Raw genomic sequence first — 71,595 nt, forward strand, 5'->3', positions numbered from 1 at the left:
CATAAAGTAATCTCACAACTAACATCAGGGCAATTCCAAACTACTCTTTCAATGATACTTGAGCCTCAGTGCACCACCATATCCCAGACAATGCTGAAAAGAGAGAAAGAAAGAACACAATAAGAATAGGCCACAAAAAGTGAATTTCACCAATCACAGTCTCGATTAGATCACCTTTCCCTTCCGGTGTCTCCGGGACGGAAACGAAGGAAATTGGAGAAATTCAATAACATATGACATCAAAACTCATCGGAACGATTTTCCCATTCGTCAGAAAGCCAAGTAACGATGAATCGACTCACCGCAGGACTTTGTTTCACAACAGCGATGAAATAGCAGTCTCCATTCGGTTCCAGTAAAATCTCAACATGCTTGGAACATAAAGCAACAGTAGAGCTGTTTGCAATTTTCCACGCGGGAGGCGAACACGATCAAGACAGCATAGCCAATTTGGCACTTTCCCACTACACATTTAATTCTCCGGGAAGCAAATCAAATTGTTTTGTGAACAGAAGTACAGCGGGAATGGAAACAGCATTTTAACAAGCTGTGTCGTTGCAACTGATCAGTAGAAATGGCAGTGGTGGGATTCGAACACACGCCCCTGTCGAGACTGGAGCCTTAATCCAGCGCCTTAGACCGCTCGGCCACACTACCAGCAGCGCTGCCGCCCAATTTTCTTGCATTTCCAATTGAGCTCCTGCATGACAACAGATGGAAAGTCACGTGAAATGGGTTCCATGATTCCTCTCCGACTCGCACGGCTGCTTGGATGTGCCGGCTACAATATCAATTTCGCAACAAATAATGATAGCTCATCAATCCGGATAAAAATCAATGGTAAGCTGAGGCTATCTTCTCAGACTCTTTTCAGCTACAAATGTATCTGTGAGTGCGTGAGCAAACATGTTCGCTTATGATTTGGTCAAATAACCATGAACTGCTTGACATTACTGCAATTTCGATTCTTGCTTTGCTAAATGATTTCACCCATTGCTCGAAACAGGACAACTTTCACGTTTACACGGAACATGAAACACACCGGACTACAGGGAAAATGCACAAAGCTGAGCAGGCCGTGTTCCACATCATACCGTGCAGCATAGTTTCAGTCACTGTGTCTGTTTTGCAGAATAAGAGTCCCAAAGAATGTTCTCCAGCCTAAAAGCGGAGGTAGCATTACAATCCGAGAACGACCGATCACAGTGTGAGGATGCTCTGACCTCGGGGCCAGTTCGAGATGCCACTTTCCTTGCCTTTTACATAAACCGTGCAATTGGCTGCAGGGATGTTCACACCTGGACATGAGCCACATCGATACAACTGAGTTGGAAACCTGCGTGGGAATCAACGAGAAGCGACTCAATAAATCTTGCTAAATTCCATGGTGCTTATTAGAAATGCAGTTTCTGTTCACCTCAATTTAAAAGGCAGTTTTTGAACATAGTAACTGAAATCAAAAGCTAATTATCTCACCCCACCTCCACTCCGGGAGAGGTGCTAACTGCACTTGATTGCTTTTTGTTCTCGATGTGAAGAGCTCTCACGCCTGAGTCACCTTCACGCCTCTTGTTGCTGAGTGACTCAAAAAGAAGGAGTTTCACCAGAGCTGCAACTGCCTCACTTTCCCAGTCGCTCTCCCCGTTGACATTTTCCTGCTCATCAGTGATTTAAAGAAAACCAAAAGGATGCGATGTTATTCTGCAGCCTCTTTGTCGATTCCTCCGTTTAAATTCCAACATGGCTTAGATCTCGGGGCGCACCTTAATACTAGCTTTGAAAGCACAGGTCCAGAGCTTCCTCTGAGAGTGCAATTTCTTTCATTGCTGTTGCTGATTGAATGAGCCACTAACGTGCGAACTGCTCCAAAACATGATTCAGGACCTCTGGTGCCAATTCTCGCACTTTGAATAACGACAGACAGCTTCCAAATGAGGCCTTTCAGATACGACTTTGGGGTACATTTGGCAGACAGAATAGTTCAGGAATCCGTGGTGCACTGTGACACCAGCGCATCACCTTCTTCCCTGTCTTTGAACCGGGCCGCCTCAGCAAGGAATGCAAATGCAGTATTGCTCTTCGTGGAAGGATCGGTAACTACACTCTCAAACTGAATGGCACATGATCAGAAGCAGTTTGTAGAATATCTTTACAATGCTCTGCACAGTAATCAAATGGAAATGCATTGCATTTCACTACGAGAGCAGATTTGCTCAAGCAAATTCGAAGGCAGGTTTGCAGATGGGAAAGCAAGCAGGAAAGCTCCGTTCTTGTCCATGTAAAAGGCTGCAGATGAAGAACAAAACAGTTTCGACCGCGGGAACCTATCTTGCGGAAGGTGAACGTGCTGATCACTATGCTACAGAAACAAGCCCACAGCCGCCCCTGCTGCAGCTCAGTGGTATCCGACACTGAAAGTTGAAGACATTCTACCTTTCACCTTTCTGTTTCCAAATGCTCGTTGTTTCATGGGAGTTGTTTAATTTTGGCTGTGTGGTATGCATGGACGAGATACACCGAAGTATCTGTTTTCACCCGGTGTAGCCCAATAACGTTGTGTTGCTTACACCGGCTTTAAAAGGATAACTTTTTAGCCGAGCTGGCCGTCGCAGTCTGTGGCACAATCTTTAGTCTGTTCGACTGCTCACTGTAGTATTGTGAAACACTGCAGAAACGAAGGACTTCCTTACTTTTGCTCCGACTGACCATACTCTGTGAAATTTTCCCAGATTCTCAGTTGAGGAGTTTTTGCAGCTGGAAATTATCTCAGAAAGCCTGTTAATTCGTAATGTATTGAACGAATCGCAAAACAGAAAACATTTGACACGCAACAGAAACAAAACTGGCAAACCAAATGCATTTTCAGATACAGTGAGCATGAATGCTAAACGTGAGACACTCCGAGCGCATGAGCCATAAAGTAATCTCACAACTAACATCAGGGCAATTCCAAACTACTCTTTCAATGATACATGAGCCTCAGTGCACCACCATATCCCAGACAATGCTGAAAAGAGAGAAAGAAAGAACATAATAAAAATAGGCCACAAAAAGTGAATTTCACCAATCACAGTCTCGATTAGATCACCTTTCCCTTCCGGTGTCTCCGGGACGGAAACGAAGGAAATTGGAGAAATTCAATAACATATGACATCAAAACTCATCGGAACGATTTTCCCATTCGTCAGAAAGCCAAGTAACGATGAATCGACTCACCGCAGGACTTTGTTTCACAACAGCGATGAAATAGCAGTCTCCATTCGGTTCCAGTAAAATCTCAACATGCTTGGAACATAAAGCAACAGTAGAGCTGTTTGCAATTTTCCACGCGGGAGGCGAACACGATCAAGACAGCATAGCCAATTTGGCACTTTCCCACTACACATTTAATTCTCCGGGAAGCAAATCAAATTGTTTTGTGAACAGAAGTACAGCGGGAATGGAAACAGCATTTTAACAAGCTGTGTCGTTGCAACTGATCAGTAGAAATGGCAGTGGTGGGATTCGAACACACGCCCCTGCCGAGGCTGGAGCCTTAATCCAGCGCCTTAGACCGCTCGGCCACACTACCAGCAGCGCTGCCGCCCAATTTTCTTGCATTTCCAATTGAGCTCCTGCATGACAACAGATGGAAAGTCACGTGAAATGGGTTCCATGATTCCTCTCCGACTCGCACGGCTGCTTGGATGTGCCGGCTACAATATCAATTTCGCAACAAATAATGATAGCTCATCAATCCGGATAAAAATCAATGGTAAGCTGAGGCTATCTTCTCAGACTCTTTTCAGCTACAAATGTATCTGTGAGTGCGTGAGCAAACATGTTCGCTTATGATTTGGTCAAATAACCATGAACTGCTTGACATTACTGCAATTTCGATTCTTGCTTTGCTAAATGATTTCACCCATTGCTCGAAACAGGACAACTTTCACGTTTACACGGAACATGAAACACACCGGACTACAGGGAAAATGCACAAAGCTGAGCAGGCCGTGTTCCACATCATACCGTGCAGCATAGTTTCAGTCACTGTGTCTGTTTTGCAGAATAAGAGTCCCAAAGAATGTTCTCCAGCCTAAAAGCGGAGGTAGCATTACAATCCGAGAACGACCGATCACAGTGTGAGGATGCTCTGACCTCGGGGCCAGTTCGAGATGCCACTTTCCTTGCCTTTTACATAAACCGTGCAATTGGCTGCAGGGATGTTCACACCTGGACATGAGCCACATCGATACAACTGAGTTGGAAACCTGCGTGGGAATCAACGAGAAGCGACTCAATAAATCTTGCTAAATTCCATGGTGCTTATTAGAAATGCAGTTTCTGTTCACCTCAATTTAAAAGGCAGTTTTTGAACATAGTAACTGAAATCAAAAGCTAATTATCTCACCCCACCTCCACTCCGGGAGAGGTGCTAACTGCACTTGATTGCTTTTTGTTCTCGATGTGAAGAGCTCTCACGCCTGAGTCACCTTCACGCCTCTTGTTGCTGAGTGACTCAAAAAGAAGGAGTTTCACCAGAGCTGCAACTGCCTCACTTTCCCAGTCGCTCTCCCCGTTGACATTTTCCTGCTCATCAGTGATTTAAAGAAAACCAAAAGGATGCGATGTTATTCTGCAGCCTCTTTGTCGATTCCTCCGTTTAAATTCCAACATGGCTTAGATCTCGGGGCGCACCTTAATACTAGCTTTGAAAGCACAGGTCCAGAGCTTCCTCTGAGAGTGCAATTTCTTTCATTGCTGTTGCTGATTGAATGAGCCACTAACGTGCGAACTGCTCCAAAACATGATTCAGGACCTCTGCTGCCAATTCTCGCACTTTGAATAACGACAGACAGCTTCCAAATGAGGCCTTTCAGATACGACTTTGGGGTACATTTGGCAGACAGAATAGTTCAGGAATCCGTGGTGCACTGTGACACCAGCGCATCACCTTCTTCCCTGTCTTTGAACCGGGCCGCCTCAGCAAGGAATGCAAATGCAGTATTGCTCTTCGTGGAAGGATCGGTAACTACACTCTCAAACTGAATGGCACATGATCAGAAGCAGTTTGTAGAATATCTTTACAATGCTCTGCACAGTAATCAAATGGAAATGCATTGCATTTCACTACGAGAGCAGATTTGTTCAAGCAAATTCGAAGGCAGGTTTGCAGATGGGAAAGCAAGCAGGAAAGCTCCGTTCTTGTCCATGTAAAAGGCTGCAGATGAAGAACAAAACAGTTTCGACCGCGGGAACCTATCTTGCGGAAGGTGAACGTGCTGATCACTATGCTACAGAAACAAGCCCACAGCCGCCCCTGCTGCAGCTCAGTGGTATCCGACACTGAAAGTTGAAGACATTCTACCTTTCACCTTTCTGTTTCCAAATGCTCGTTGTTTCATGGGAGTTGTTTAATTTTGGCTGTGTGGTATGCATGGACGAGATACACCGAAGTATCTGTTTTCACCCGGTGTAGCCCAATAACGTTGTGTTGCTTACACCGGCTTTAAAAGGATAACTTTTTAGCCGAGCTGGCCGTCGCAGTCTGTGGCACAATCTTTAGTCTGTTCGACTGCTCACTGTAGTATTGTGAAACACTGCAGAAACGAAGGACTTCCTTACTTTTGCTCCGACTGACCATACTCTGTGAAATTTTCCCAGATTCTCAGTTGAGGAGTTTTTGCAGCTGGAAATTATCTCAGAAAGCCTGTTAATTCGTAATGTATTGAACGAATCGCAAAACAGAAAACATTTGACACGCAACAGAAACAAAACTGGCAAACCAAATGCATTTTCAGATACAGTGAGCATGAATGCTAAACGTGAGACACTCCGAGCGCATGAGCCATAAAGTAATCTCACAACTAACATCAGGGCAATTCCAAACTACTCTTTCAATGATACTTGAGCCTCAGTGCACCACCATATCCCAGACAATGCTGAAAAGAGAGAAAGAAAGAACATAATAAGAATAGGCCACAAAAAGTGAATTTCACCAATCACAGTCTCGATTAGATCACCTTTCCCTTCCGGTGTCTCCGGGACGGAAACGAAGGAAATTGGAGAAATTCAATAACATACGACATCAAAACTCATCGGAACGATTTTCCCATTCGTCAGAAAGCCTAGTAACGATGAATCGACTCACCGCAGGACTTTGTTTCACAACAGCGATGAAATAGCAGTCTCCATTCGGTTCCAGTAAAATCTCAACATGCTTGGAACATAAAGCAACAGTAGAGCTGTTTGCAATTTTCCACGCGGGAGGCGAACACGATCAAGACAGCATAGCCAATTTGGCACTTTCCCACTACACATTTAATTCTCCGGGAAGCAAATCAAATTGTTTTGTGAACAGAAGTACAGCGGGAATGGAAACAGCATTTTAACAAGCTGTGTCGTTGCAACTGATCAGTAGAAATGGCAGTGGTGGGATTCGAACCCACGCCCCTGTCGAGACTGGAGCCTTAATCCAGCGCCTTAGACCGCTCGGCCACACTACCAGCAGCGCTGCCGCCCAATTTTCTTGCATTTCCAATTGAGCTCCTGCATGACAACAGATGGAAAGTCACGTGAAATGGGTTCCATGATTCCTCTCCGACTCGCACGGCTGCTTGGATGTGCCGGCTACAATATCAATTTCGCAACAAATAATGATAGCTCATCAATCCGGATAAAAATCAATGGTAAGCTGAGGCTATCTTCTCAGACTCTTTTCAGCTACAAATGTATCTGTGAGTGCGTGAGCAAACATGTTCGCTTATGATTTGGTCAAATAACCATGAACTGCTTGACATTACTGCAATTTCGATTCTTGCTTTGCTAAATGATTTCACCCATTGCTCGAAACAGGACAACTTTCACGTTTACACGGAACATGAAACACACCGGACTACAGGGAAAATGCACAAAGCTGAGCAGGCCGTGTTCCACATCATACCGTGCAGCATAGTTTCAGTCACTGTGTCTGTTTTGCAGAATAAGAGTCCCAAAGAATGTTCTCCAGCCTAAAAGCGGAGGTAGCATTACAATCCGAGAACGACCGATCACAGTGTGAGGATGCTCTGACCTCGGGGCCAGTTCGAGATGCCACTTTCCTTGCCTTTTACATAAACCGTGCAATTGGCTGCAGGGATGTTCACACCTGGACATGAGCCACATCGATACAACTGAGTTGGAAACCTGCGTGGGAATCAACGAGAAGCGACTCAATAAATCTTGCTAAATTCCATGGTGCTTATTAGAAATGCAGTTTCTGTTCACCTCAATTTAAAAGGCAGTTTTTGAACATAGTAACTGAAATCAAAAGCTAATTATCTCACCCCACCTCCACTCCGGGAGAGGTGCTAACTGCACTTGATTGCTTTTTGTTCTCGATGTGAAGAGCTCTCACGCCTGAGTCACCTTCACGCCTCTTGTTGCTGAGTGACTCAAAAAGAAGGAGTTTCACCAGAGCTGCAACTGCCTCACTTTCCCAGTCGCTCTCCCCGTTGACATTTTCCTGCTCATCAGTGATTTAAAGAAAACCAAAAGGATGCGATGTTATTCTGCAGCCTCTTTGTCGATTCCTCCGTTTAAATTCCAACATGGCTTAGATCTCGGGGCGCACCTTAATACTAGCTTTGAAAGCACAGGTCCAGAGCTTCCTCTGAGAGTGCAATTTCTTTCATTGCTGTTGCTGATTGAATGAGCCACTAACGTGCGAACTGCTCCAAAACATGATTCAGGACCTCTGCTGCCAATTCTCGCACTTTGAATAACGACAGACAGCTTCCAAATGAGGCCTTTCAGATACGACTTTGGGGTACATTTGGCAGACAGAATAGTTCAGGAATCCGTGGTGCACTGTGACACCAGCGCATCACCTTCTTCCCTGTCTTTGAACCGGGCCGCCTCAGCAAGGAATGCAAATGCAGTATTGCTCTTCGTGGAAGGATCGGTAACTACACTCTCAAACTGAATGGCACATGATCAGAAGCAGTTTGTAGAATATCTTTACAATGCTCTGCACAGTAATCAAATGGAAATGCATTGCATTTCACTACGAGAGCAGATTTGTTCAAGCAAATTCGAAGGCAGGTTTGCAGATGGGAAAGCAAGCAGGAAAGCTCCGTTCTTGTCCATGTAAAAGGCTGCAGATGAAGAACAAAACAGTTTCGACCGCGGGAACCTATCTTGCGGAAGGTGAACGTGCTGATCACTATGCTACAGAAACAAGCCCACAGCCGCCCCTGCTGCAGCTCAGTGGTATCCGACACTGAAAGTTGAAGACATTCTACCTTTCACCTTTCTGTTTCCAAATGCTCGTTGTTTCATGGGAGTTGTTTAATTTTGGCTGTGTGGTATGCATGGACGAGATACACCGAAGTATCTGTTTTCACCCGGTGTAGCCCAATAACGTTGTGTTGCTTACACCGGCTTTAAAAGGATAACTTTTTAGCCGAGCTGGCCGTCGCAGTCTGTGGCACAATCTTTAGTCTGTTCGACTGCTCACTGGAAAGGTAGTATTGTGAAACACTGCAGAAACGAAGGACTTCCTTACTTTTGCTCCGACTGACCATACTCTGTGAAATTTTCCCAGATTCTCAGTTGAGGAGTTTTTGCAGCTGGAAATTATCTCAGAAAGCCTGTTAATTCGTAATGTATTGAACGAATCGCAAAACAGAAAACATTTGACACGCAACAGAAACAAAACTGGCAAACCAAATGCATTTTCAGATACAGTGAGCATGAATGCTAAACGTGAGACACTCCGAGCGCATGAGCCATAAAGTAATCTCACAACTAACATCAGGGCAATTCCAAACTACTCTTTCAATGATACTTGAGCCTCAGTGCACCACCATATCCCAGACAATGCTGAAAAGAGAGAAAGAAAGAACATAATAAAATAGGCCACAAAAAGTGAATTTCACCAATCACAGTCTCGATTAGATCACCTTTCCCTTCCGGTGTCTCCGGGACGGAAACGAAGGAAATTGGAGAAATTCAATAACATATGACATCAAAACTCATCGGAACGATTTTCCCATTCGTCAGAAAGCCAAGTAACGATGAATCGACTCACCGCAGGACTTTGTTTCACAACAGCGATGAAATAGCAGTCTCCATTCGGTTCCAGTAAAATCTCAACATGCTTGGAACATAAAGCAACAGTAGAGCTGTTTGCAATTTTCCACGCGGGAGGCGAACACGATCAAGACAGCATAGCCAATTTGGCACTTTCCCACTACACATTTAATTCCCCGGGAAGCAAATCAAATTGTTTTGTGAACAGAAGTACAGCGGGAATGGAAGCAGCATTTTAACAAGCTGTGTCGTTGCAACTGATCAGTAGAAATGGCAGTGGTGGGATTCGAACACACGCCCCTGTCGAGACTGGAGCCTTAATCCAGCGCCTTAGACCGCTCGGCCACACTACCAGCAGCGCTGCCGCCCAATTTTCTTGCATTTCCAATTGAGCTCCTGCATGACAACAGATGGAAAGTCACGTGAAATGGGTTCCATGATTCCTCTCCGACTCGCACGGCTGCTTGGATGTGCCGGCTACAATATCAATTTCGCAACAAATAATGATAGCTCATCAATCCGGATAAAAATCAATGGTAAGCTGAGGCTATCTTCTCAGACTCTTTTCAGCTACAAATGTATCTGTGAGTGCGTGAGCAAACATGTTCGCTTATGATTTGGTCAAATAACCATGAACTGCTTGACATTACTGCAATTTCGATTCTTGCTTTGCTAAATGATTTCACCCATTGCTCGAAACAGGACAACTTTCACGTTTACACGGAACATGAAACACACCGGACTACAGGGAAAATGCACAAAGCTGAGCAGGCCGTGTTCCACATCATACCGTGCAGCATAGTTTCAGTCACTGTGTCTGTTTTGCAGAATAAGAGTCCCAAAGAATGTTCTCCAGCCTAAAAGCGGAGGTAGCATTACAATCCGAGAACGACCGATCACAGTGTGAGGATGCTCTGACCTCGGGGCCAGTTCGAGATGCCACTTTCCTTGCCTTTTACATAAACCGTGCAATTGGCTGCAGGGATGTTCACACCTGGACATGAGCCACATCGATACAACTGAGTTGGAAACCTGCGTGGGAATCAACGAGAAGCGACTCAATAAATCTTGCTAAATTCCATGGTGCTTATTAGAAATGCAGTTTCTGTTCACCTCAATTTAAAAGGCAGTTTTTGAACATAGTAACTGAAATCAAAAGCTAATTATCTCACCCCACCTCCACTCCGGGAGAGGTGCTAACTGCACTTGATTGCTTTTTGTTCTCGATGTGAAGAGCTCTCACGCCTGAGTCACCTTCACGCCTCTTGTTGCTGAGTGACTCAAAAAGAAGGAGTTTCACCAGAGCTGCAACTGCCTCACTTTCCCAGTCGCTCTCCCCGTTGACATTTTCCTGCTCATCAGTGATTTAAAGAAAACCAAAAGGATGCGATGTTATTCTGCAGCCTCTTTGTCGATTCCTCCGTTTAAATTCCAACATGGCTTAGATCTCGGGGCGCACCTTAATACTAGCTTTGAAAGCACAGGTCCAGAGCTTCCTCTGAGAGTGCAATTTCTTTCATTGCTGTTGCTGATTGAATGAGCCACTAACGTGCGAACTGCTCCAAAACATGATTCAGGACCTCTGGTGCCAATTCTCGCACTTTGAATAACGACAGACAGCTTCCAAATGAGGCCTTTCAGATACGACTTTGGGGTACATTTGGCAGACAGAATAGTTCAGGAATCCGTGGTGCACTGTGACACCAGCGCATCACCTTCTTCCCTGTCTTTGAACCGGGCCGCCTCAGCAAGGAATGCAAATGCAGTATTGCTCTTCGTGGAAGGATCGGTAACTACACTCTCAAACTGAATGGCACATGATCAGAAGCAGTTTGTAGAATATCTTTACAATGCTCTGCACAGTAATCAAATGGAAATGCATTGCATTTCACGACGAGAGCAGATTTGTTCAAGCAAATTCGAAGGCAGGTTTGCAGATGGGAAAGCAAGCAGGAAAGCTCCGTTCTTGTCCATGTAAAAGGCTGCAGATGAAGAACAAAACAGTTTCGACCGCGGGAACCTATCTTGCGGAAGGTGAACGTGCTGATCACTATGCTACAGAAACAAGCCCACAGCCGCCCCTGCTGCAGCTCAGTGGTATCCGACACTGAAAGTTGAAGACATTCTACCTTTCACCTTTCTGTTTCCAAATGCTCGTTGTTTCATGGGAGTTGTTTAATTTTGGCTGTGTGGTATGCATGGACGAGATACACCGAAGTATCTGTTTTCACCCGGTGTAGCCCAATAACGTTGTGTTGCTTACACCGGCTTTAAAAGGATAACTTTTTAGCCGAGCTGGCCGTCGCAGTCTGTGGCACAATCTTTAGTCTGTTCGACTGCTCACTGGAAAGGTAGTATTGTGAAACACTGCAGAAACGAAGGACTTCCTTACTTTTGCTCCGACTGACCATACTCTGTGAAATTTTCCCAGATTCTCAGTTGAGGAGTTTTTGCAGCTGGAAATTATCTCAGAAAGCCTGTTAATTCGTAATGTATTGAACGAATCGCAAAACAGAAAACATTTGACACGCAACAGAAACAAAACTGGCAAACCAAATGCATTTTCAGATACAGTGAGCATGAATGCTAAACGTGAGACACTCCGAGCGCATGAGCCATAAAGTAATCTCACAACTAACATCAGGGCAATTCCAAACTACTCTTTCAATGATACTTGAGCCTCAGTGCACCACCATATCCCAGACAATGCTGAAAAGAGAGAAAGAAAGAACATAATAAGAATAGGCCACAAAAAGTGAATTTCACCAATCACAGTCTCGATTAGATCACCTTTCCCTTCCGGTGTCTCCGGGACGGAAACGAAGGAAATTGGAGAAATTCAATAACATACGACATCAAAACTCATCGGAACGATTTTCCCATTCGTCAGAAAGCCTAGTAACGATGAATCGACTCACCGCAGGACTTTGTTTCACAACAGCGATGAAATAGCAGTCTCCATTCGGTTCCAGTAAAATCTCAACATGCTTGGAACATAAAGCAACAGTAGAGCTGTTTGCAATTTTCCACGCGGGAGGCGAACACGATCAAGACAGCATAGCCAATTTGGCACTTTCCCACTACACATTTAATTCCCCGGGAAGCAAATCAAATTGTTTTGTGAACAGAAGTACAGCGGGAATGGAAACAGCATTTTAACAAGCTGTGTCGTTGCAACTGATCAGTAGAAATGGCAGTGGTGGGATTCGAACCCACGCCCCTGTCGAGACTGGAGCCTTAATCCAGCGCCTTAGACCGCTCGGCCACACTACCAGCAGCGCTGCCGCCCAATTTTCTTGCATTTCCAATTGAGCTCCTGCATGACAACAGATGGAAAGTCACGTGAAATGGGTTCCATGATTCCTCTCCGACTCGCACGGCTGCTTGGATGTGCCGGCTACAATATCAATTTCGCAACAAATAATGATAGCTCATCAATCCGGATAAAAATCAATGGTAAGCTGAGGCTATCTTCTCAGACTCTTTTCAGCTACAAATGTATCTGTGAGTGCGTGAGCAAACATGTTCGCTTATGATTTGGTCAAATAACCATGAACTGCTTGACATTACTGCAATTTCGATTCTTGCTTTGCTAAATGATTTCACCCATTGCTCGAAACAGGACAACTTTCACGTTTACACGGAACATGAAACACACCGGACTACAGGGAAAATGCACAAAGCTGAGCAGGCCGTGTTCCACATCATACCGTGCAGCATAGTTTCAGTCACTGTGTCTGTTTTGCAGAATAAGAGTCCCAAAGAATGTTCTCCAGCCTAAAAGCGGAGGTAGCATTACAATCCGAGAACGACCGATCACAGTGTGAGGATGCTCTGACCTCGGGGCCAGTTCGAGATGCCACTTTCCTTGCCTTTTACATAAACCGTGCAATTGGCTGCAGGGATGTTCACACCTGGACATGAGCCACATCGATACAACTGAGTTGGAAACCTGCGTGGGAATCAACGAGAAGCGACTCAATAAATCTTGCTAAATTCCATGGTGCTTATTAGAAATGCAGTTTCTGTTCACCTCAATTTAAAAGGCAGTTTTTGAACATAGTAACTGAAATCAAAAGCTAATTATCTCACCCCACCTCCACTCCGGGAGAGGTGCTAACTGCACTTGATTGCTTTTTGTTCTCGATGTGAAGAGCTCTCACGCCTGAGTCACCTTCACGCCTCTTGTTGCTGAGTGACTCAAAAAGAAGGAGTTTCACCAGAGCTGCAACTGCCTCACTTTCCCAGTCGCTCTCCCCGTTGACATTTTCCTGCTCATCAGTGATTTAAAGAAAACCAAAAGGATGCGATGTTATTCTGCAGCCTCTTTGTCGATTCCTCCGTTTAAATTCCAACATGGCTTAGATCTCGGGGCGCACCTTAATACTAGCTTTGAAAGCACAGGTCCAGAGCTTCCTCTGAGAGTGCAATTTCTTTCATTGCTGTTGCTGATTGAATGAGCCACTAACGTGCGAACTGCTCCAAAACATGATTCAGGACCTCTGGTGCCAATTCTCGCACTTTGAATAACGACAGACAGCTTCCAAATGAGGCCTTTCAGATACGACTTTGGGGTACATTTGGCAGACAGAATAGTTCAGGAATCCGTGGTGCACTGTGACACCAGCGCATCACCTTCTTCCCTGTCTTTGAACCGGGCCGCCTCAGCAAGGAATGCAAATGCAGTATTGCTCTTCGTGGAAGGATCGGTAACTACACTCTCAAACTGAATGGCACATGATCAGAAGCAGTTTGTAGAATATCTTTACAATGCTCTGCACAGTAATCAAATGGAAATGCATTGCATTTCACGACGAGAGCAGATTTGTTCAAGCAAATTCGAAGGCAGGTTTGCAGATGGGAAAGCAAGCAGGAAAGCTCCGTTCTTGTCCATGTAAAAGGCTGCAGATGAAGAACAAAACAGTTTCGACCGCGGGAACCTATCTTGCGGAAGGTGAACGTGCTGATCACTATGCTACAGAAACAAGCCCACAGCCGCCCCTGCTGCAGCTCAGTGGTATCCGACACTGAAAGTTGAAGACATTCTACCTTTCACCTTTCTGTTTCCAAATGCTCGTTGTTTCATGGGAGTTGTTTAATTTTGGCTGTGTGGTATGCATGGACGAGATACACCGAAGTATCTGTTTTCACCCGGTGTAGCCCAATAACGTTGTGTTGCTTACACCGGCTTTAAAAGGATAACTTTTTAGCCGAGCTGGTCGTCGCAGTCTGTGGCACAATCTTTAGTCTGTTCGACTGCTCACTGGAAAGGTAGTATTGTGAAACACTGCAGAAACGAAGGACTTCCTTACTTTTGCTCCGACTGACCATACTCTGTGAAATTTTCCCAGATTCTCAGTTGAGGAGTTTTTGCAGCTGGAAATTATCTCAGAAAGCCTGTTAATTCGTAATGTATTGAACGAATCGCAAAACAGAAAACATTTGACACGCAACAGAAACAAAACTGGCAAACCAAATGCATTTTCAGATACAGTGAGCATGAATGCTAAACGTGAGACACTCCGAGCGCATGAGCCATAAAGTAATCTCACAACTAACATCAGGGCAATTCCAAACTACTCTTTCAATGATACTTGAGCCTCAGTGCACCACCATATCCCAGACAATGCTGAAAAGAGAGAAAGAAAGAACATAATAAGAATAGGCCACAAAAAGTGAATTTCACCAATCACAGTCTCGATTAGATCACCTTTCCCTTCCGGTGTCTCCGGGACGGAAACGAAGGAAATTGGAGAAATTCAATAACATATGACATCAAAATTCATCGGAACGATTTTCCCATTCGTCAGAAAGCCTAGTAACGATGAATCGACTCACCGCAGGACTTTGTTTCACAACAGCGATGAAATAGCAGTCTCCATTCGGTTCCAGTAAAATCTCAACATGCTTGGAACATAAAGCAACAGTAGAGCTGTTTGCAATTTTCCACGCGGGAGGCGAACACGGTCAAGACAGCATAGCCAATTTGGCACTTTCCCACTACACATTTAATTCCCCGGGAAGCAAATCAAATTTTTTTGTGAACAGAAGTACAGCGGGAATGGAAACAGCATTTTAACAAGCTGTGTCGTTGCAACTGATCAGTAGAAATGGCAGTGGTGGGATTCGAACCCACGCCCCTGTCGAGACTGGAGCCTTAATCCAGCGCCTTAGACCGCTCGGCCACACTACCAGCGGCGCTGCCGCCCAATTTTCTTGCATTTCCAATTGAGCTCCTGCATGACAACAGATGGAAAGTCACGTGAAATGGGTTCCATGATTCCTCTCCGACTCGCACGGCTGCTTGGATGTGCCGGCTACAATATCAATTTCGCAACAAATAATGATAGCTCATCAATCCGGATAAAAATCAATGGTAAGCTGAGGCTATCTTCTCAGACTCTTTTCAGCTACAAATGTATCTGTGAGTGCGTGAGCAAACATGTTCGCTTATGATTTGGTCAAATAACCATGAACTGCTTGACATTACTGCAATTTCGATTCTTGCTTTGCTAAATGATTTCACCCATTGCTCGAAACAGGACAACTTTCACGTTTACACGGAACATGAAACACACCGGACTACAGGGAAAATGCACAAAGCTGAGCAGGCCGTGTTCCACATCATACCGTGCAGCATAGTTTCAGTCACTGTGTCTGTTTTGCAGAATAAGAGTCCCAAAGAATGTTCTCCAGCCTAAAAGCGGAGGTAGCATTACAATCCGAGAACGACCGATCACAGTGTGAGGATGCTCTGACCTCGGGGCCAGTTCGAGATGCCACTTTCCTTGCCTTTTACATAAACCGTGCAATTGGCTGCAGGGATGTTCACACCTGGACATGAGCCACATCGATACAACTGAGTTGGAAACCTGCGTGGGAATCAACGAGAAGCGACTCAATAAATCTTGCTAAATTCCATGGTGCTTATTAGAAATGCAGTTTCTGTTCACCTCAATTTAAAAGGCAGTTTTTGAACATAGTAACTGAAATCAAAAGCTAATTATCTCACCCCACCTCCACTCCGGGAGAGGTGCTAACTGCACTTGATTGCTTTTTGTTCTCGATGTGAAGAGCTCTCACGCCTGAGTCACCTTCACGCCTCTTGTTGCTGAGTGACTCAAAAAGAAGGAGTTTCACCAGAGCTGCAACTGCCTCACTTTCCCAGTCGCTCTCCCCGTTGACATTTTCCTGCTCATCAGTGATTTAAAGAAAACCAAAAGGATGCGATGTTATTCTGCAGCCTCTTTGTCGATTCCTCCGTTTAAATTCCAACATGGCTTAGATCTCGGGGCGCACCTTAATACTAGCTTTGAAAGCACAGGTCCAGAGCTTCCTCTGAGAGTGCAATTTCTTTCATTGCTGTTGCTGATTGAATGAGCCACTAACGTGCGAACTGCTCCAAAACATGATTCAGGACCTCTGGTGCCAATTCTCGCACTTTGAATAACGACAGACAGCTTCCAAATGAGGCCTTTCAGATACGACTTTGGGGTACATTTGGCAGACAGAATAGTTCAGGAATCCGTGGTGCACTGTGACACCAGCGCATCACCTTCTTCCCTGTCTTTGAACCGGGCCGCCTCAGCAAGGAATGCAAATGCAGTATTGCTCTTCGTGGAAGGATCGGTAACTACACTCTCAAACTGAATGGCACATGATCAGAAGCAGTTTGTAGAATATCTTTACAATGCTCTGCACAGTAATCAAATGGAAATGCATTGCATTTCACGACGAGAGCAGATTTGTTCAAGCAAATTCGAAGGCAGGTTTGCAGATGGGAAAGCAAGCAGGAAAGCTCCGTTCTTGTCCATGTAAAAGGCTGCAGATGAAGAACAAAACAGTTTCGACCGCGGGAACCTATCTTGCGGAAGGTGAACGTGCTGATCACTATGCTACAGAAACAAGCCCACAGCCGCCCCTGCTGCAGCTCAGTGGTATCCGACACTGAAAGTTGAAGACATTCTACCTTTCACCTTTCTGTTTCCAAATGCTCGTTGTTTCATGGGAGTTGTTTAATTTTGGCTGTGTGGTATGCATGGACGAGATACACCGAAGTATCTGTTTTCACCCGGTGTAGCCCAATAACGTTGTGTTGCTTACACCGGCTTTAAAAGGATAACTTTTTAGCCGAGCTGGTCGTCGCAGTCTGTGGCACAATCTTTAGTCTGTTCGACTGCTCACTGGAAAGGTAGTATTGTGAAACACTGCAGAAACGAAGGACTTCCTTACTTTTGCTCCGACTGACCATACTCTGTGAAATTTTCCCAGATTCTCAGTTGAGGAGTTTTTGCAGCTGGAAATTATCTCAGAAAGCCTGTTAATTCGTAATGTATTGAACGAATCGCAAAACAGAAAACATTTGACACGCAACAGAAACAAAACTGGCAAACCAAATGCATTTTCAGATACAGTGAGCATGAATGCTAAACGTGAGACACTCCGAGCGCATGAGCCATAAAGTAATCTCACAACTAACATCAGGGCAATTCCAAACTACTCTTTCAATGATACTTGAGCCTCAGTGCACCACCATATCCCAGACAATGCTGAAAAGAGAGAAAGAAAGAACATAATAAGAATAGGCCACAAAAAGTGAATTTCACCAATCACAGTCTCGATTAGATCACCTTTCCCTTCCGGTGTCTCCGGGACGGAAACGAAGGAAATTGGAGAAATTCAATAACATATGACATCAAAATTCATCGGAACGATTTTCCCATTCGTCAGAAAGCCTAGTAACGATGAATCGACTCACCGCAGGACTTTGTTTCACAACAGCGATGAAATAGCAGTCTCCATTCGGTTCCAGTAAAATCTCAACATGCTTGGAACATAAAGCAACAGTAGAGCTGTTTGCAATTTTCCACGCGGGAGGCGAACACGATCAAGACAGCATAGCCAATTTGGCACTTTCCCACTACACATTTAATTCCCCGGGAAGCAAATCAAATTGTTTTGTGAACAGAAGTACAGCGGGAATGGAAACAGCATTTTAACAAGCTGTGTCGTTGCAACTGATCAGTAGAAATGGCAGTGGTGGGATTCGAACCCACGCCCCTGTCGAGACTGGAGCCTTAATCCAGCGCCTTAGACCGCTCGGCCACACTACCAACGGCCGCCCAATTTTCTTGCATTTCCAATTGAGCTCCTGCATGACAACAGATGGAAAGTCACGTGAAATGGGTTCCATGATTCCTCTCCGACTCGCACGGCTGCTTGGATGTGCCGGCTACAATATCAATTTCGCAACAAATAATGATAGCTCATCAATCCGGATAAAAATCAATGGTAAGCTGAGGCTATCTTCTCAGACTCTTTTCAGCTACAAATGTATCTGTGAGTGCGTGAGCAAACATGTTCGCTTATGATTTGGTCAAATAACCATGAACTGCTTGACATTACTGCAATTTCGATTCTTGCTTTGCTAAATGATTTCACCCATTGCTCGAAACAGGACAACTTTCACGTTTACACGGAACATGAAACACACCGGACTACAGGGAAAATGCACAAAGCTGAGCAGGCCGTGTTCCACATCATACCGTGCAGCATAGTTTCAGTCACTGTGTCTGTTTTGCAGAATAAGAGTCCCAAAGAATGTTCTCCAGCCTAAAAGCGGAGGTAGCATTACAATCCGAGAACGACCGATCACAGTGTGAGGATGCTCTGACCTCGGGGCCAGTTCGAGATGCCACTTTCCTTGCCTTTTACATAAACCGTGCAATTGGCTGCAGGGATGTTCACACCTGGACATGAGCCACATCGATACAACTGAGTTGGAAACCTGCGTGGGAATCAACGAGAAGCGACTCAATAAATCTTGCTAAATTCCATGGTGCTTATTAGAAATGCAGTTTCTGTTCACCTCAATTTAAAAGGCAGTTTTTGAACATAGTAACTGAAATCAAAAGCTAATTATCTCACCCCACCTCCACTCCGGGAGAGGTGCTAACTGCACTTGATTGCTTTTTGTTCTCGATGTGAAGAGCTCTCACGCCTGAGTCACCTTCACGCCTCTTGTTGCTGAGTGACTCAAAAAGAAGGAGTTTCACCAGAGCTGCAACTGCCTCACTTTCCCAGTCGCTCTCCCCGTTGACATTTTCCTGCTCATCAGTGATTTAAAGAAAACCAAAAGGATGCGATGTTATTCTGCAGCCTCTTTGTCGATTCCTCCGTTTAAATTCCAACATGGCTTAGATCTCGGGGCGCACCTTAATACTAGCTTTGAAAGCACAGGTCCAGAGCTTCCTCTGAGAGTGCAATTTCTTTCATTGCTGTTGCTGATTGAATGAGCCACTAACGTGCGAACTGCTCCAAAACATGATTCAGGACCTCTGGTGCCAATTCTCGCACTTTGAATAACGACAGACAGCTTCCAAATGAGGCCTTTCAGATACGACTTTGGGGTACATTTGGCAGACAGAATAGTTCAGGAATCCGTGGTGCACTGTGACACCAGCGCATCACCTTCTTCCCTGTCTTTGAACCGGGCCGCCTCAGCAAGGAATGCAAATGCAGTATTGCTCTTCGTGGAAGGATCGGTAACTACACTCTCAAACTGAATGGCACATGATCAGAAGCAGTTTGTAGAATATCTTTACAATGCTCTGCACAGTAATCAAATGGAAATGCATTGCATTTCACGACGAGAGCAGATTTGTTCAAGCAAATTCGAAGGCAGGTTTGCAGATGGGAAAGCAAGCAGGAAAGCTCCGTTCTTGTCCATGTAAAAGGCTGCAGATGAAGAACAAAACAGTTTCGACCGCGGGAACCTATCTTGCGGAAGGTGAACGTGCTGATCACTATGCTACAGAAACAAGCCCACAGCCGCCCCTGCTGCAGCTCAGTGGTATCCGACACTGAAAGTTGAAGACATTCTACCTTTCACCTTTCTGTTTCCAAATGCTCGTTGTTTCATGGGAGTTGTTTAATTTTGGCTGTGTGGTATGCATGGACGAGATACACCGAAGTATCTGTTTTCACCCGGTGTAGCCCAATAACGTTGTGTTGCTTACACCGGCTTTAAAAGGATAACTTTTTAGCCGAGCTGGTCGTCGCAGTCTGTGGCACAATCTTTAGTCTGTTCGACTGCTCACTGGAAAGGTAGTATTGTGAAACACTGCAGAAACGAAGGACTTCCTTACTTTTGCTCCGACTGACCATACTCTGTGAAATTTTCCCAGATTCTCAGTTGAGGAGTTTTTGCAGCTGGAAATTATCTCAGAAAGCCTGTTAATTCGTAATGTATTGAACGAATCGCAAAACAGAAAACATTTGACACGCAACAGAAACAAAACTGGCAAACCAAATGCATTTTCAGATACAGTGAGCATGAATGCTAAACGTGAGACACTCCGAGCGCATGAGCCATAAAGTAATCTCACAACTAACATCAGGGCAATTCCAAACTACTCTTTCAATGATACTTGAGCCTCAGTGCACCACCATATCCCAGACAATGCTGAAAAGAGAGAAAGAAAGAACATAATAAGAATAGGCCACAAAAAGTGAATTTCACCAATCACAGTCTCGATTAGATCACCTTTCCCTTCCGGTGTCTCCGGGACGGAAACGAAGGAAATTGGAGAAATTCAATAACATATGACATCAAAATTCATCGGAACGATTTTCCCATTCGTCAGAAAGCCTAGTAACGATGAATCGACTCACCGCAGGACTTTGTTTCACAACAGCGATGAAATAGCAGTCTCCATTCGGTTCCAGTAAAATCTCAACATGCTTGGAACATAAAGCAACAGTAGAGCTGTTTGCAATTTTCCACGCGGGAGGCGAACACGGTCAAGACAGCATAGCCAATTTGGCACTTTCCCACTACACATTTAATTCCCCGGGAAGCAAATCAAATTGTTTTGTGAACAGAAGTACAGCGGGAATGGAAACAGCATTTTAACAAGCTGTGTCGTTGCAACTGATCAGTAGAAATGGCAGTGGTGGGATTCGAACCCACGCCCCTGTCGAGACAGGAGCCTTAATCCAGCGCCTTAGACCGCTCGGCCACACTACCAACGGCCACCCAATTTTCTTGCATTTCCAATTGAGCTCCTGCATGACAACAGATGGAAAGTCACGTGAAATGGGTTCCATGATTCCTCTCCGACTCGCACGGCTGCTTGGATGTGCCGGCTACAATATCAATTTCGCAACAAATAATGATAGCTCATCAATCCGGATAAAAATCAATGGTAAGCTGAGGCTATCTTCTCAGACTCTTTTCAGCTACAAATGTATCTGTGAGTGCGTGAGCAAACATGTTCGCTTATGATTTGGTCAAATAACCATGAACTGCTTGACATTACTGCAATTTCGATTCTTGCTTTGCTAAATGATTTCACCCATTGCTCGAAACAGGACAACTTTCACGTTTACACGGAACATGAAACACACCGGACTACAGGGAAAATGCACAAAGCTGAGCAGGCCGTGTTCCACATCATACCGTGCAGCATAGTTTCAGTCACTGTGTCTGTTTTGCAGAATAAGAGTCCCAAAGAATGTTCTCCAGCCTAAAAGCGGAGGTAGCATTACAATCCGAGAACGACCGATCACAGTGTGAGGATGCTCTGACCTCGGGGCCAGTTCGAGATGCCACTTTCCTTGCCTTTTACATAAACCGTGCAATTGGCTGCAGGGATGTTCACACCTGGACATGAGCCACATCGATACAACTGAGTTGGAAACCTGCGTGGGAATCAACGAGAAGCGACTCAATAAATCTTGCTAAATTCCATGGTGCTTATTAGAAATGCAGTTTCTGTTCACCTCAATTTAAAAGGCAGTTTTTGAACATAGTAACTGAAATCAAAAGCTAATTATCTCACCCCACCTCCACTCCGGGAGAGGTGCTAACTGCACTTGATTGCTTTTTGTTCTCGATGTGAAGAGCTCTCACGCCTGAGTCACCTTCACGCCTCTTGTTGCTGAGTGACTCAAAAAGAAGGAGTTTCACCAGAGCTGCAACTGCCTCACTTTCCCAGTCGCTCTCCCCGTTGACATTTTCCTGCTCATCAGTGATTTAAAGAAAACCAAAAGGATGCGATGTTATTCTGCAGCCTCTTTGTCGATTCCTCCGTTTAAATTCCAACATGGCTTAGATCTCGGGGCGCACCTTAATACTAGCTTTGAAAGCACAGGTCCAGAGCTTCCTCTGAGAGTGCAATTTCTTTCATTGCTGTTGCTGATTGAATGAGCCACTAACGTGCGAACTGCTCCAAAACATGATTCAGGACCTCTGGTGCCAATTCTCGCACTTTGAATAACGACAGACAGCTTCCAAATGAGGCCTTTCAGATACGACTTTGGGGTACATTTGGCAGACAGAATAGTTCAGGAATCCGTGGTGCACTGTGACACCAGCGCATCACCTTCTTCCCTGTCTTTGAACCGGGCCGCCTCAGCAAGGAATGCAAATGCAGTATTGCTCTTCGTGGAAGGATCGGTAACTACACTCTCAAACTGAATGGCACATGATCAGAAGCAGTTTGTAGAATATCTTTACAATGCTCTGCACAGTAATCAAATGGAAATGCATTGCATTTCACGACGAGAGCAGATTTGTTCAAGCAAATTCGAAGGCAGGTTTGCAGATGGGAAAGCAAGCAGGAAAGCTCCGTTCTTGTCCATGTAAAAGGCTGCAGATGAAGAACAAAACAGTTTCGACCGCGGGAACCTATCTTGCGGAAGGTGAACGTGCTGATCACTATGCTACAGAAACAAGCCCACAGCCGCCCCTGCTGCAGCTCAGTGGTATCCGACACTGAAAGTTGAAGACATTCTACCTTTCACCTTTCTGTTTCCAAATGCTCGTTGTTTCATGGGAGTTGTTTAATTTTGGCTGTGTGGTATGCATGGACGAGATACACCGAAGTATCTGTTTTCACCCGGTGTAGCCCAATAACGTTGTGTTGCTTACACCGGCTTTAAAAGGATAACTTTTTAGCCGAGCTGGTCGTCGCAGTCTGTGGCACAATCTTTAGTCTGTTCGACTGCTCACTGGAAAGGTAGTATTGTGAAACACTGCAGAAACGAAGGACTTCCTTACTTTTGCTCCGACTGACCATACTCTGTGAAATTTTCCCAGATTCTCAGTTGAGGAGTTTTTGCAGCTGGAAATTATCTCAGAAAGCCTGTTAATTCGTAATGTATTGAACGAATCGCAAAACAGAAAACATTTGACACGCAACAGAAACAAAACTGGCAAACCAAATGCATTTTCAGATACAGTGAGCATGAATGCTAAACGTGAGACACTCCGAGCGCATGAGCCATAAAGTAATCTCACAACTAACATCAGGGCAATTCCAAACTACTCTTTCAATGATACTTGAGCCTCAGTGCACCACCATATCCCAGACAATGCTGAAAAGAGAGAAAGAAAGAACATAATAAGAATAGGCCACAAAAAGTGAATTTCACCAATCACAGTCTCGATTAGATCACCTTTCCCTTCCGGTGTCTCCGGGACGGAAACGAAGGAAATTGGAGAAATTCAATAACATATGACATCAAAATTCATCGGAACGATTTTCCCATTCGTCAGAAAGCCAAGTAACGATGAATCGACTCACCGCAGGACTTTGTTTCACAACAGCGATGAAATAGCAGTCTCCATTCGGTTCCAGTAAAATCTCAACATGCTTGGAACATAAAGCAACAGTAGAGCTGTTTGCAATTTTCCACGCGGGAGGCGAACACGATCAAGACAGCATAGCCAATTTGGCACTTTCCCACTACACATTTAATTCCCCGGGAAGCAAATCAAATTGTTTTGTGAACAGAAGTACAGCGGGAATGGAAACAGCATTTTAACAAGCTGTGTCGTTGCAACTGATCAGTAGAAATGGCAGTGGTGGGATTCGAACCCACGCCCCTGTCGAGACTGGAGCCTTAATCCAGCGCCTTAGACCGCTCGGCCACACTACCAGCGGCGCTGCCGCCCAATTTTCTTGCATTTCCAATTGAGCTCCTGCATGACAACAGATGGAAAGTCACGTGAAATGGGTTCCATGATTCCTCTCCGACTCGCACGGCTGCTTGGATGTGCCGGCTACAATATCAATTTCGCAACAAATAATGATAGCTCATCAATCCGGATAAAAATCAATGGTAAGCTGAGGCTATCTTCTCAGACTCTTTTCAGCTACAAATGTATCTGTGAGTGCGTGAGCAAACATGTTCGCTTATGATTTGGTCAAATAACCATGAACTGCTTGACATTACTGCAATTTCGATTCTTGCTTTGCTAAATGATTTCACCCATTGCTCGAAACAGGACAACTTTCACGTTTACACGGAACATGAAACACACCGGACTACAGGGAAAATGCACAAAGCTGAGCAGGCCGTGTTCCACATCATACCGTGCAGCATAGTTTCAGTCACTGTGTCTGTTTTGCAGAATAAGAGTCCCAAAGAATGTTCTCCAGCCTAAAAGCGGAGGTAGCATTACAATCCGAGAACGACCGATCACAGTGTGAGGATGCTCTGACCTCGGGGCCAGTTCGAGATGCCACTTTCCTTGCCTTTTACATAAACCGTGCAATTGGCTGCAGGGATGTTCACACCTGGACATGAGCCACATCGATACAACTGAGTTGGAAACCTGCGTGGGAATCAACGAGAAGCGACTCAATAAATCTTGCTAAATTCCATGGTGCTTATTAGAAATGCAGTTTCTGTTCACCTCAATTTAAAAGGCAGTTTTTGAACATAGTAACTGAAATCAAAAGCTAATTATCTCACCCCACCTCCACTCCGGGAGAGGTGCTAACTGCACTTGATTGCTTTTTGTTCTCGATGTGAAGAGCTCTCACGCCTGAGTCACCTTCACGCCTCTTGTTGCTGAGTGACTCAAAAAGAAGGAGTTTCACCAGAGCTGCAACTGCCTCACTTTCCCAGTCGCTCTCCCCGTTGACATTTTCCTGCTCATCAGTGATTTAAAGAAAACCAAAAGGATGCGATGTTATTCTGCAGCCTCTTTGTCGATTCCTCCGTTTAAATTCCAACATGGCTTAGATCTCGGGGCGCACCTTAATACTAGCTTTGAAAGCACAGGTCCAGAGCTTCCTCTGAGAGTGCAATTTCTTTCATTGCTGTTGCTGATTGAATGAGCCACTAACGTGCGAACTGCTCCAAAACATGATTCAGGACCTCTGCTGCCAATTCTCGCACTTTGAATAACGACAGACAGCTTCCAAATGAGGCCTTTCAGATACGACTTTGGGGTACATTTGGCAGACAGAATAGTTCAGGAATCCGTGGTGCACTGTGACACCAGCGCATCACCTTCTTCCCTGTCTTTGAACCGGGCCGCCTCAGCAAGGAATGCAAATGCAGTATTGCTCTTCGTGGAAGGATCGGTAACTACACTCTCAAACTGAATGGCACATGATCAGAAGCAGTTTGTAGAATATCTTTACAATGCTCTGCACAGTAATCAAATGGAAATGCATTGCATTTCACGACGAGAGCAGATTTGTTCAAGCAAATTCGAAGGCAGGTTTGCAGATGGGAAAGCAAGCAGGAAAGCTCCGTTCTTGTCCATGTAAAAGGCTGCAGATGAAGAACAAAACAGTTTCGACCGCGGGAACCTATCTTGCGGAAGGTGAACGTGCTGATCACTATGCTACAGAAACAAGCCCACAGCCGCCCCTGCTGCAGCTCAGTGGTATCCGACACTGAAAGTTGAAGACATTCTACCTTTCACCTTTCTGTTTCCAAATGCTCGTTGTTTCATGGGAGTTGTTTAATTTTGGCTGTGTGGTATGCATGGACGAGATACACCGAAGTATCTGTTTTCACCCGGTGTAGCCCAATAACGTTGTGTTGCTTACACCGGCTTTAAAAGGATAACTTTTTAGCCGAGCTGGTCGTCGCAGTCTGTGGCACAATCTTTAGTCTGTTCGACTGCTCACTGGAAAGGTAGTATTGTGAAACACTGCAGAAACGAAGGACTTCCTTACTTTTGCTCCGACTGACCATACTCTGTGAAATTTTCCCAGATTCTCAGTTGAGGAGTTTTTGCAGCTGGAAATTATCTCAGAAAGCCTGTTAATTCGTAATGTATTGAACGAATCGCAAAACAGAAAACATTTGACACGCAACAGAAACAAAACTGGCAAACCAAATGCATTTTCAGATACAGTGAGCATGAATGCTAAACGTGAGACACTCCGAGCGCATGAGCCATAAAGTAATCTCACAACTAACATCAGGGCAATTCCAAACTACTCTTTCAATGATACTTGAGCCTCAGTGCACCACCATATCCCAGACAATGCTGAAAAGAGAGAAAGAAAGAACATAATAAGAATAGGCCACAAAAAGTGAATTTCACCAATCACAGTCTCGATTAGATCACCTTTCCCTTCCGGTGTCTCCGGGACGGAAACGAAGGAAATTGGAGAAATTCAATAACATACGACATCAAAATTCATCGGAACGATTTTCCCATTCGTCAGAAAGCCTAGTAACGATGAATCGACTCACCGCAGGACTTTGTTTCACAACAGCGATGAAATAGCAGTCTCCATTCGGTTCCAGTAAAATCTCAACATGCTTGGAACATAAAGCAACAGTAGAGCTGTTTGCAATTTTCCACGCGGGAGGCGAACACGATCAAGACAGCATAGCCAATTTGGCACTTTCCCACTACACATTTAATTCCCCGGGAAGCAAATCAAATTGTTTTGTGAACAGAAGTACAGCGGGAATGGAAACAGCATTTTAACAAGCTGTGTCGTTGCAACTGATCAGTAGAAATGGCAGTGGTGGGATTCGAACCCACGCCCCTGTCGAGACTGGAGCCTTAATCCAGCGCCTTAGACCGCTCGGCCACACTACCAGCGGCGCTGCCACCCAATTTTCTTGCATTTCCAATTGAGCTCCTGCATGACAACAGATGGAAAGTCACGTGAAATGGGTTCCATGATTCCTCTCCGACTCGCACGGCTGCTTGGATGTGCCGGCTACAATATCAATTTCGCAACAAATAATGATAGCTCATCAATCCGGATAAAAATCAATGGTAAGCTGAGGCTATCTTCTCAGACTCTTTTCAGCTACAAATGTATCTGTGAGTGCGTGAGCAAACATGTTCGCTTATGATTTGGTCAAATAACCATGAACTGCTTGACATTACTGCAATTTCGATTCTTGCTTTGCTAAATGATTTCACCCATTGCTCGAAACAGGACAACTTTCACGTTTACACGGAACATGAAACACACCGGACTACAGGGAAAATGCACAAAGCTGAGCAGGCCGTGTTCCACATCATACCGTGCAGCATAGTTTCAGTCACTGTGTCTGTTTTGCAGAATAAGAGTCCCAAAGAATGTTCTCCAGCCTAAAAGCGGAGGTAGCATTACAATCCGAGAACGACCGATCACAGTGTGAGGATGCTCTGACCTCGGGGCCAGTTCGAGATGCCACTTTCCTTGCCTTTTACATAAACCGTGCAATTGGCTGCAGGGATGTTCACACCTGGACATGAGCCACATCGATACAACTGAGTTGGAAACCTGCGTGGGAATCAACGAGAAGCGACTCAATAAATCTTGCTAAATTCCATGGTGCTTATTAGAAATGCAGTTTCTGTTCACCTCAATTTAAAAGGCAGTTTTTGAACATAGTAACTGAAATCAAAAGCTAATTATCTCACCCCACCTCCACTCTGGGAGAGGTGCTAACTGCACTTGATTGCTTTTTGTTCTCGATGTGAAGAGCTCTCACGCCTGAGTCACCTTCACGCCTCTTGTTGCTGAGTGACTCAAAAAGAAGGAGTTTCACCAGAGCTGCAACTGCCTCACTTTCCCAGTCGCTCTCCCCGTTGACATTTTCCTGCTCATCAGTGATTTAAAGAAAACCAAAAGGATGCGATGTTATTCTGCAGCCTCTTTGTCGATTCCTCCGTTTAAATTCCAACATGGCTTAGATCTCGGGGCGCACCTTAATACTAGCTTTGAAAGCACAGGTCCAGAGCTTCCTCTGAGAGTGCAATTTCTTTCATTGCTGTTGCTGATTGAATGAGCCACTAACGTGCGAACTGCTCCAAAACATGATTCAGGACCTCTGCTGCCAATTCTCGCACTTTGAATAACGACAGACAGCTTCCAAATGAGGCCTTTCAGATACGACTTTGGGGTACATTTGGCAGACAGAATAGTTCAGGAATCCGTGGTGCACTGTGACACCAGCGCATCACCTTCTTCCCTGTCTTTGAACCGGGCCGCCTCAGCAAGGAATGCAAATGCAGTATTGCTCTTCGTGGAAGGATCGGTAACTACACTCTCAAACTGAATGGCACATGATCAGAAGCAGTTTGTAGAATATCTTTACAATGCTCTGCACAGTAATCAAATGGAAATGCATTGCATTTCACGACGAGAGCAGATTTGTTCAAGCAAATTCGAAGGCAGGTTTGCAGATGGGAAAGCAAGCAGGAAAGCTCCGTTCTTGTCCATGTAAAAGGCTGCAGATGAAGAACAAAACAGTTTCGACCGCGGGAACCTATCTTGCGGAAGGTGAACGTGCTGATCACTATGCTACAGAAACAAGCCCACAGCCGCCCCTGCTGCAGCTCAGTGGTATCCGACACTGAAAGTTGAAGACATTCTACCTTTCACCTTTCTGTTTCCAAATGCTCGTTGTTTCATGGGAGTTGTTTAATTTTGGCTGTGTGGTATGCATGGACGAGATACACCGAAGTATCTGTTTTCACCCGGTGTAGCCCAATAACGTTGTGTTGCTTACACCGGCTTTAAAAGGATAACTTTTTAGCCGAGCTGGTCGTCGCAGTCTGTGGCACAATCTTTAGTCTGTTCGACTGCTCACTGGAAAGGTAGTATTGTGAAACACTGCAGAAACGAAGGACTTCCTTACTTTTGCTCCGACTGACCATACTCTGTGAAATTTTCCCAGATTCTCAGTTGAGGAGTTTTTGCAGCTGGAAATTATCTCAGAAAGCCTGTTAATTCGTAATGTATTGAACGAATCGCAAAACAGAAAACATTTGACACGCAACAGAAACAAAACTGGCAAACCAAATGCATTTTCAGATACAGTGAGCATGAATGCTAAACGTGAGACACTCCGAGCGCATGAGCCATAAAGTAATCTCACAACTAACATCAGGGCAATTCCAAACTACTCTTTCAATGATACTTGAGCCTCAGTGCACCACCATATCCCAGACAATGCTGAAAAGAGAGAAAGAAAGAACATAATAAGAATAGGCCACAAAAAGTGAATTTCACCAATCACAGTCTCGATTAGATCACCTTTCCCTTCCGGTGTCTCCGGGACGGAAACGAAGGAAATTGGAGAAATTCAATAACATACGACATCAAAATTCATCGGAACGATTTTCCCATTCGTCAGAAAGCCTAGTAACGATGAATCGACTCACCGCAGGACTTTGTTTCACAACAGCGATGAAATAGCAGTCTCCATTCGGTTCCAGTAAAATCTCAACATGCTTGGAACATAAAGCAACAGTAGAGCTGTTTGCAATTTTCCACGCGGGAGGCGAACACGATCAAGACAGCATAGCCAATTTGGCACTTTCCCACTACACATTTAATTCCCCGGGAAGCAAATCAAATTGTTTTGTGAACAGAAGTACAGCGGGAATGGAAACAGCATTTTAACAAGCTGTGTCGTTGCAACTGATCAGTAGAAATGGCAGTGGTGGGATTCGAACCCACGCCCCTGTCGAGACTGGAGCCTTAATCCAGCGCCTTAGACCGCTCGGCCACACTACCAGCGGCGCTGCCGCCCAATTTTCTTGCATTTCCAATTGAGCTCCTGCATGACAACAGATGGAAAGTCACGTGAAATGGGTTCCATGATTCCTCTCCGACTCGCACGGCTGCTTGGATGTGCCGGCTACAATATCAATTTCGCAACAAATAATGATAGCTCATCAATCCGGATAAAAATCAATGGTAAGCTGAGGCTATCTTCTCAGACTCTTTTCAGCTACAAATGTATCTGTGAGTGCGTGAGCAAACATGTTCGCTTATGATTTGGTCAAATAACCATGAACTGCTTGACATTACTGCAATTTCGATTCTTGCTTTGCTAAATGATTTCACCCATTGCTCGAAACAGGACAACTTTCACGTTTACACGGAACATGAAACACACCGGACTACAGGGAAAATGCACAAAGCTGAGCAGGCCGTGTTCCACATCATACCGTGCAGCATAGTTTCAGTCACTGTGTCTGTTTTGCAGAATAAGAGTCCCAAAGAATGTTCTCCAGCCTAAAAGCGGAGGTAGCATTACAATCCGAGAACGACCGATCACAGTGTGAGGATGCTCTGACCTCGGGGCCAGTTCGAGATGCCACTTTCCTTGCCTTTTACATAAACCGTGCAATTGGCTGCAGGGATGTTCACACCTGGACATGAGCCACATCGATACAACTGAGTTGGAAACCTGCGTGGGAATCAACGAGAAGCGACTCAATAAATCTTGCTAAATTCCATGGTGCTTATTAGAAATGCAGTTTCTGTTCACCTCAATTTAAAAGGCAGTTTTTGAACATAGTAACTGAAATCAAAAGCTAATTATCTCACCCCACCTCCACTCCGGGAGAGGTGCTAACTGCACTTGATTGCTTTTTGTTCTCGATGTGAAGAGCTCTCACGCCTGAGTCACCTTCACGCCTCTTGTTGCTGAGTGACTCAAAAAGAAGGAGTTTCACCAGAGCTGCAACTGCCTCACTTTCCCAGTCGCTCTCCCCGTTGACATTTTCCTGCTCATCAGTGATTTAAAGAAAACCAAAAGGATGCGATGTTATTCTGCAGCCTCTTTGTCGATTCCTCCGTTTAAATTCCAACATGGCTTAGATCTCGGGGCGCACCTTAATACTAGCTTTGAAAGCACAGGTCCAGAGCTTCCTCTGAGAGTGCAATTTCTTTCATTGCTGTTGCTGATTGAATGAGCCACTAACGTGCGAACTGCTCCAAAACATGATTCAGGACCTCTGCTGCCAATTCTCGCACTTTGAATAACGACAGACAGCTTCCAAATGAGGCCTTTCAGATACGACTTTGGGGTACATTTGGCAGACAGAATAGTTCAGGAATCCGTGGTGCACTGTGACACCAGCGCATCACCTTCTTCCCTGTCTTTGAACCGGGCCGCCTCAGCAAGGAATGCAAATGCAGTATTGCTCTTCGTGGAAGGATCGGTAACTACACTCTCAAACTGAATGGCACATGATCAGAAGCAGTTTGTAGAATATCTTTACAATGCTCTGCACAGTAATCAAATGGAAATGCATTGCATTTCACGACGAGAGCAGATTTGTTCAAGCAAATTCGAAGGCAGGTTTGCAGATGGGAAAGCAAGCAGGAAAGCTCCGTTCTTGTCCATGTAAAAGGCTGCAGATGAAGAACAAAACAGTTTCGACCGCGGGAACCTATCTTGCGGAAGGTGAACGTGCTGATCACTATGCTACAGAAACAAGCCCACAGCCGCCCCTGCTGCAGCTCAGTGGTATCCGACACTGAAAGTTGAAGACATTCTACCTTTCACCTTTCTGTTTCCAAATGCTCGTTGTTTCATGGGAGTTGTTTAATTTTGGCTGTGTGGTATGCATGGACGAGATACACCGAAGTATCTGTTTTCACCCGGTGTAGCCCAATAACGTTGTGTTGCTTACACCGGCTTTAAAAGGATAACTTTTTAGCCGAGCTGGTCGTCGCAGTCTGTGGCACAATCTTTAGTCTGTTCGACTGCTCACTGGAAAGGTAGTATTGTGAAACACTGCAGAAACGAAGGACTTCCTTACTTTTGCTCCGACTGACCATACTCTGTGAAATTTTCCCAGATTCTCAGTTGAGGAGTTTTTGCAGCTGGAAATTATCTCAGAAAGCCTGTTAATTCGTAATGTATTGAACGAATCGCAAAACAGAAAACATTTGACACGCAACAGAAACAAAACTGGCAAACCAAATGCATTTTCAGATACAGTGAGCATGAATGCTAAACGTGAGACACTCCGAGCGCATGAGCCATAAAGTAATCTCACAACTAACATCAGGGCAATTCCAAACTACTCTTTCAATGATACTTGAGCCTCAGTGCACCACCATATCCCAGACAATGCTGAAAAGAGAGAAAGAAAGAACATAATAAGAATAGGCCACAAAAAGTGAATTTCACCAATCACAGTCTCGATTAGATCACCTTTCCCTTCCGGTGTCTCCGGGACGGAAACGAAGGAAATTGGAGAAATTCAATAACATACGACATCAAAATTCATCGGAACGATTTTCCCATTCGTCAGAAAGCCTAGTAACGATGAATCGACTCACCGCAGGACTTTGTTTCACAACAGCGATGAAATAGCAGTCTCCATTCGGTTCCAGTAAAATCTCAACATGCTTGGAACATAAAGCAACAGTAGAGCTGTTTGCAATTTTCCACGCGGGAGGCGAAGACGATCAAGACAGCATAGCCAATTTGGCACTTTCCCACTACACATTTAATTCCCCGGGAAGCAAATCAAATTGTTTTGTGAACAGAAGTACAGCGGGAATGGAAACAGCATTTTAACAAGCTGTGTCGTTGCAACTGATCAGTAGAAATGGCAGTGGTGGGATTCGAACCCACGCCCCTGTCGAGACTGGAGCCTTAATCCAGCGCCTTAGACCGCTCGGCCACACTACCAACGGCCGCCCAATTTTCTTGCATTTCCAATTGAGCTCCTGCATGACAACAGATGGAAAGTCACGTGAAATGGGTTCCATGATTCCTCTCCGACTCGCACGGCTGCTTGGATGTGCCGGCTACAATATCAATTTCGCAACAAATAATGATAGCTCATCAATCCGGATAAAAATCAATGGTAAGCTGAGGCTATCTTCTCAGACTCTTTTCAGCTACAAATGTATCTGTGAGTGCGTGAGCAAACATGTTCGCTTATGATTTGGTCAAATAACCATGAACTGCTTGACATTACTGCAATTTCGATTCTTGCTTTGCTAAATGATTTCACCCATTGCTCGAAACAGGACATCTTTCACGTTTACACGGAACATGAAACACACCGGACTACAGGGAAAATGCACAAAGCTGAGCAGGCCGTGTTCCACATCATACCGTGCAGCATAGTTTCAGTCACTGTGTCTGTTTTGCAGAATAAGAGTCCCAAAGAATGTTCTCCAGCCTAAAGGCGGAGGTAGCATTACAATCCGAGAACGACCGATCACAGTGTGAGGATGCTCTGACCTCGGGGCCAGTTCGAGATGCCACTTTCCTTGCCTTTTACATAAACCGTGCAATTGGCTGCAGGGATGTTCACACCTGGACATGAGCCACATCGATACAACTGAGTTGGAAACCTGCGTGGGAATCAACGAGAAGCGACTCAATAAATCTTGCTAAATTCCATGGTGCTTATTAGAAATGCAGTTTCTGTTCACCTCAATTTAAAAGGCAGTTTTTGAACATAGTAACTGAAATCAAAAGCTAATTATCTCACCCCACCTCCACTCCGGGAGAGGTGCTAACTGCACTTGATTGCTTTTTGTTCTCGATGTGAAGAGCTCTCACGCCTGAGTCACCTTCACGCCTCTTGTTGCTGAGTGACTCAAAAAGAAGGAGTTTCACCAGAGCTGCAACTGCCTCACTTTCCCAGTCGCTCTCCCCGTTGACATTTTCCTGCTCATCAGTGATTTAAAGAAAACCAAAAGGATGCGATGTTATTCTGCAGCCTCTTTGTCGATTCCTCCGTTTAAATTCCAACATGGCTTAGATCTCGGGGCGCACCTTAATACTAGCTTTGAAAGCACAGGTCCAGAGCTTCCTCTGAGAGTGCAATTTCTTTCATTGCTGTTGCTGATTGAATGAGCCACTAACGTGCGAACTGCTCCAAAACATGATTCAGGACCTCTGCTGCCAATTTTCGCACTTTGAATAACGACAGACAGCTTCCAAATGAAGCCTTTCAGATACGACTTTGGGGTACATTTGGCAGACAGAATAGTTCAGGAATCCGTGGTGCACTGTGACACCAGCGCATCACCTTCTTCCCTGTCTTTGAACCGGGCCGCCTCAGCAAGGAATGCAAATGCAGTATTGCTCTTCGTGGAAGGATCGGTAACTACACTCTCAAACTGAATGGCACATGATCAGAAGCAGTTTGTAGAATATCTTTACAATGCTCTGCACAGTAATCAAATGGAAATGCATTGCATTTCACGACGAGAGCAGATTTGTTCAAGCAAATTCGAAGGCAGGTTTGCAGATGGGAAAGCAAGCAGGAAAGCTCCGTTCTTGTCCATGTAAAAGGCTGCAGATGAAGAACAAAACAGTTTCGACCGCGGGAACCTATCTTGCGGAAGGTGAACGTGCTGATCACTATGCTACAGAAACAAGCCCACAGCCGCCCCTGCTGCAGCTCAGTGGTATCCGACACTGAAAGTTGAAGACATTCTACCTTTCACCTTTCTGTTTCCAAATGCTCGTTGTTTCATGGGAGTTGTTTAATTTTGGCTGTGTGGTATGCATGGACGAGATACACCGAAGTATCTGTTTTCACCCGGTGTAGCCCAATAACGTTGTGTTGCTTACACCGGCTTTAAAAGGATAACTTTTTAGCCGAGCTGGTCGTCGCAGTCTGTGGCACAATCTTTAGTCTGTTCGACTGCTCACTGGAAAGGTAGTATTGTGAAACACTGCAGAAACGAAGGACTTCCTTACTTTTGCTCCGACTGACCATACTCTGTGAAATTTTCCCAGATTCTCAGTTGAGGAGTTTTTGCAGCTGGAAATTATCTCAGAAAGCCTGTTAATTCGTAATGTATTGAACGAATCGCAAAACAGAAAACATTTGACACGCAACAGAAACAAAACTGGCAAACCAAATGCATTTTCAGATACAGTGAGCATGAATGCTAAACGTGAGACACTCCGAGCGCATGAGCCATAAAGTAATCTCACAACTAACATCAGGGCAATTCCAAACTACTCTTTCAATGATACTTGAGCCTCAGTGCACCACCATATCCCAGACAATGCTGAAAAGAGAGAAAGAAAGAACATAATAAGAATAGGCCACAAAAAGTGAATTTCACCAATCACAGTCTCGATTAGATCACCTTTCCCTTCCGGTGTCTCCGGGACGGAAACGAAGGAAATTGGAGAAATTCAATAACATACGACATCAAAATTCATCGGAACGATTTTCCCATTCGTCAGAAAGCCTAGTAACGATGAATCGACTCACCGCAGGACTTTGTTTCACAACAGCGATGAAATAGCAGTCTCCATTCGGTTCCAGTAAAATCTCAACATGCTTGGAACATAAAGCAACAGTAGAGCTGTTTGCAATTTTCCACGCGGGAGGCGAAGACGATCAAGACAGCATAGCCAATTTGGCACTTTCCCACTACACATTTAATTCCCCGAGAAGCAAATCAAATTGTTTTGTGAACAGAAGTACAGCGGGAATGGAAACAGCATTTTAACAAGCTGTGTCGTTGCAACTGATCAGTAGAAATGGCAGTGGTGGGATTCGAACCCACGCCCCTGTCGAGACTGGAGCCTTAATCCAGCGCCTTAGACCGCTCGGCCACACTACCAACGGCCGCCCAATTTTCTTGCATTTCCAATTGAGCTCCTGCATGACAACAGATGGAAAGTCACGTGAAATGGGTTCCATGATTCCTCTCCGACTCGCACGGCTGCTTGGATGTGCCGGCTACAATATCAATTTCGCAACAAATAATGATAGCTCATCAATCCGGATAAAAATCAATGGTAAGCTGAGGCTATCTTCTCAGACTCTTTTCAGCTACAAATGTATCTGTGAGTGCGTGAGCAAACATGTTCGCTTATGATTTGGTCAAATAACCATGAACTGCTTGACATTACTGCAATTTCGATTCTTGCTTTGCTAAATGATTTCACCCATTGCTCGAAACAGGACAACTTTCACGTTTACACGGAACATGAAACACACCGGACTACAGGGAAAATGCACAAAGCTGAGCAGGCCGTGTTCCACATCATACCGTGCAGCATAGTTTCAGTCACTGTGTCTGTTTTGCAGAATAAGAGTCCCAAAGAATGTTCTCCAGCCTAAAAGCGGAGGTAGCATTACAATCCGAGAACGACCGATCACAGTGTGAGGATGCTCTGACCTCGGGGCCAGTTCGAGATGCCACTTTCCTTGCCTTTTACATAAACCGTGCAATTGGCTGCAGGGATGTTCACACCTGGACATGAGCCACATCGATACAACTGAGTTGGAAACCTGCGTGGGAATCAACGAGAAGCGACTCAATAAATCTTGCTAAATTCCATGGTGCTTATTAGAAATGCAGTTTCTGTTCACCTCAATTTAAAAGGCAGTTTTTGAACATAGTAACTGAAATCAAAAGCTAATTATCTCACCCCACCTCCACTCCGGGAGAGGTGCTAACTGCACTTGATTGCTTTTTGTTCTCGATGTGAAGAGCTCTCACGCCTGAGTCACCTTCACGCCTCTTGTTGCTGAGTGACTCAAAAAGAAGGAGTTTCACCAGAGCTGCAACTGCCTCACTTTCCCAGTCGCTCTCCCCGTTGACATTTTCCTGCTCATCAGTGATTTAAAGAAAACCAAAAGGATGCGATGTTATTCTGCAGCCTCTTTGTCGATTCCTCCGTTTAAATTCCAACATGGCTTAGATCTCGGGGCGCACCTTAATACTAGCTTTGAAAGCACAGGTCCAGAGCTTCCTCTGAGAGTGCAATTTCTTTCATTGCTGTTGCTGATTGAATGAGCCACTAACGTGCGAACTGCTCCAAAACATGATTCAGGACCTCTGCTGCCAATTCTCGCACTTTGAATAACGACAGACAGCTTCCAAATGAGGCCTTTCAGATACGACTTTGGGGTACATTTGGCAGACAGAATAGTTCAGGAATCCGTGGTGCACTGTGACACCAGCGCATCACCTTCTTCCCTGTCTTTGAACCGGGCCGCCTCAGCAAGGAATGCAAATGCAGTATTGCTCTTCGTGGAAGGATCGGTAACTACACTCTCAAACTGAATGGCACATGATCAGAAGCAGTTTGTAGAATATCTTTACAATGCTCTGCACAGTAATCAAATGGAAATGCATTGCATTTCACGACGAGAGCAGATTTGTTCAAGCAAATTCGAAGGCAGGTTTGCAGATGGGAAAGCAAGCAGGAAAGCTCCGTTCTTGTCCATGTAAAAGGCTGCAGATGAAGAACAAAACAGTTTCGACCGCGGGAACCTATCTTGCGGAAGGTGAACGTGCTGATCACTATGCTACAGAAACAAGCCCACAGCCGCCCCTGCTGCAGCTCAGTGGTATCCGACACTGAAAGTTGAAGACATTCTACCTTTCACCTTTCTGTTTCCAAATGCTCGTTGTTTCATGGGAGTTGTTTAATTTTGGCTGTGTGGTATGCATGGACGAGATACACCGAAGTATCTGTTTTCACCCGGTGTAGCCCAATAACGTTGTGTTGCTTACACCGGCTTTAAAAGGATAACTTTTTAGCCGAGCTGGTCGTCGCAGTCTGTGGCACAATCTTTAGTCTGTTCGACTGCTCACTGGAAAGGTAGTATTGTGAAACACTGCAGAAACGAAGGACTTCCTTACTTTTGCTCCGACTGACCATACTCTGTGAAATTTTCCCAGATTCTCAGTTGAGGAGTTTTTGCAGCTGGAAATTATCTCAGAAAGCCTGTTAATTCGTAATGTATTGAACGAATCGCAAAACAGAAAACATTTGACACGCAACAGAAACAAAACTGGCAAACCAAATGCATTTTCAGATACAGTGAGCATGAATGCTAAACGTGAGACACTCCGAGCGCATGAGCCATAAAGTAATCTCACAACTAACATCAGGGCAATTCCAAACTACTCTTTCAATGATACTTGAGCCTCAGTGCACCACCATATCCCAGACAATGCTGAAAAGAGAGAAAGAAAGAACATAATAAGAATAGGCCACAAAAAGTGAATTTCACCAATCACAGTCTCGATTAGATCACCTTTCCCTTCCGGTGTCTCCGGGACGGAAACGAAGGAAATTGGAGAAATTCAATAACATACGACATCAAAATTCATCGGAACGATTTTCCCATTCGTCAGAAAGCCTAGTAACGATGAATCGACTCACCGCAGGACTTTGTTTTACAACAGCGATGAAATAGCAGTCTCCATTCGGTTCCAGTAAAATCTCAACATGCTTGGAACATAAAGCAACAGTAGAGCTGTTTGCAATTTTCCACGCGGGAGGCGAAGACGATCAAGACAGCATAGCCAATTTGGCACTTTCCCACTACACATTTAATTCCCCGGGAAGCAAATCAAATTGTTTTGTGAACAGAAGTACAGCGGGAATGGAAACAGCATTTTAACAAGCTGTGTCGTTGCAACTGATCAGTAGAAATGGCAGTGGTGGGATTCGAACCCACGCCCCTGTCGAGACTGGAGCCTTAATCCAGCGCCTTAGACCGCTCGGCCACACTACCAACGGCCGCCCAATTTTCTTGCATTTCCAATTGAGCTCCTGCATGACAACAGATGGAAAGTCACGTGAAATGGGTTCCATGATTCCTCTCCGACTCGCACGGCTGCTTGGATGTGCCGGCTACAATATCAATTTCGCAACAAATAATGATAGCTCATCAATCCGGATAAAAATCAATGGTAAGCTGAGGCTATCTTCTCAGACTCTTTTCAGCTACAAATGTATCTGTGAGTGCGTGAGCAAACATGTTCGCTTATGATTTGGTCAAATAACCATGAACTGCTTGACATTACTGCAATTTCGATTCTTGCTTTGCTAAATGATTTCACCCATTGCTCGAAACAGGACATCTTTCACGTTTACACGGAACATGAAACACACCGGACTACAGGGAAAATGCACAAAGCTGAGCAGGCCGTGTTCCACATCATACCGTGCAGCATAGTTTCAGTCACTGTGTCTGTTTTGCAGAATAAGAGTCCCAAAGAATGTTCTCCAGCCTAAAGGCGGAGGTAGCATTACAATCCGAGAACGACCGATCACAGTGTGAGGATGCTCTGACCTCGGGGCCAGTTCGAGATGCCACTTTCCTTGCCTTTTACATAAACCGTGCAATTGGCTGCAGGGATGTTCACACCTGGACATGAGCCACATCGATACAACTGAGTTGGAAACCTGCGTGGGAATCAACGAGAAGCGACTCAATAAATCTTGCTAAATTCCATGGTGCTTATTAGAAATGCAGTTTCTGTTCACCTCAATTTAAAAGGCAGTTTTTGAACATAGTAACTGAAATCAAAAGCTAATTATCTCACCCCACCTCCACTCCGGGAGAGGTGCTAACTGCACTTGATTGCTTTTTGTTCTCGATGTGAAGAGCTCTCACGCCTGAGTCACCTTCACGCCTCTTGTTGCTGAGTGACTCAAAAAGAAGGAGTTTCACCAGAGCTGCAACTGCCTCACTTTCCCAGTCGCTCTCCCCGTTGACATTTTCCTGCTCATCAGTGATTTAAAGAAAACCAAAAGGATGCGATGTTATTCTGCAGCCTCTTTGTCGATTCCTCCGTTTAAATTCCAACATGGCTTAGATCTCGGGGCGCACCTTAATACTAGCTTTGAAAGCACAGGTCCAGAGCTTCCTCTGAGAGTGCAATTTCTTTCATTGCTGTTGCTGATTGAATGAGCCACTAACGTGCGAACTGCTCCAAAACATGATTCAGGACCTCTGCTGCCAATTTTCGCACTTTGAATAACGACAGACAGCTTCCAAATGAAGCCTTTCAGATACGACTTTGGGGTACATTTGGCAGACAGAATAGTTCAGGAATCCGTGGTGCACTGTGACACCAGCGCATCACCTTCTTCCCTGTCTTTGAACCGGGCCGCCTCAGCAAGGAATGCAAATGCAGTATTGCTCTTCGTGGAAGGATCGGTAACTACACTCTCAAACTGAATGGCACATGATCAGAAGCAGTTTGTAGAATATCTTTACAATGCTCTGCACAGTAATCAAATGGAAATGCATTGCATTTCACGACGAGAGCAGATTTGTTCAAGCAAATTCGAAGGCAGGTTTGCAGATGGGAAAGCAAGCAGGAAAGCTCCGTTCTTGTCCATGTAAAAGGCTGCAGATGAAGAACAAAACAGTTTCGACCGCGGGAACCTATCTTGCGGAAGGTGAACGTGCTGATCACTATGCTACAGAAACAAGCCCACAGCCGCCCCTGCTGCAGCTCAGTGGTATCCGACACTGAAAGTTGAAGACATTCTACCTTTCACCTTTCTGTTTCCAAATGCTCGTTGTTTCATGGGAGTTGTTTAATTTTGGCTGTGTGGTATGCATGGACGAGATACACCGAAGTATCTGTTTTCACCCGGTGTAGCCCAATAACGTTGTGTTGCTTACACCGGCTTTAAAAGGATAACTTTTTAGCCGAGCTGGTCGTCGCAGTCTGTGGCACAATCTTTAGTCTGTTCGACTGCTCACTGGAAAGGTAGTATTGTGAAACACTGCAGAAACGAAGGACTTCCTTACTTTTGCTCCGACTGACCATACTCTGTGAAATTTTCCCAGATTCTCAGTTGAGGAGTTTTTGCAGCTGGAAATTATCTCAGAAAGCCTGTTAATTCGTAATGTATTGAACGAATCGCAAAACAGAAAACATTTGACACGCAACAGAAACAAAACTGGCAAACCAAATGCATTTTCAGATACAGTGAGCATGAATGCTAAACGTGAGACACTCCGAGCGCATGAGCCATAAAGTAATCTCACAACTAACATCAGGGCAATTCCAAACTACTCTTTCAATGATACTTGAGCCTCAGTGCACCACCATATCCCAGACAATGCTGAAAAGAGAGAAAGAAAGAACATAATAAGAATAGGCCACAAAAAGTGAATTTCACCAATCACAGTCTCGATTAGATCACCTTTCCCTTCCGGTGTCTCCGGACGGAAACGAAGGAAATTGGAGAAATTCAATAACATACGACATCAAAATTCATCGGAACGATTTTCCCATTCGTCAGAAAGCCTAGTAACGATGAATCGACTCACCGCAGGACTTTGTTTCACAACAGCGATGAAATAGCAGTCTCCATTCGGTTCCAGTAAAATCTCAACATGCTTGGAACATAAAGCAACAGTAGAGCTGTTTGCAATTTTCCACGCGGGAGGCGAAGACGATCAAGACAGCATAGCCAATTTGGCACTTTCCCACTACACATTTAATTCCCCGAGAAGCAAATCAAATTGTTTTGTGAACAGAAGTACAGCGGGAATGGAAACAGCATTTTAACAAGCTGTGTCGTTGCAACTGATCAGTAGAAATGGCAGTGGTGGGATTCGAACCCACGCCCCTGTCGAGACTGGAGCCTTAATCCAGCGCCTTAGACCGCTCGGCCACACTACCAACGGCCGCCCAATTTTCTTGCATTTCCAATTGAGCTCCTGCATGACAACAGATGGAAAGTCACGTGAAATGGGTTCCATGATTCCTCTCCGACTCGCACGGCTGCTTGGATGTGCCGGCTACAATATCAATTTCGCAACAAATAATGATAGCTCATCAATCCGGATAAAAATCAATGGTAAGCTGAGGCTATCTTCTCAGACTCTTTTCAGCTACAAATGTATCTGTGAGTGCGTGAGCAAACATGTTCGCTTATGATTTGGTCAAATAACCATGAACTGCTTGACATTACTGCAATTTCGATTCTTGCTTTGCTAAATGATTTCACCCATTGCTCGAAACAGGACAACTTTCACGTTTACACGGAACATGAAACACACCGGACTACAGGGAAAATGCACAAAGCTGAGCAGGCCGTGTTCCACATCATACCGTGCAGCATAGTTTCAGTCACTGTGTCTGTTTTGCAGAATAAGAGTCCCAAAGAATGTTCTCCAGCCTAAAAGCGGAGGTAGCATTACAATCCGAGAACGACCGATCACAGTGTGAGGATGCTCTGACCTCGGGGCCAGTTCGAGATGCCACTTTCCTTGCCTTTTACATAAACCGTGCAATTGGCTGCAGGGATGTTCACACCTGGACATGAGCCACATCGATACAACTGAGTTGGAAACCTGCGTGGGAATCAACGAGAAGCGACTCAATAAATCTTGCTAAATTCCATGGTGCTTATTAGAAATGCAGTTTCTGTTCACCTCAATTTAAAAGGCAGTTTTTGAACATAGTAACTGAAATCAAAAGCTAATTATCTCACCCCACCTCCACTCCGGGAGAGGTGCTAACTGCACTTGATTGCTTTTTGTTCTCGATGTGAAGAGCTCTCACGCCTGAGTCACCTTCACGCCTCTTGTTGCTGAGTGACTCAAAAAGAAGGAGTTTCACCAGAGCTGCAACTGCCTCACTTTCCCAGTCGCTCTCCCCGTTGACATTTTCCTGCTCATCAGTGATTTAAAGAAAACCAAAAGGATGCGATGTTATTCTGCAGCCTCTTTGTCGATTCCTCCGTTTAAATTCCAACATGGCTTAGATCTCGGGGCGCACCTTAATACTAGCTTTGAAAGCACAGGTCCAGAGCTTCCTCTGAGAGTGCAATTTCTTTCATTGCTGTTGCTGATTGAATGAGCCACTAACGTGCGAACTGCTCCAAAACATGATTCAGGACCTCTGCTGCCAATTCTCGCACTTTGAATAACGACAGACAGCTTCCAAATGAGGCCTTTCAGATACGACTTTGGGGTACATTTGGCAGACAGAATAGTTCAGGAATCCGTGGTGCACTGTGACACCAGCGCATCACCTTCTTCCCTGTCTTTGAACCGGGCCGCCTCAGCAAGGAATGCAAATGCAGTATTGCTCTTCGTGGAAGGATCGGTAACTACACTCTCAAACTGAATGGCACATGATCAGAAGCAGTTTGTAGAATATCTTTACAATGCTCTGCACAGTAATCAAATGGAAATGCATTGCATTTCACGACGAGAGCAGATTTGTTCAAGCAAATTCGAAGGCAGGTTTGCAGATGGGAAAGCAAGCAGGAAAGCTCCGTTCTTGTCCATGTAAAAGGCTGCAGATGAAGAACAAAACAGTTTCGACCGCGGGAACCTATCTTGCGGAAGCTGAACGTGCTGATCACTATGCTACAGAAACAAGCCCACAGCCGCCCCTGCTGCAGCTCAGTGGTATCCGACACTGAAAGTTGAAGACATTCTACCTTTCACCTTTCTGTTTCCAAATGCTCGTTGTTTCATGGGAGTTGTTTAATTTTGGCTGTGTGGTATGCATGGACGAGATACACCGAAGTATCTGTTTTCACCCGGTGTAGCCCAATAACGTTGTGTTGCTTACACCGGCTTTAAAAGGATAACTTTTTAGCCGAGCTGGTCGTCGCAGTCTGTGGCACAATCTTTAGTCTGTTCGACTGCTCACTGGAAAGGTAGTATTGTGAAACACTGCAGAAACGAAGGACTTCCTTACTTTTGCTCCGACTGACCATACTCTGTGAAATTTTCCCAGATTCTCAGTTGAGGAGTTTTTGCAGCTGGAAATTATCTCAGAAAGCCTGTTAATTCGTAATGTATTGAACGAATCGCAAAACAGAAAACATTTGACACGCAACAGAAACAAAACTGGCAAACCAAATGCATTTTCAGATACAGTGAGCATGAATGCTAAACGTGAGACACTCCGAGCGCATGAGCCATAAAGTAATCTCACAACTAACATCAGGGCAATTCCAAACTACTCTTTCAATGATACTTGAGCCTCAGTGCACCACCATATCTCAGACAATGCTGAAAAGAGAGAAAGAAAGAACATAATAAGAATAAGCCACAAAAAGTGAATTTCACCAATTACAGTCTCGATTAGATCACCTTTCCCTTCCGGTGTTTCCGGGACGGAAACGAAGGAAATTGGAGAAATTCAATAACATACGACATCAAAATTCATCGGAACGATTTTCCCATTCGTCAGAAAGCCTAGTAACGATGAATCGACTCACCGCAGGACTTTGTTTCACAACAGCGATGAAATAGCAGTCTCCATTCGGTTCCAGTAAAATCTCAACATGCTTGGAACATAAAGCAACAGTAGAGCTGTTTGCAATTTTCCACGCGGGAGGCGAAGACGATCAAGACAGCATAGCCAATTTGGCACTTTCCCACTACACATTTAATTCCCCGAGAAGCAAATCAAATTGTTTTGTGAACAGAAGTACAGCGGGAATGGAAACAGCATTTTAACAAGCTGTGTCGTTGCAACTGATCAGTAGAAATGGCAGTGGTGGGATTCGAACCCACGCCCCTGTCGAGACTGGAGCCTTAATCCAGCGCCTTAGACCGCTCGGCCACACTACCAACGGCCGCCCAATTTTCTTGCATTTCCAATTGAGCTCCTGCATGACAACAGATGGAAAGTCACGTGAAATGGGTTCCATGATTCCTCTCCGACTCGCACGGCTGCTTGGATGTGCCGGCTACAATATCAATTTCGCAACAAATAATGATAGCTCATCAATCCGGATAAAAATCAATGGTAAGCTGAGGCTATCTTCTCAGACTCTTTTCAGCTACAAATGTATCTGTGAGTGCGTGAGCAAACATGTTCGCTTATGATTTGGTCAAATAACCATGAACTGCTTGACATTACTGCAATTTCGATTCTTGCTTTGCTAAATGATTTCACCCATTGCTCGAAACAGGACAACTTTCACGTTTACACGGAACATGAAACACACCGGACTACAGGGAAAATGCACAAAGCTGAGCAGGCCGTGTTCCACATCATACCGTGCAGCATAGTTTCAGTCACTGTGTCTGTTTTGCAGAATAAGAGTCCCAAAGAATGTTCTCCAGCCTAAAAGCGGAGGTAGCATTACAATCCGAGAACGACCGATCACAGTGTGAGGATGCTCTGACCTCGGGGCCAGTTCGAGATGCCACTTTCCTTGCCTTTTACATAAACCGTGCAATTGGCTGCAGGGATGTTCACACCTGGACATGAGCCACATCGATACAACTGAGTTGGAAACCTGCGTGGGAATCAACGAGAAGCGACTCAATAAATCTTGCTAAATTCCATGGTGCTTATTAGAAATGCAGTTTCTGTTCACCTCAATTTAAAAGGCAGTTTTTGAACATAGTAACTGAAATCAAAAGCTAATTATCTCACCCCACCTCCACTCCGGGAGAGGTGCTAACTGCACTTGATTGCTTTTTGTTCTCGATGTGAAGAGCTCTCACGCCTGAGTCACCTTCACGCCTCTTGTTGCTGAGTGACTCAAAAAGAAGGAGTTTCACCAGAGCTGCAACTGCCTCACTTTCCCAGTCGCTCTCCCCGTTGACATTTTCCTGCTCATCAGTGATTTAAAGAAAACCAAAAGGATGCGATGTTATTCTGCAGCCTCTTTGTCGATTCCTCCGTTTAAATTCCAACATGGCTTAGATCTCGGGGCGCACCTTAATACTAGCTTTGAAAGCACAGGTCCAGAGCTTCCTCTGAGAGTGCAATTTCTTTCATTGCTGTTGCTGATTGAATGAGCCACTAACGTGCGAACTGCTCCAAAACATGATTCAGGACCTCTGCTGCCAATTCTCGCACTTTGAATAACGACAGACAGCTTCCAAATGAGGCCTTTCAGATACGACTTTGGGGTACATTTGGCAGACAGAATAGTTCAGGAATCCGTGGTGCACTGTGACACCAGCGCATCACCTTCTTCCCTGTCTTTGAACCGGGCCGCCTCAGCAAGGAATGCAAATGCAGTATTGCTCTTCGTGGAAGGATCGGTAACTACACTCTCAAACTGAATGGCACATGATCAGAAGCAGTTTGTAGAATATCTTTACAATGCTCTGCACAGTAATCAAATGGAAATGCATTGCATTTCACGACGAGAGCAGATTTGTTCAAGCAAATTCGAAGGCAGGTTTGCAGATGGGAAAGCAAGCAGGAAAGCTCCGTTCTTGTCCATGTAAAAGGCTGCAGATGAAGAACAAAACAGTTTCGACCGCGGGAACCTATCTTGCGGAAGGTGAACGTGCTGATCACTATGCTACAGAAACAAGCCCACAGCCGCCCCTGCTGCAGCTCAGTGGTATCCGACACTGAAAGTTGAAGACATTCTACCTTTCACCTTTCTGTTTCCAAATGCTCGTTGTTTCATGGGAGTTGTTTAATTTTGGCTGTGTGGTATGCATGGACGAGATACACCGAAGTATCTGTTTTCACCCGGTGTAGCCCAATAACGTTGTGTTGCTTACACCGGCTTTAAAAGGATAACTTTTTAGCCGAGCTGGTCGTCGCAGTCTGTGGCACAATCTTTAGTCTGTTCGACTGCTCACTGGAAAGGTAGTATTGTGAAACACTGCAGAAACGAAGGACTTCCTTACTTTTGCTCCGACTGACCATACTCTGTGAAATTTTCCCAGATTCTCAGTTGAGGAGTTTTTGCAGCTGGAAATTATCTCAGAAAGCCTGTTAATTCGTAATGTATTGAACGAATCGCAAAACAGAAAACATTTGACACGCAACAGAAACAAAACTGGCAAACCAAATGCATTTTCAGATACAGTGAGCATGAATGCTAAACGTGAGACACTCCGAGCGCATGAGCCATAAAGTAATCTCACAACTAACATCAGGGCAATTCCAAACTACTCTTTCAATGATACTTGAGCCTCAGTGCACCACCATATCCCAGACAATGCTGAAAAGAGAGAAAGAAAGAACATAATAAGAATAGGCCACAAAAAGTGAATTTCACCAATCACAGTCTCGATTAGATCACCTTTCCCTTCCGGTGTCTCCGGGACGGAAACGAAGGAAATTGGAGAAATTCAATAACATACGACATCAAAATTCATCGGAACGATTTTCCCATTCGTCAGAAAGCCTAGTAACGATGAATCGACTCACCGCAGGACTTTGTTTTACAACAGCGATGAAATAGCAGTCTCCATTCGGTTCCAGTAAAATCTCAACATGCTTGGAACATAAAGCAACAGTAGAGCTGTTTGCAATTTTCCACGCGGGAGGCGAAGACGATCAAGACAGCATAGCCAATTTGGCACTTTCCCACTACACATTTAATTCCCCGGGAAGCAAATCAAATTGTTTTGTGAACAGAAGTACAGCGGGAATGGAAACAGCATTTTAACAAGCTGTGTCGTTGCAACTGATCAGTAGAAATGGCAGTGGTGGGATTCGAACCCACGCCCCTGTCGAGACTGGAGCCTTAATCCAGCGCCTTAGACCGCTCGGCCACACTACCAACGGCCGCCCAATTTTCTTGCATTTCCAATTGAGCTCCTGCATGACAACAGATGGAAAGTCATTCACTTATCTTTCACCTTTCTGTTTCCAACAGCTCATTGTTGTCCAGGGTAATTGACATCTTGAAAAAGCTAAAACAAATGACAGTTGAAATTGGTGACAAAATTGAGCCAAGGATGTCGTCAATGTTTGGTCTATAGGGTGAGGTGGAACAGGCTGGACATCTTTCCCGACAGCATAACGGCTGCGACATGATTTTATGGAAGGGTTGTAAACTGAGTATTTTCGTGTTTTACCCAAGCTGGGGTGAGTTGAAAACTCGAGAGCATAGGTTTACGGTGAGTGATCTGAAATTGACAAAGGACCTGAGGCACATTTCCCACACACAAGGTTGTGCGTGTATGAAATGAGCTACCAGAGGGAGTGGAGTAGGCTATTGCACTTAAGAAAATTGCAATGGTAATCGAATGAGTTTCTGGATAGGATGGGTTTAGAGGGATTGAGGCCAAATGCTGGGGAACGGGACTTGTTTAATTTTGGTTATATGGCGAGCATGGATGAGATACACTGAAGTATCTGTTTCCACGCGGTGTTCCCCAATAACATTGTGTTGCTTACACCGGTTTTAAAGAATTACCATCATAGCAGCAGGGACACTTGGCAATGTTGGTTGGTTTTGTGATTGAAAGTCTTTGTCCAGCGGGTGTGCCACAGGGATCTGTGCATTATGGGCATTAATTGCTCGGATGTGAATGCAGAAGGTATCATTATTGGTTTGCAAATGACAGGAAAGGTGAGGGTGTTGTCCACAGTGTGAGGATGGTCTCAGGCTCCAGTCTGAAGGTTGAGTCTGAGACAGAATTTCAAGAGAGTAATTTCAATTAATAAGCAGGCAAGAGCACAGCAGGCATTAAGGGAAAACTATCAATTAAACTGCATTACCTCAATGTAAAAGACTTGAAAAGTAAGGCAGATGAACACTCGGTTGGATGGGATCATGGGAATGGTAAATCACAGGAGTTACAGAAACACAGCTGAATGAGGGCCTCGACAGGCAGCTCAAAATTCCAGGGCACAGATGCTATAGGAAGGATAGAATGGGAAGCAAGAGAGGAGGGGAATTGGTGATTTTGATCAGTGAAAACATCACTGCAACACTTAGAGAGCATATTACTCGAGAACTGCCAGCGAAGCTTTATTCATGGAACTGAGAAATATGGCTGGATGATCAGTTTGATATGACGGTAGTACAGGTCCGCAGTAGTCAGCGGGAAATTGAACAGCAAATACGTCGGAGATCTCAGATATCTGTAAGAATGATAGGGTGGTAATGGTCGGGGATTTTAATTTTCTCAACCTCGACTTCCTGCAGCAAGGTAGGGGTTGCGCACCTCGATATTTGCTGTGGGGAAAAAGGGGAATCCAGGAGAAAACAGTACAAGGAGCGCACTGTCACAGCAATGCCCCACCCACCCCCTTTCCACGGTCACCTTCTGCCCCAAGTGTAACAGAGTCTGTGGAAGGCCCAATTGGTCTGTACACCCACCAACAGATTCCCCTGAGAATGGGAGAGAATCAGCCTTGTCTGTGACCCATTACCAATGAGATGGTGAGATAGAAAGATTGAATCCATTCACTATTATCCCAGTGCATTTGTTACAAATTCCAATAATTCCCTGTTAATGCAGTGTCTAAAACTGGAATGCTTATAAGGGGCCCTGAACACCTGTCCGTCCAGTCCTATGTTCTGATCCTTATTACCCAGAATTTGGTCTCCGACTGTTTGATAATCTGAAGCCACATATTGTCTTAGCCATCTATTGCAATCTCTAATGGTGAGAGTTCCCCGTTCTGCTTTCCATTCTGCCTGACCTTCCACAATGTTGTGTCCTGTGAATATTAATACCTCACCTTTTTTTTCACCTTGTTACCGTGTCTCCGTGATGGTGATTAGATAGAAATCACAAGTCACACGAGCAAATTCCTTATTGCAAATGCTTCATGCACTCAAATTAAGAAGCATTAATTTACTTTAAAAATCACAATTTCCTGTTACAAACTTATCTGTTGATGTACAATTTTACTTAAACTCAGTGTCTTCCTGTTTCTTTCTGTTTCTCCTCAGTCACATCCCCAAGTTTCAATATTTCAACATTTCTCTATGGAATTGGGAATTTCCTTTCAGCTGAGCCCTGTCCCTTCTTTTCTGTGTCAGTTTAAAGCACTCTACATAATCCCGGTCATATGATTGACCAGGTCCCAGCGCTGTACCATCCCTGTAAAATAGCTGACTCCGCTCTGAGTACTGGTAGCAGTGCTCACTGCAGCAGAACCACTTCTTTTGACACCATGGTTTCATCCTGATACCTTCCTGCGCTCTAATGATATCACTCATTAACTCTCCATGTGGTATGCCTCAATGTCTAACTGCTGCCTCTGTCAATGCCTTTCGCTTTTACAGCTGGTCTAAGATCCTGAGATAACAGAATTCTTCACTCCAGAGAGAGGAGGCAGCAGAAGTCTGGGACGGAGACTGGCTTTCTCTAGATCTCTGTTGGACTCAGTGCTCCTCTACATGAGTAATCCTCACTGCATCATTCTAATTACCCATTCTGTCTGTTTCTCTGTCTCCTGCAGATACTCAGGATATTCCAACTCCTGTCTCATCCATCACCACATTGAAGATGGTTGGTCAGCCAGAGAGAGATCGAGAGGCAGGTCTAAAGCCTTTAGTAAATTCTGCAACCAGTAAAGTCACTCACAGTAAACAGCACAGGGAGAAGTTAGTGGCCTCTAACTTTCGACCCGGAAGACAACACTCAGATATAATGCTGATCACTACAAATCTTTCTACCTTTCACATCCTCCCCTTATGACTACAATAGTCATTTCCATTACCTTCATGTGCTGCCCTAATTCTGTCTGTGACTCTCACCATGTCCCACCCCTACAGCCCACCATTTTTCTGAATATCCTCCTTCAAACGTTCCCTATCGATGTCACCTGTTCCAGCCTCCACAATTCTCCTTATCATTGGAAAAAACCTTCCATTCAAAGCTGATCAAATATCCTCTAACTCTCCTGATCGATCTAACTACTTTTAGTTGTGAAACTCTCATTATTTCTGCAAAATACTATCCAATAGGATTTAAAGCCCTCCCTGCCGTTGCATGGTCCTCCCATCCATACAACAGTCCCTGTCTTTGTAACATTGTCCTGCATCTTTCAACCTCCTGTTTGCTGAATCCTCTTCAGCCACTGCAATTTCTCTTTTTCTGTCACTTTCCCCTCCTCTTCGAAACCGCCATCTATTTAATACCACGCAGTCTCTGCAGCCCTCCCTATTTCTAATCACCAACTGCCTCTACAACCCTCCCTACATCCTTTCCCACTTCCAGCCCCTTCAGCACCTTATATAAATGCAAACACCCCATTCGCCAAGGCTACTCCAGGTCCGACAATATCTGTCAGAATCTGAAGTCCACACTCACTCTAACCTGCAATTCTCTCTCTAATCCATTAACATCTGCAGCCACCACTGCTGTGTGTACTTTTCTTCAGTCCTGCAGTCCCATTAAGCTTCACAAGCTTGCATTAACTAAAGCCTGTGTATCTTAGTAATGTCCTAAAAACTTTCATGTCTCTGTAAACTGCTCCAAATTATCCACTATCTCCATAAACATCTACAGTTCATAAAGCTGTCCCCTTCTGTATAACCTCTTCCAGTCCTGTCAACAGCCCCAATCTATGGTGACCCTTTAATGTTCCCTTGTTGTGTAATCACTTTAAGACCCTGACGAATTCCTGATCTTATCACCAACTGCAATCTTTGTGACTGTCCAGTTCCAATAAGACTCACTTTCAGTGCCAACTCATCCAGTTTCTACATCCATCTATAATCTCCTTATCCTCCTCCAATTCTTTGATGCTAATTAAATTAAATTTCACCATCTTTCCCTCCACCCTCCCGACCACAGGAAACTCTTTCAGCTTGTGCAACACTCCCCATCTGTGTATCTGTCTCCAACCCAGCAACCTGGCATTCTCCCTTGCCTTTCTATCTATGTCGTCTCCAGGACCCAGAGGCCCTCTTGTATCTGTAAGCATCTTCAGTCATTACAACCTGCCATATCTCTGTTAGTATACACGGTTCTCTTCTCCCTGAAACACCCCCTGTCTCTACCTCTCAGTCTGCCTGCCTCTCCCTACATCCATACCTATCCCTATCTCCAGAATGGAATCCAACTCCCTCTATCACTGTAAATTCCTCCAATCACCAAACACCTTTGTCCCATTGACATTCTTGACCAGATGTAACTCTGTTTAACTCTAGCATCCTCGAGCCCCTGTAAGCCTCCCTAAATCTGTAACCTCTTCTCATCTGTTCAGCCCCCCAGTACTGAGGAATGACTCTCTGCATTCGCCAAAAGGCAGATGGAATGACAGTGAACAGACGTAATGGAACCGTCATTCCGGAGATGTAGCTGCAGAATGACCATTGCTGGGAAGGGAATATTGAAGGGTTTTTGGGATCTCGGCAGGCTAGGCAAAAAGCCAGCAAGTTGTGAAGAAAGAATGAGATTAATGCATTAATGAGACAGTCATGTGGATCTGAAGATCAAATGTTGGAATCTATTTGGGTGGAGCTGAGAATAAACAAGCAGCAGCAGCCCTTATCAGAAATTCTTTTATAGGCACCAGGCACTGATGGTAATGTCAATATGGTTACGGTCAGGTTACTGAATATACTTGTAGCAAGGGCAGTACAGTAACTGTGTGACAGTGGTCTCCATCCCGACTAGATATCAGGGCTGTATCGGATAGAATCCAGGATTACACATGAGATGTTTTTCTATAAGATCATATCAAGGAGCCAGCCACAAAATTGTCTATTGTAGATTAAATGCAATGTAATTATAAATATCTCATAATCTCATTATAAAGGAGTTTTGTGAGCAGTGACCCACAATGTTATAATGTAGATATGGTGTCTGAGTTATGACCATGAGATGTACGAGTATGGGCGGTCCTCTAAGCAGAAATGTGTGTGAAGTTTTGAAGTGGCTTTTACACAGAAACATGAACAGGCAGAGAATAGAGGGATATGGATCATCTGCAGGCAGGTGGTATATATCGAGAACAGCACCATGGACAAGCACAGCCATGGTGGGCCGAAGGGTCTATAGCTGTGCAGTACTGTTCTATTTTCTAACTTCCCAGCATCTACCATGTCAACGCCCTTCAGAATCTTGGAAGTTACATTCAATTCCTGTCTCATTTTTCTAAACATCAATGGGTTCAACCTCAATCTCCTTCACCTCTTCCCATTTGAAAGTTCATCCATTCTCAGGATTAGCCGAGTTACCCTTCTGTGGCCTGCCTCCGTTGGAAGAATATCTTTCCTTCGGGCACTCATGCCGTTCATAATATTGTAGGTGTGGTCTGACTCGTATCTTGTATAGTTTTTGCAAGACAACATTCCCTTTGTAATAAGTGGCCGCATTGTATTTGCCTTCTCTAATACCTGCTGAGCCTGGGAGCTACCTTTTTCAGATTGACAAACAAGAACTCCGTCAACCCATTCTGCTGTCAGTCTGAAACCAAATCGTGTTAGCCTGACAGCATGCTGATATACTTTAGAAAGGATATGTGAATAAACAATAATTGGACCCTTAGAAACACATTTTGTAAAATAAAATGTGTTTTTGAACCAGTTGGACTTTATTTGTTGTTGTAAATATAAATGGCAGAATAGATAAGGGTGTAGGTGGGGCGTGTTGTTATGGGGGATACGTTCTATGTGAATTTTCAGAAGCCTTTATGTAAGTTTCAGTAAGGGCTGAGGGGTAACTTGTTCAAGGATAGTGCCCATTAAATATAAATAAGATCTTCTATGTGTAGAAACAGAGGATTTGGATGCGATATTAACCAAAATAAATCTTGTGGAGAAAGACATGGAAGCTCAGGAACTTTGGGAAATAATAGTGATACCTTGGAAAGAATCATCAACAGAGAATATAAAGTGCTGGAATCTTAAAACAAATAAAGTTAGATCCATCCTCAGTAGCTCCTTAGGTCGAACCTAGATTTTTTTTTGTGGGAAGCGAGGGAAGAGATTGCAGTGTCCCTAACAAAGATAGTTATATTTTCAACAGACACAGTGAGGTGTCGGAAGACTGCAGGGCGGCTAATGCTGTTTCATCACTTAAAGGTTGCAGAGAAAAGCCAGGAAATTACAGCCCCGTGAGCCCAATGATGGGGAACTTGTTGGAGGAGATTCTGATAGAAAGGAGCGACGCATATTTAGAAGGCAAGGGTTGATTCAAGATGGTCAGCATGGCTTTGTGAGTGGGAAACCGTGTTTCACAAACCGGAGTGACACTTTGAGGAGGTGGCCAAAGATGGATGAAGGCAGAGCAGTGAACATTGTCCAAATGGTCTTTAGTGACATATTTAACACTGTTCGAAGGGATGTAGACTATCTAGTCAAGATGAACAAGGAAGCTTATTTAAGGTTGACGAAGCAAGGACAGACAGGGCTTTGTAGAGTTACGTGGAGAAACATCGTGGCTCATAGGTCCAGAGACCCGATTTTGATTCCAGCCTCAGGTAACTGTCTGTCTGGAGTTTGCACATTCTCCCCATGTCTGTGTGGATTTCCTCCAGGTGCTCCGGTTTTCACCCACAGTGCAAAGATGTGCAGGTTGGGTGACTCAGCCATGGTAAATTACCCATAGTGTTCACGAATGTGTAGGTTTGGTGCATTAGTCAGGGCAAATGGGGAGTAATGGGGTGGGGGAATATTTCTGAGTGGGATACGCTTTAGAGTAAGCGTATAGAATTGTTGGGCCAAATGGCCTGTTTCCACACTGTAGGGATTCTTTGAAGGTAGCTAGAAAGGAACTAAGAATTGACTTAGGACAGCTACAAGGGGGCATTACAAAACATTAAGCAAGGTTTACGGAAAACACTAAGGCATTCTCCACTTATGTGAGGAATAAGAGGATGGCCAGATTGAGTGTAGGGCCGGTCAGGCATAGTGGAGGGAACTTGTGTCTGGAGGCAGAGGAGATGGGGAGGTCCTTAATGAATACTATGCCTCAGTAGCCACTACTGTGAGGGACCTTGTTGTTTGTGAGAACAGCGTGAAAAGAACTAATGTATGTCAACAGGTTGACGTTAAGAATGCGTATTTGCTGAGAATTATGTAAAACATAAGGATAGATAAATCCTCTGGGCCAGACGGGATGTTTCCAAAGTTACTGCAGGTAGCGAGGGAAGAGATTTTTGTGCGGTTGGTGAGGACCATTCCACTTCCTGTCCACTGGTGTCGTACCAGAAGATTGGAGGATGGCAAATGTCATTACCTTGTTTGAGACAGGCAATATAATTAATCCTGGGAATTACAGACCATTTAGTCTTATGTCTGTGGTGGGCTGATTATTGGAGATGCCTCTGAGAGACAGGATTTATAATTCCTTGGAAAACCATAGTTTGATTAGAGATGGTCAGCATGGTTGTGTAAGGGGCAGATCATGCCTTACAAATCTTATTGAATCCTTTGAGAATGTGACAAAACACGTTAATGGCTCATTCAGAAAGTACGGAAGCATGGGTTACAGGGAAACCTGCCATCCTGGACACTGAATTCCTGGCCCATAGAAAACAGAGGGCGATAACAGATCGAAATCACTCAGATGCAGGTCGGTAACCAGTGGTGTTGTGCAGGGATCGGTTTTAGAACCTTGCTTTTTGTCATTTTTTTTAAATGACTTGGAAGTGGGTGTGGAAGACTGGGTTAATAAGTTTGTCAATGCCAAGAGGTTGCTGGTGTGGTGTATAGTGTGGAGGGGTGTTGTAGGCTACAACGGGACATTGACAGGATGCAGAGCTGGGCTGAGAAGTGGCAGATGGAGTTCAACCTCGAAAAATGTGAAGTGATTCATTTTGGAAGGTCGAAAACGAATGCAGAATGCAGGGATAAAGGCAGGACATTTGGCAATGTGGAGGAACAGATAGACATTGGGGTAGACATCTAGAGATCCCACCAAAGTTGCCACACAAGCTGATAGGAATGTTAAAAAGGAATATGTTGTGTTGGCTTTCATTAGCTTAGTTTTAAAGCTGTGAGGTTATGCTGCACCTCTGTGTAGCCCTGGTTTTACCCCACCTGGAATATTGTGTTCAGTGCTGGTCCCCTCATAACAGGAAGGATGTGGAAGCTTTATAGATGGTAAAGAGGAGATTTACCAGGATGCTGCCTGGACTGGAGTACATGTCTTATGAAGAAAGGTTGAGGGAACGAAGGCTTTTCTCATTGGAGTGAAAAAGGGTGAGGGGGTCTTGGAGGAGGTGAACAAGACGATGAGAGGTACAGAGAGAGTGAATAGTGAGATGTTATTTTTCCCCGTGGCAGAAAATGGCTATCACAAGATGGTAGAATTTTAAGTGAATTGAGGATGGTTAAGGGGATATTTCAGAGGTAGGTTCTTTGCACAGAGGGATTTGGATGGGTGGAATGCACTGCCAGTGGTGGAAGTAAAATCGAAAATTATATACATTTGGGACATTTAATAGGCTCTTGGATAGTCACAAGGATGTCATTAAATCAGCAGTTTGCAGGTTAGTTTGATCTTGCAGTCGGATTACAGGTTGATATGACATCATGGCCGAAGGGACATGTACTGCACTCTTCTGTGTTCTACGTTCCATATGGTAAACTGGGTAATAAGCTCAGATCAATGTAAAAGGATATGGCATTCAGGAGAAGGTAGTGAACTGGATACAAAATTGGCTTGATGGTAGGAGACAGAAGGGGGTGGGAAACGTATTGTTTTTCTGACTGGAAGCATGTGACTTGCAGTGTCGTGGTTGCAGAGTTGTTTGTCATTTGGATACATGGTTTGGATAGGAGTATTGGTTCCTGGTAAGTAAGGTTTTTTGGGTGACACTGAAATTGGTGACACAGCGAAGAACCAACAGGATGAACAGGACTGATGGCATAGTGGGCTGAAAAATAGCAGATGGTGTTTAATTAGATAAATGTGATTTGTTCCATTTTGATGAAACAAACCAGGGTGGGACTTGTTCAGTTAATGTTCGGGCCCTGGGTGGTATCGTCAATCAGAGACCCAGGCACACAGTTCTTTGAAAGTGGTGTCACAGGTAGACGGGCTGGTGAAGCAGGTGTTTGGGATAGTTACCTTCATTGGTCAGAGCATTGAGAGTAGGAGTTGGGACGTCATGTTGTATCTGTACAAGACATTGGTGAAGCCACCATGAAAGCGTTGTTGATTAGCAGGAAGATCTCATCTGGATCACTGACCTCTTTTTAACGTAGAACATCTTACATTCTCACCTGGACTGGCCAACATGTGACTCCAGATCCACATCAATATGCCTGACTCTGAGCTGTCCTCTGGATAATTAGTAATGAGGCAAAGATTTGTAGCCCAATCAGTGACATCCACATTCCATGAATGAATAAATGCAAGTACATATCTTCCCTCCCTACCACTGCAAACCCCTCCAGCTGCAGCCATCGTCGCCGGGTGTCTGTCTGGGGCTCTAGTTTGGATCGGTGTTGGCCATTGGCTCTCTTAATGGCTCTGCGAAGGCCATACTTGGATTACTTATATTCAAGTGGGTCTCCTGATCAGGAGGCCTCACTCCTTGTTTTTTGCAGGTTCTGTATATCCTGATTCATCCAGGGTTTCCTGTTGGGGAACACCTGGGTTGACTGCCTCGGTGTGCAGTCCTCCACACACTTGCTGATAAAGCCTGTGACAGTGGTGGCATACTTGTTCAAGGTACCTGCGGTCTGTTTGAACACGACCCAATCAGCTCATTCCAGACAGCCCCAGAGTTGATCCTCCGCCTCCTACAACTAGCATTGGACCTGCTTGAGCTTATGCCTGTAAGCTGGGAGAAGACACATGGCTGAAATGAGGATGGGGGGTGGAGTGGTCAGCATCGTTCCCAGTGGTGTAACAGTGGTTTAAAAATTGCGGGCCCCTGATGGTACCTGGGCAACACCTTCCTCAGATTGACTTGATTGAAGTCACCAGTTACAATACACAGGGAGTCGGGGTGTTCTGTCTCCAGGGTGTTAGTGATGGAGTACAGCCCATCCAGAGCTTCCTCCCCTCTGCTTGTGGTGGTATGTACGCAGCAGTTAGTGTAGCAGCAGCAAAATCCCGTGGTAGAGTGGACATTGGAATATTATTTCACTGGCAGGAGAGATTAAGATCCGAATAGCACCAGAGTTGAGTAATTGGAAGCATGTTTAGAAATGAGACAAGGAGAAACCTCTTCACCCAGAGAGTGGTTTCTTGAACAAAGGAACCACATTAGCTATCATCCAGTCATTCGGCACTTCGCTGGTTGTCAGCAAAGTATTAAATATATCCACCAGGGCCCCAGCAATCTCCTCCCTTACCTCCATTAACAGCCTTGGATACATTGCATTGGGCACCGGGGATTTCTCCACCTTTATGCCTGTGAAAACATTTAATACCTCAGCTTTATTGATCTTACCATGTTCTAGAACCTGATCATCCCGACTGAAATCCGCAGCTACAATGTCTTTCCCCTTTGTGAGTACAGGTGGGAAGTATTCATTGAAGACCTCACATACTTCCTCTGGCTCCATGCACAGAAGGTCCCTTTATGTCTCTAACAGGTCGTACCCTTTAGCTGGGAACATTTTTACTGTAACAAAACAAATAACATACCTTGTGGCTTTTCCTTACTAGTATCTGCCAAGGATATTTCATGCCCATTGATTGCCCCTCTTTTTTAAGAACCCCCTTGCACTCTCTCTACATTTGAAGGGCTTCATCTGTGTTTTTTTTAATTGTACTGTATTTTCTTTATCAAACTCACGATATCGCTTAATCAGTATTCGGCGGACCTGCTGCCTTTTCCATTCACTGTTCCCGGGACACACTGGCCCGGAATTCTCACTGTATCATTTTAAAATACTCCCACTTTCCGATTGTATCCTCAACTGCATATAATTCCTCCCAGTGTTTGGTTGTCTGATCCTGTCTAATGATAGTGATTAAGTTGAATGATAGTGATAATCAAATGACAAGTGACCTTTCCCAAATTTAGACACTTAACTTCTGCACAATCCTTACCTCTTTACACAATAACATTGAAACTTAGAGTTATGGTCACTATCCCCAAAAATCTATCTCATCCATATCTCTGTCATCATGTCCAGTACCGACAGCCAATCCTGTCTCTGTGACATCCCTCAGACGTTACCAACCTTCCCATCTGTGTATCTTATCCACGCTGCACAGCACATGATATCACTGTAACTTTCTCCAGTCATCAGAGGACTCCTCCATCCTGTCCTATCCACCTCATTGCCTCTAACCTTTTAACATCCCTCTCAACCTCCTCATCTGTATAAAGTCCTCCAGTTCCGACAGCCTTTCCTACCAATCCTCCCTTTGTGTAACATTATCAAACCACCTGACCATTCTCCGCATCTGTAACCTCACTTAATCTTTACAATCTTGTTGGAGTTGGAGACAAAATTACCTTGGACAAAGAAGTCAACAGGGTTTGGAAGATCTTAATCTCTCCTGCCAGTGAAATAATATTCCAATGTTCACTCTACCACGGGATTTTACTGCTGCTACACTAACTGCTGTGTACGTACCACCACAAGCAGAGGGTGAGGAAGCTCTGGATAGTCTGTTTCAAATGGGGTATTGCAAGGGTAGGTGCTGCACCCCTCATTGTAATTCAGTTGAAAATGTCAATGGTGCGATTAGTATTTTTGCAGATGATAAAAATTTTGGTGGAGTTGTTAAGAACGAGTAAGGATATCAAATGATACACCAATCAATACATCAGCTGGAAAAAGAATGGGCAGAGAAATGATAAATTGAACTAATTGTATAAACTCTTGAATGGGTACACGGATGATAGTAAAATGAGTTAAGTGTAGGTTTGTTTGATCTTAGAGGAGGATAAAAGGTCAGCATGACATAAAGGGCGGAAGAGTCTTGTACTGATCTGCATTCTACGTTCCTTGTGGTAGACTGGGTAATAACATCAGGTCAATGTGAAAGGATGCGATATCCATTAGGTGCAGAATTGTGTTGATAGTAGGAGAGTGAGTGTGGTAGGAGATGTTTTGATTTTCCAACTGGAGGCATGTGATCAGCGGTGTAGTGGGTCCATTGTTGTTTGTCATGTGGATAAATGGTTTGGATGGGAATATTGGTTTCCTGGTATTTAAGTTTGTGGGTGACGCTAACATTGGTGATATAGTAGGCAGTGAAGAAGGTTATCTGTGATACAACAGGATTAGCTGAAGAATAGCAGATGGAGTTTAATTAGATAAATGCGAAGTGTTCCACTTTGGTAAAATAATCCAGGGTGGGACTTATTCAGTTAATGTTCAAGCCCTGGGTAGTCTTGTCAGTCAGTGATGCAGGGTTGCAGGTACACAGTTCTTTGAAAGAGGTGTCATAGGTAGACAGGCTGGTGAAGCAGGCATTTGAGATGGTTACCTTCATTGGGCAGAGCATTGAGAGTAGGAGTTGGGATGTCATGTTGAATCTATACAAGACATTGGTGAGGTCACCATAAAAGCATTGTCAATCAGTAGGAAGAGCTCATCAGGTTCACTTACCTCCTTAAGGGAAGGACATCTAACACTCTTACCTGGTCTAGCCTACACGTGACTCCAGACCCACAACAATATGACTGACTCTGAGCTAACCTCTGTGTAATTAGCTATGGGGTAAAGAATGCTGGTACAATCAGTGACACCCACATCCACTGAATAAATTAAAATACATATGTCCCTCCCATCTCTGCAAACCCCTCCAGCTGCAGTAATCCATACTGACTTTGTAACACCATTTAGGCCCTGATCACTCTCTGTAACACTCTCACCACCTCCAGTACCTTCACCTCTCCCTGTTCCTATCGTATCATTAAACACTGACAACAATTCCCCTTGCCAGTGCCCTCCTCCTGCTAGCAGACCCATCGCAATCTCCCTTTAATACTTAAGGTTTAAACCCTCGCTATCACCACAGAATTTTAAGTACTTTTTTGTGATCTTCTCAGCCTGATAATCTAATATGATCCATTTTGTTTTGAGTGAGTGACGGGTATGAGTTTCTTGCTGAGGTTTTGTCTGTTGAATGTTTTACACTATCCCGTCAAATGTTTTCCACTGTTTGTTTACAGACACACATTTCAGTCTGGTTAGCCTGTTTCCCTTGATCAGTTCTTCTCTCAAACTCATGTAATTGGCTACTTTTGTTTCCAGCTGAAAATGTGTTGCTGGAAAAGCGCAGCAGGTCAGGCAGCATCCAAGGAACAGGAGAGTCGATGTTTCGGGCATGAGCCCTTCTTAATTCCTGAAGAAGGGCTCATGCACGAAACGTCGACTCTCCTGCTCCTTGGATGCTGCCTGATCTGCTGCGCTTTTCCAGCAACGCATTTCCAGCTCTGATCTCAAGCATCTGCAGTCCTCACTTTCTCCTATTTTTGTTTCTAGTTGTGGCATGCCCTTTCCGTGAGTCACTAAAAAAATTTATATCACTTTAAACTGTACTTTATCACAATTTCCCGGAGGACCTCTCAGTGTGACATTACTCATTCCCTCAACTTCATGACACAGTGGTCAACTTAAGATTGTTATGTCCCGAGCCAGTTGCCCAATGTATTAATTAAAGAAACAGTCACAGAAACATTCTCTGAACTCTTTTTCTAATATCACTTTTTTTGGTGTGATTGTTACAGATTATACCAATATTGAAGTTTCCAAAAATTATCACTATGCCTCTAATAAAAATTACAATGGAATTTGTGTTTAATGCAGTGATGAGCAATGAAATGCTGTTCGGTGGCTAAAATTGTTCTGCTACTTGTGTCCTTGGCAAGTCGTAGCCAGAATTTACATTCGGACTGACTCTACTTCATGATCTGAGGCCAAAAGCTTTCTCTGTAATGCCTTTGTTGCCAATTACTGTCAGCGTTACCCAACCCTCCTTTCCCATTCTGCTTAAGACCCCGCACGACTAAACCATCGACTTAATACATTCCACCTCTTATTCGCCCGGTAACCACGTCTCCCTGGTGTCTAAATCTCATTTATCTGTCTGTCAAAAATCCATCCAACTGATTGTGGAGACTTTGTCCATTCCAAAGAAAAACATAATTTCCTCTTTCCCACAATCTCCTGTCACATCCATATTCACTGATGTACAGTTTTAGTTAAACTTTGTCCAATCCTGTTCCTTTCTGAATGTCTTCATCCACATTCCCATGGTGTTCCAATGCTTCTCTTTGGATTTGGAAAGCTCCTTTCACCTGAACCCTGTCCCTGCATCCTCTCTGTCAGTTTAAACCCCTGTCCATAAACCTACCGACATGATTGGCCAGGACACTGGTCCCAGTGCAGTTCCAGTAGGAGCATCCTAATGGATTGTTTTTTAAGTCAGGTATGGGATGTCAGTGTCTCTGCCTGACCAGCCTTTCTTATCCATCCCTAGCTGTCCTTGAGCTTGCTTGGCCGTCTCAGAGGGTCATTTAGAGGCAAACACTCTGTCGTGCAGATCACATGAGGATAGGCAGATGTCCTTCTCTAAAGGACAAGGGTTTGGGTTTTGGTACATCAGCAATGGTCTCATATTCCTTTATGGATTGTTAATTATTATTTTTTAGTTATTGAATTGAAATTCCTTCATTTCTGATGGTGGGATTCAACCCTGTCTCTCCTGAACATTAGTTGAGGTTTTGGATACTTGTTCAAGCAATAATAACATGAGGCCATCACTTCGTCTGCTCACAGGTTGCTCATCCTTGAGCGCTGATACCAGTGCACGACAAAACAGAACCCGTTCTTCCTACACAATTGTTTGCTTCTGACACCTTCCAGCACTCTGGTGATATCACTCAGTATCTCTCCATGTGGTATCCCTCACTGTGTGGGTCTAATTGCTGCCTCTGTCAGCGAGTCTCGCTCTTGCAGCTACTCCAGATCCTGAGGCAACAAAATGGTCCACTCCACAGAGACGCAGCAGCACAGGCCAGGGATGGAGACTGGGATTTTCCATATATCTATGGGAGTCAGTGCCATTCTCCATATGTAACCCTCATTGTATCAGCCTAATTTCCCATTCTCTCTCTCTCTCTCTCTGTCTCGTGTAGGTTCTCAGAAAGTTCCTGACTCAATTGACTTCCCAAATGCTGGGTGTCTCGTACATCACCACATTGAAGATGGTTGGTCAACCAGAGAGACAAAGGGCAGGGAGATCTGGAGCCTTCAATAAATCCTGCAGAGAGGTAAGATCACTCACAGTGCACAGAGCAGGGAGCAATGAGAGGGCTCCTAACATCGCTAACAAGACATGGCACAAATACAGTGCTGGAGGGGGAGCACAGTACAGAGACACACCTGAGGCTCAATCACTGCCCCCACTGTAAGTTTTGTTGTTTTGAGACAACATATAGAGTTCACAATTATCCATCCATGTCTGTGCTGTCTTAGTGAGCATCAGTACAACAGAGGGAAAAGCAGGCCTCCCACAAGAGGGAGGGAATGCTGTCTGGGATCTTTCTCATCTGTATTCCCTCTCCAACACTGTATCTACAGCATGTCAGTGTCTTCAATAATTTTAACGCCTATAATAGCTCCTGTCCCTGTAACCTCCTCCTTTCCCCTACATTCCCTCCACATATTTGAAATATGCTGCACTCCGGACTACCATCCCTATTGCTGCAACTTGGTTCAGTCTCTGCAACATGCCTTATCTCGATACTCTCCCCCTCCAATGATAAAGTCATGCAGCATGAAAACAGAACCTTCAATGCAACTAGTCCATGTTGACCATGGTTCCTGAACGAGTGACATTTCCCTGCATTTGATCCATATCCCTTCAAACCTTCTCCTCTCCATGTTCCTACCCAAATGTATTTTCCAAGGTGTAATTGCACTTTTCTCTCCCATTTCTCTGACAGCTCATTCAATGCGTGCACCATCCTCTGTGTGGGAAATGTTCTCCTCCGGTCCATTTTAAGTATTTCCTCTCTCACCTCATATTTATGCCCTCTAGTATGGGATCCCCTACCCGGGGATAGAGACCTTCACTATTCACCCTACGTATACACCCTGTGGTTTTATAATCCTTTATAAGCTCACCCCTCAGCCACCTACACCCAAGGGAAATATGAAGGACGACACAAATATCTCTGCCACTGTCTCTGCTGCAACTTTGTCACAATGTTCTGGGATACACTTGTTCAAGACCAGGGGCTTTCTCTACCTTTGTGTTCTAAGATCTCCAGCACCACCTCTTCTGTAATGGGGACTCTTTATAAGGCATCACTGTCTCTTTCCCTTTGTTTCCAAGTCTTTGTCCATAGTACGTTCTGACATGAAATGTTCATTTAGGCTCTCGCCCACCTCCTGTGGTTCCACACATGGATGGCCTCGTTGATCTGTTGTCTCTCCAGTTGCTCTTTTGTACGTGTATGCTGTAGGATCTCTTTGCATACTCTTAACCTTATCTGTCAAATATATCTCATCCCAACGTTTTGTTTTTCAACTTATCCAGCCTCTCCTTTCTAGTCAAACCCTCCAGTATCAGTAACATCTTTGTCAATCTTTCCTCCATTTTCAGTTTGAGAATATGCTTCCCAAAGCAGGAGGATCAGAATTCTACACAGTACTCCATCTGGAGGCCCAGCAATGTCTGAAACTGCCATATCATGATGTATCAACTCATGTACTCAATGCTCTGTTCCATGAGGGGAAATGTGTCACATGCTGCTTTCCCTGGCCTGTCCACCTGCGATTCCACTTCCAAGGAACAATGTAACTGAAGCTCTTGGACTCTCTCTCTCTCTCTCTATCTCTCTCTCTCTCTCTCTCTCTCTCTGTTCGACAACACGGCCCAGAGCTATTCCATTAATTGTTTTAGTTGTCTCTGGTTTGTTATAACAAAATCCAGCTCCTGTATTCAACTCCACCTTTCATTTCTTGACCAACTGGCTCAGTGGGTTAAGATCACCTTTGATAACTGTATTCACTGCCCACTATAACACTTACTTTACTATCCACAAACTTACTAAAATTAATTCCTATATTCTCGCTTATGTCAATAATGCACATGCGTGGCCCCAGCACCAATCCTTATGGCACAACCCTGGTCAGAGGCCCCCAGTCTGCACAACAACCCTCTGCCACCATCCTCTGTCTCCTACTATCAAGCCCATTTTGTGTCTGTTTGTCTCGGTCTCCCTGATCCCATGTGATCTAACCTTACTAACCAGTGCACCATGATAAACCCTGTCAAAGGCCTTGCTGAAGTTAGGATAGACAACGTCTACTGCTCTGCCTTCATCCACCTCCTTGGTCACCTCTTAAACAACCTCTATCAGGTTTGAGAGACACTCCTTCATACGCACAAAGCTATGCTGACTATCTCTAATCAATCATTGCCTTTCCAAATGCATGTTACGCCTGTCCCACAGAATCACTTCCAACATCACTCACACCACTGACATCAAGCTAATTGGTGTTTATGTCCCTTGCTTTGCCTCACAGCCTTTCCTAAATGCTGGCACAACATTAGCCATAATCCAGGCTCGCAACTCACTCCCCGTGGCTGTCAGTGATAGAAATGTCTTGGTGTTTGTTTCCTAATTTACCCCAATGTCCTGGGATGTCCTTGACTAGTTCCCAAGGAGTTGTATAATTTTAATGCATTTTAAAAACTTTAGCATCTCCTGTGTACATCACTGTTTATTTCCCGGCTTCTCCAGTGTTTTATCCACAGTCAGTTCTGACATGAAATTTTTGTTTCTGATCTCGCCATTTTCTGTTGTTCCAGACATGGATGGCTTCACTGAACTTTAAGGAGTCACATTATGTCTCGATGTAATCTTTTGTTGTTATTATACTTGTACAATCTCTCTGGATTTTTCTGAACATTCTCTGCCAAAGCTCTGTCAGGTCCCCTTTGGGCCCTCATGGTTTCCCCCTTAAGAGTATTACTACACCCACAATGTTCTTCAAGGGATTGAGTTAATCCAGTTGGCTGTATATGCCATGTATCCCCTTTTATCTTCACCAGAGCCTCAATATCCCCAGTCATCCAGTATTTCCCACTTATGTCTGCATTGTCCTTCACACTAAAAGGAATATGCTGGCCCTGAAATCTTAATTTATCTCTCTTTTGAAAGAATCCCACTTTACTTGCAAATAGCCTCCACGAATCAACTTTTGGACGATCTTGTCTAATACCTTCTGGATTGGGGCAAGGTTAGTTTTGACCTTTGACTTGTGGACCAGGCTGTCCTTTTGCATCTCTATTTTCAAACTAATGGAATTATGGTGACTTTGCAAAAGTGCTTCCCCACAAACACTTCAGCCCCTTTCACTACCTTGTCTCCCAAAGGGAGGTCAGATTGTATCCCTATCTCCAGTCGGACCAGTTCCATAGATAGAGACAGTTTTCTTGAACACACTGAACAAATTTCTTCAATGCAAGCTCTGAACACTCTTGCAGTCCGAGTCTAGCTTTAGAAAGTTAAAATCCCCGACCATTACAACCCTATCATTCTTACAGATATCTGAGATCTCCGACATATTTGCTACTCAATTTCCCACTGACTACTGCGGGCCTGTCTTACAGTCATATCAAACTGATTATTCATTCTTATTTCTCAGTTCCACTAACATAGCTTCACTGGGCGATCCCCAGGAATATCCTCTCTCAGTGCCGCAGTGATGTTTTCACTGAGCAAAAACTCCATTCCCCCATTCTCTTGCCTCCCCTTCTATCCCTCCTGTTGAAACTGTCCCCTGGAACAGTGATCTGCGAGTCCTGTCCCTCCCTCAGCTGTGTTTCTGTAACTCCTGTGATTTCCCAGTCCCAGATTCCCATCCATGCCTTGCTTTAATCAGCCTTACCTGTCAGGCATTTTACATCAAAGTAAAAGCAGTTTAATTGATCAGTTTTCCCTCATTGCCTGCTGTGCTCTTGCCTGGTTATCAATTGAAATTGCTCTGTTGAAATTCCGTCCAAGCCTCAACCTTCAGACTGTAGCCTGAGACCATCCTCCTCACTGTGGACAACACCCTCACCTTTCAAGTCTTTGCAAACCTACTAATGATTCCTTCTGCTTTCATATCCAAGTGATTAATGCCCATAAGTAGCAGCAATGACTCCTGCACAGGCCCCTGTGGTACACCCGCCGGGCAAAGGCTTTCAAACAAAAAGATAACCCTCCACCAATTGTGGATCCAATTTGCCAACTTGCTTTGGATCCCATGGGCTCTTCCCTTTTGGACCAGCCTCCCATGTGGAACCTTGTTAAAGACCTTAGTGAACTCCATGGAACCCACATCATTTGCACTGCACTCATCAATATTTTCAGACACCAATTAAAATAATTGAACTGATTTATTCAGACAAGATTTTTCAGTTCTTAGGTCAATGGGATCTCTTCTGGGGCAGAGGTGACCTGTACCAGGGGGATAGTTTGCACTCGAAGCAGGGGGACCAGTATCCCTGAGTGGAGATTTGCTCGTGTTACTGGGCAGGAATTAAACTAGTCTGGCAGGGAGTTGAGACTCTGAATAAGAGAGGGGCCATCAACTCGTCAGGAGAAAATACATCAGCCATCGAGAGCTAGTTTCCTATTCAGGGTATCCAGGACACAGTAAAGGGAGGGAAGAGACTTCTGGTTTAAAGGGTATTTATTACAACGCACGAGGCCTGACTGGTAAGGCAGACGAGCTCAGAGCATGGATTGACTCTGGGAACTGGGATATTATAGCCATAACAGAAACATGGCTGAGAGAAGGGCAGGACTGGCAGACCAGTGTTTCAGGATGCAGAAGCTACAGGCTGGACAGAAGGACAAGTAAGTGAGTAGGGGAAGTTGTCCCTTTCATTAGGGAGGACATAACAACAATGGTTAGAGACAATATTGTTAAATGGTATTTGAATGAGGCCATATTTTTAAAAGTTAGAAACAAAAAGAAGATGGTCAGTCTGCTGGGATGGTATTCTAGATCCCCACATAGCCAGAGGATACGAGAGGAGCAATTGCATTGTGAGATTGCAGGTACCTATAAAAATAATAGAGTAGTATTGGATGGAGATTTTAACTTCCCCTGGATTGACTGGGTCACCCAGAGTGTAAATTTCCATACGGGGTGGAATTTGTCAAATATGTCTAAGAAAGTTTCCTCAACCAAGATGTAGAGTGCTCTACGCTACTCAGGCGGATGCAACACGAGACCTCCCCTCAGAAACCGAGGTCGGCCAAGTGACTGAAATTTCATTTGGAGAGCACATTGCGTCCAGTGACCACAACTGTCTTGGTTTTAACATCGCCAGGGGAAAATGATCAGTCAGGTCCACAGATTAAGGTCTTAAACTGGAAGATGGCCAATGCTGGGGCCATTCAGAAGGATCGAGCAGGGGTTGATTGGGTGCAGTTAAAAATCACACAACACCAGGATATCATCCAGCTGGTTTACACAGGAACCTCGATTATCTGAATGAAATAGGCGGGCAAAAGTTCATTCAGATAATTGATTATTCAATTAATCAATTCAATGCCTTTCCTCTGGAGCTCGGAATGTTTGGTAATGGCTAGACCCCGTTGAGGTGACTCGGCAGCAGCAAACCATGTTTGAGCCCTCACACCCCGCCAGCCCCCAAAAACCCATCCAACACCGACCCACACTCGCCCCGCCAACAAAACCGTCCAACACCACCCTCCACTGACCACCTGCCACTGCCGACAAACCCATCCAACACCACCCTCCACCCGCCTCCAACCCCGTCAAACACTACACCCACCGGGTCCAAAACCCATCCAACACTCCCCCCCAGCATTCGCGCCCATACTCCCAGCTGGCCTGCCATCTGTGCGCCCCTGCCCCCATCATCTCCTCCCCCTCCTGGGCAGCCGTAGTGGACACCAACAGTAAGAGAGCTGCTGCCTTTGGTGGTTAAGTCTCCAAATAGCATACACGCATACGCACATGTACACATACATGCGCACACAGCCACACGTACACACGTACACACTTTATACTGCAACATTTCGAAAAGTTCCACCTGTGCACTGCACAGGAAAATGTTCGAGAGAATATCTGGGGAAGGGGGGTTTAGGATTTACCCCTGTGTAGAACTTCAGGCTAAGTGTGGGGAGAGGGTGGGAGGTCAGTCAATTGGAGATTGTATCTGGGCTCGATGTCCAGGACTATTCATGGCAACGGTTCAGTCAGCTGAGATCAGTTTTAATCAGTGTGAACAAAACAAAACACAATCAGGGTTGAAACATGTTGTTGATATAATGTTTCTCTCAGGACCTCGAGATCTCCTTTGGATAATCAGATATTTGGATAATTGGTATTTGGATAATCGAGGACCCTCTGTGTTTAGAAGTGCTAGATTTAGAAGCGCTGGGGATCATTCTAAAAGATGAAAGACTTAATCAAAACTTGTTTAATATTTCATTCCATGACACTGCCATCCTGTTGCTATAAATTCTGTGACTGTGCTCCACAACCACCTGATGAAGATGCAGCACTTGGAAAGCTAGTGCGTCCAAATGAACCTAGTGCACCTATAAGCTGGTGTTGTCATTTTTAACTTTGCCCATCCCAGTCCAACACTGGCACGTCCAAATCATGGGTCAGTCTGTTTGAAGGAAAAGGAATAACTAGCAAATGGGAGACTTTTAAAAGTGTGACCTCAAGAATCCAGTATGTCCCTGTTAGTCTGAAGGGAAAATCCCATACAACCCTTCCCACTTTGACCATTCTGGAGGAGGTTACTAATGCTCCCTTATCTGAAAAACTGTCTCCAACCAAAATTACTGCCCATCTGGAAAATCTGTCAGACTCCACCCTCCATATCTAAATAATCTGCAGAGTCTAAACCTTCCTGTATCTATAAGCATCTTCAGCCATGACAACGCTCCATATCTCTGTTTCTTCCTCCAGTCAATACAACCCACTTTATTGCTGTAATCTGCTCGGTTCGCCTAAAACATTCCTGCCTGTGTAAACCGCTCCATCCAACCAATATCCTTATCCCTGTCAACTGGCCCATCCCTCCCAAACTCCCCATCTCCATGAACTCCTGCAGGCCATACAGCTCTCCGCATCTCTGTTCCCTCCTGTGGCTCTTTGGTCCTCCCTCCCTGTGAAAACACCTCCAATCCCCACACCCATCCCAGGCAGTGTCATCTGCTTCAGATCAGGTGTTTCTGTTATCTCTGCCACTCCGAGCAAACCTTCCTAATTATGTCTATTCATTCAGATCTCATCCTCTCCAGCCTCCTGAAACCTCTTCCTGCCATTGTAATCCTCCTTGTTTGGAAGATTATTCCAACCAAACTCATTCCCTTACCATATACTCTACATTTATCCCTGACTAATGGAACGTACTTACACATCCATGAACAATATAGGCAATTGAGCATGGCCAATTTACCTAACCTGCACATCTTTGGGTTGTGGGAGAAAACCGGAGCACCCAGAGGAACCCACGCAGACACAGGGAGAACGGACAAACTCAGTTGGGGTGGCATGGTGGCTCAGTGGTTGGCACTGCTGCCTCACAGTGCAGAGGGACTCGGGTTCGACCCCAGCCTCGGGTGACTGCCTGTGTGGCGTTTGCACATTCTCACGGTGTCGGTGTGGGTTTCCCCTGGGTGCTCCGGTTTCCTCCCACAATCTAAAAATGCACGGGTCAGATGAATTGGTCGTGCTAAATTGTCTGTCATGCTAGGTGCATTCGTCAAGGATAAATATTGGGTAGGGAGAATGGCTCTGGTTGTGTTACTCTTCGGCAGGTCGGTGTGGACTTGTTGGGCCAAATGGCCTGTTTCCACACTTTAGGACTCCTTCCAGAATGGGATAGTGTGTGCCTTTGAAATTCTACCTCCCCAGGGAGCTAACGACAAGCCCCACACTGACATATCTACACCCGCCCATGGATGGGGACTGTTCCTGCCTTGCTTCCCGGTAACTGCACTTTTGCCCCCAGCCCTGAGCCACAGCCGAACTCAGATTCCATGAATCCTGTGGTTATCCAGTGTCAGACAGCTGATGGTCTCACTCTGCACAGAACAGCCATTCCAGCCCCCCAGCTGAGGGGCAGCACCAAAAAGTCTACTCTGTCTGATCCTGTCTCAAACTCAGATACATTTTTGGATGCGACAGACCGACAGTCTGTCATACACGGACTGGATGCTGACAAACAAACTAAATTAATCACCATGTGACTTTGTCCACCAGGCCATTCAGCCCTCCCTGAGGGACAACAGTGAGGGCAAAGAAGTGATGAAATGAAGGCAACGGTCCTCACTGCTCGAGAAAAGTCCCATCCCGGGTTAGTGACAAACAGCGTCAATATTTGTTCCAGGAGAAGACCCACACCAACGTCTCTCACTGTCAGTGACAGCAGCTCACCAAGGGCTGGGTTAGTAACAGCTGTAAGGATACTGTCGGTGGGACACCTGGGCTTGGGACGAGGGATTCCAATTATCCCAAGTGACAAAGTTAGGATGGAGATCTTTGAAGTCGAAAGTATCCGAATTATATTAAAAAAGGTATTTGGATGGGTTATCATGATTCCATCCCACATGCTGTGGAGATAGAGGGAACATTGACAGGGACAACACTTATGTAAATGTGAAGGAACACGTCCACCACGGCATTCCCACCGCCTGTCATAAACGAAATCGGCTCCTCTCACATCGGCTGTGGTCCTAACTGCACTCACCTTGATATATCTCGGGATACCGGTGGTTAGGGTTACAGGCTGCAACACATGGGTACGATCATGCTGAATAATACCTGGATACACCCCCAGGAGCTGGAACTCCCCGGGTGATCACCTTAGTTTCATTCATTTGCAGCGTTTGAGTGTTCCTGGCTGGGCCCAGTATTGACTGCCTGTACGTCGCTGTTCGGGAACTGGTTTGGGTGGTGAGCTGCCTCCTTGAACTATTGCAGGTGTTGGACCCCCAATGTCCTTAGGGATGGAATTCCAGGAGTTTGAGCCAGCAGGTCTCATTCCCTTGCATTTATTCTGCTCACTGGATGTTGGCTATGCATCCCAATTCTGTATAGATTCTCAGAACGGACTATGTTTTGTCGAAACAGTTAGGAGTGCCACAGTTACTCAGTGGTGAGCACTGTTACCTCACAGCGCCAGAGACCTGGGTTTGATTCCACTCTTGAGCAACTGTC

General features: G+C 44.8%; 17 non-coding genes across 17 annotated transcripts; all 17 read right to left on the bottom strand.

Moving 5' to 3' along the window:
• Window positions 1-575: 575 nt before the first annotated feature.
• Window positions 576-657, bottom strand: trnal-aag (transfer RNA leucine (anticodon AAG)). Its single transcript has one exon. It is a non-coding gene; the product is annotated as a tRNA-Leu (tRNA).
• A 2,832-nt stretch (window positions 658-3,489) lies between these two features.
• trnal-aag (transfer RNA leucine (anticodon AAG)) lies at window positions 3,490-3,571 on the bottom strand. Its single transcript has one exon. It is a non-coding gene; the product is annotated as a tRNA-Leu (tRNA).
• Window positions 3,572-6,403: 2,832 nt separating this feature from the next.
• trnal-aag (transfer RNA leucine (anticodon AAG)) lies at window positions 6,404-6,485 on the bottom strand. The gene has a single exon. It is a non-coding gene; the product is annotated as a tRNA-Leu (tRNA).
• A 2,837-nt stretch (window positions 6,486-9,322) lies between these two features.
• On the bottom strand, window positions 9,323-9,404 carry trnal-aag (transfer RNA leucine (anticodon AAG)). The gene has a single exon. It is a non-coding gene; the product is annotated as a tRNA-Leu (tRNA).
• Window positions 9,405-12,242: 2,838 nt separating this feature from the next.
• trnal-aag (transfer RNA leucine (anticodon AAG)) lies at window positions 12,243-12,324 on the bottom strand. Its single transcript has one exon. It is a non-coding gene; the product is annotated as a tRNA-Leu (tRNA).
• Window positions 12,325-15,162: 2,838 nt separating this feature from the next.
• trnal-aag (transfer RNA leucine (anticodon AAG)) lies at window positions 15,163-15,244 on the bottom strand. The gene has a single exon. It is a non-coding gene; the product is annotated as a tRNA-Leu (tRNA).
• A 2,838-nt stretch (window positions 15,245-18,082) lies between these two features.
• Window positions 18,083-18,164, bottom strand: trnal-aag (transfer RNA leucine (anticodon AAG)). The gene has a single exon. It is a non-coding gene; the product is annotated as a tRNA-Leu (tRNA).
• Window positions 18,165-20,997: 2,833 nt separating this feature from the next.
• On the bottom strand, window positions 20,998-21,079 carry trnal-aag (transfer RNA leucine (anticodon AAG)). Its single transcript has one exon. It is a non-coding gene; the product is annotated as a tRNA-Leu (tRNA).
• Window positions 21,080-23,912: 2,833 nt separating this feature from the next.
• Window positions 23,913-23,994, bottom strand: trnal-aag (transfer RNA leucine (anticodon AAG)). Its single transcript has one exon. It is a non-coding gene; the product is annotated as a tRNA-Leu (tRNA).
• Window positions 23,995-26,832: 2,838 nt separating this feature from the next.
• trnal-aag (transfer RNA leucine (anticodon AAG)) lies at window positions 26,833-26,914 on the bottom strand. Its single transcript has one exon. It is a non-coding gene; the product is annotated as a tRNA-Leu (tRNA).
• A 2,838-nt stretch (window positions 26,915-29,752) lies between these two features.
• trnal-aag (transfer RNA leucine (anticodon AAG)) lies at window positions 29,753-29,834 on the bottom strand. The gene has a single exon. It is a non-coding gene; the product is annotated as a tRNA-Leu (tRNA).
• A 2,838-nt stretch (window positions 29,835-32,672) lies between these two features.
• On the bottom strand, window positions 32,673-32,754 carry trnal-aag (transfer RNA leucine (anticodon AAG)). The gene has a single exon. It is a non-coding gene; the product is annotated as a tRNA-Leu (tRNA).
• A 2,833-nt stretch (window positions 32,755-35,587) lies between these two features.
• Window positions 35,588-35,669, bottom strand: trnal-aag (transfer RNA leucine (anticodon AAG)). Its single transcript has one exon. It is a non-coding gene; the product is annotated as a tRNA-Leu (tRNA).
• Window positions 35,670-38,502: 2,833 nt separating this feature from the next.
• On the bottom strand, window positions 38,503-38,584 carry trnal-aag (transfer RNA leucine (anticodon AAG)). Its single transcript has one exon. It is a non-coding gene; the product is annotated as a tRNA-Leu (tRNA).
• A 2,832-nt stretch (window positions 38,585-41,416) lies between these two features.
• On the bottom strand, window positions 41,417-41,498 carry trnal-aag (transfer RNA leucine (anticodon AAG)). The gene has a single exon. It is a non-coding gene; the product is annotated as a tRNA-Leu (tRNA).
• A 2,833-nt stretch (window positions 41,499-44,331) lies between these two features.
• trnal-aag (transfer RNA leucine (anticodon AAG)) lies at window positions 44,332-44,413 on the bottom strand. Its single transcript has one exon. It is a non-coding gene; the product is annotated as a tRNA-Leu (tRNA).
• Window positions 44,414-47,246: 2,833 nt separating this feature from the next.
• On the bottom strand, window positions 47,247-47,328 carry trnal-aag (transfer RNA leucine (anticodon AAG)). Its single transcript has one exon. It is a non-coding gene; the product is annotated as a tRNA-Leu (tRNA).
• Window positions 47,329-71,595: the final 24,267 nt, after the last annotated feature.

The sequence above is a fragment of the Hemiscyllium ocellatum genome, unplaced genomic scaffold (genome assembly GCF_020745735.1).
Source record: "Hemiscyllium ocellatum isolate sHemOce1 unplaced genomic scaffold, sHemOce1.pat.X.cur. scaffold_96_pat_ctg1, whole genome shotgun sequence".
Lineage (NCBI taxonomy): Eukaryota > Metazoa > Chordata > Chondrichthyes > Orectolobiformes > Hemiscylliidae > Hemiscyllium > Hemiscyllium ocellatum.